We start from the raw sequence: 72,089 nt of genomic DNA, 5'->3' as shown, positions 1-72,089 counted from the left end.
AACAAAATAAACTCAAATGACTGTGTGCTTTGCACACCGAAAAGTGCCATTCATGCTGATATATCCGCATTGCTCATGCTAAATTGTAGCAATGGCAGTGTGACATGCACACTTTTGCCCATCGGTGGAACTCCGCAGAGTTTTTATGTAACTCCGCGGAGTGAAATTCCATGAGTTCGCCCACCCCTAAGTACAAGTCATCTCCACTTTAGCGTCATATTACCGCTTAATCCCCAGCAGATCAAAGTAACTGTTGGTGTTACATAATTAAGGGCCTCCTCAAGTGTCAGCTATAAGCATTGCTATCAATTATCAACGCATACATGCACTCACTTATCCCATCACACCAGAGACCACCTCTCCTACCCCACCTCCACTTGAGAGCCCCATTCATCCCCCCAAACCCTCCCCAGTTCAGACAAGCTTATTCTCTCGCAGATCAGATAATGCCTGAACCACTGCAGTCCATGTATTCTGTTACGTCCTGTATCCAACTGCAAAGTTGTGAGTCCTGCGATCTCAGCCAGTAACTAGCTGTAGGTCATTTAGTCAACACCGACTCCAATGCTGCAAACTTACATTTCATTTTGCCATGGTTTTAGGGAATTATCTCTAGTAAGCATTATTTCAATGAGTAATCCCTCAGTAAGCAATCAGCTGTAGTTCAGTCTCCATCTTGGACCAGAAAAATAGGTTTGTGAGGACAGCTCCGCATTATATGTACTGTTTACTCAATAGCAAAGAAAGCAGGTATTCACAATATAAAAGAAGTGATCTCTCGCAATCAACAATGTCATGTGAACAAAACGTTATTGTATATTATGAATTTTTTTTAAATACATAATATATATTGAAAACAATAAACCCATTTGAGCTTCTCTCCATCTCAGGCAGATAGAGGACCATTCTGGATAAATCTTATTCCGCTTCAGTGGTATTAAATAGGTTCTATGAAGGTAGATAAACTGGGCTAATTGGAATATGGCATTACTCAATATTCTTTTTGCCTGAACACAAGCATAATCCCATTCCTTATATGTGAGTATTGCAGGTCACAGAGATCCAATTATCCACTTTATCGTGTTCAAAAAGTTTATAGAGGTTGCCCACCAATCTCCTTCCCTTGTATCACGCTTAATATTGATACCATTGTTTAAGTGAGCCCCGGGACCTAAGAATATGCCCTTAGCTGTTTGTTCAGTGTGTGCATCTTGCAGTAATTATCATGGATCAAAACGTTCCTGCGTATCCACGAAGGAGTCAAATCCTCTAACCAGGTAAAGATACATAAGCCTTTCACAACCACCATCTGCCTATTGCCATATCCTGTACAATCTTTCAAAGCATCCTGATACACCACAGCTGCATCACCATCACATAGGGGGACCATCTCAAAAGAATTTTAGTCACTCTTTTCCATGCCACCCCATCTGTCACATAACATATGGGTACCTAGATGGAATATTTCTTCTCATCATAAGATTATAGTGGAGCAATTTCTGATCATACATACCATGTGTCGCAGATTTCTCCTTGTTACACCAATCTCCTAACCACATAAGTGCGTGTTGCTGGAAAGCCATGTACAATTGTTCAATGTCTGGCAAACCAAATTCCCCATGTCCCCAAGTATGTTTCAGGGTATCTAGCTTCACCCTACTGTATCTACCAGCCTATACCAAGGAGACCAGGACCAGGAGGCATGTCGATTCTTTGAATAATTGCTTCAGCATGGGAAGCATCGAACCCTGCGTGATAGGAACAGCATTTTGGTTACAGAAATTTCATGCAAAATACTGATAGAGGTGGGGGTGCGAAGGGAGATCATGGCAGCCGGCTGATAGTTCCGGCCGGGTGAAAGTAATGCAAAATAAGCTTCGCTAGAGTGGTTTTCCCCTCGAATTTTATATCGACTTTTGAACGGAACCTCATACCTGGGAATTTTGCCTCGCGGAAGTCCCAGCGTCAAGTGGGTGTGTGCCGCCCAGGGAGAGCTGCGCCCCCCGTGCAGGACGCCGCGGTCTAGGCTAATGATCTATTCAGTGTGTGGGCGGAGGCAGCAGAAGTTCTTCATGTGTCCTGGGGAGCAACTGCAAGGATAGTGTTCAGGGGTCAGCTTGGATCATCGAGCTGCACAGAAAACGTCTCCAAAGATGCAATAGGCAGTAATTCCAGCATCAGAAGCGAAGCGGTGACGGTGGCTGGAAGATTGTGATTGACGCCGGTAAGAGGGAAAGGGAGCGGCGAAAAATGCATAAAGGCCCCCACAGATCCCACAGATCGACCTCTACCAGTAAACACTGCACAAAAGGGGAGAAATGGACAGAAAAGGTTGGGAGGCATAACAAAAGTGGAACCAAGAGTTTATGGGACCAGTTACTGCCTTATTAGAAAAAGTGGCCCAAAAAGCAATATAACGGAGGACAAGCAGGGGTTAACCCAGACCCGAGGAGGGAGCTTCACCTCCTCAACCTCTAAACCAGGCAAGAGCAAGCAATGAGAAAAAATAAAAATCACGCCTTCTCTGCGCTCCTACTTCAAAATACAGGAGAAATATTCACATCTGAATACATCTTTAGGAGGATTAAAAATGGAAAAGAAAATTAGGAGTGATTCAGATATAACCTCGCAAAAAGAAAGCCATACCTCTAGAAGTGGAGAGATCGTTACCAGTAATAGATTTCAAGCGTTAAGTATTGAGGATTCTGAAACAGAGAAGATGCCCGGTTGCGGGTCTAAAGAAGGCCCAAATATTGAAGTGAACACAGCCCAAAGCATACCTCAAAAAGAGAGCGTAGAGGCCTACCCCTACCCATTAGATCAAACCACACCGGCGGATATGTGGAAACTCATGGGAACCCTTATAGCTGAAATGAGAGCCAACTTTGCCAGATTGGAAAAAAATCAGGAAAGGATTCGAGCAACATGTGAGGCCTCAGAAGTAAAAGTTAACTCCCTAATGGACCGTGTGCAAACGATTGAGACATCAGTAGATAAGCTAGAAAGAGATACTATAGCAAATCAAGCGGAAGTTTTTACTCTGAAAGCAAATGAGAGAGAACTTAACGACAAACTTGAGACACAGGAAAATAATGCAAGAAGGAACAAACTCCGAGTTTTAAATATACTGGAAGGGTCGGAAGGGCAAGATCTCAAGAATTTCGTAATTAACTTGCTGAAAGACTTTATCCCAGGGGTAGAGGTTAAGACCTTAGAAGAAGACATCCAAAGAATCCCCAGAGACCCATTTAAAATCAGAAAGCTAAGGAAAAACCCTAGGAGAATCCTAATGAATTTTAAAACTTACACACTTAAAGAAAGGATTCTGAGCGAGGCCCTGAAAGCAGGAGTTTTTACAAAAGGAGACTACAAATTTAGAATTCGATCTGACATATCAAGAGCGACACAGTACAGACAGTGGGAACTTGGAAACCACATACAAATCTTAGATCCGTGGGAGCCAGTGTTAAAATGAGATTTCCAGCCGCACTCAAGATCATGTGGAGGAATCAAATGTATAACATTTGAGTGCCAAACGAGGGGATGAAGCTTAAAGAACAGATTAAATCAACACAGAAGTAAATGTGATTTTGGGGAGAATCAGGAAAAAAAGATGATTTCGGTCCGGAGCGGTTGGATCCTCAAAGAGGGCAAAATCCGTTCTGCCCAGCAGAAGCAGGGAGGGTTCTCCAGGGGTGAGGGGGTGGGGGGGGGGGGGTGCACATGTATTAATATAAACACAAGGTGTGGGAGCATTTGGGGGGAAAAAAATTGTCCAACGTATAATACATAAGGAAGAACAAGATCCTATTTTTAGAAACTGGGTATTTACTGGAACCTTATAGTAATGGAAAAAGTAAGAAATGACAAAAGAAATGCTGGAGATTATGTCTTGGAATGTGAATGGCCTTAGGGTTAAAAAAAGAAGACAAGAAATGTTGGAATACCTGAAAATTGTGAAGAGTGAGGTTATAATTTTACAGGAGACACACGTATTAAAAACAGAATGGGAAAACATCATGAAACATCAAAAGTGGGTTGACTGTTATGTTTGTACGAATCAAACATGTTGCATCAAAGGGGTGGCGATTATATTTTAAAAAGTGCCAAAGGTAACAATTGTGTAAAAGATAATCGATTCCAAAGGAAGATGGGCAATAGCCAAAATAAGAATTAGGAGGGAGTTGTACAATATTGTGGGATTTTATGGTCCAAACCTAGATGACCTTGCTCCCCTCTAGGCACTTTACTCTCATCTTATAGAAGTGTCTGCTCCAATCAATCTAGGAGGGAACTTTAACATATTAATAGACCCTAAATTCGATAGAACCCCCTCAAGGAAAGGTTTAAATTTACCAAAAATGAGGGCTTGGTTAAAAAGATATACAGAAGACCTGTTTACCTATAAAAACAAGAAATATGGCCACGCATCTAGAATCGATTTCTTCTTGGTAGAAAAACCCTGATAAACAAAGTAGTCAGTATAGACCATAACCCTGCGCATCTGTCAGATCACTCTTCCGTATCATTGATAATAAACATTGGGAAACATCAAGCAACAACTAGATGGACGCTAGATCGTACCTTGCTTCTAGACCAACAAATTGTTGATTAATTAAAAACGGCTACGGAAGAATACTTCAAGTGTAATTATAACAATGAAGAACAATACAGACAGTTTGGGATGCCTACAAGGCGGTAATTATGGGGACTCTAATCAGTCTCTCCGTGTTTAGGAATAAAGTCACAAAATTAAGGATTAATCAATTAGAATTTTTAATTTTAGAACAGAACAGGAAGCTAGATACCGCCGACTCCGAAGATAAACGTGATAAAATAAAAAAAAGAACTACAGATTAAACAAACCGAGCTAATTGATACAATAGACAGTAGGATAAGGGAAAATGGGAGGCTAGTGAGTTAGCAAACTATGAATATGGAGCAAATTGCTGGCATGGAAACTTAAGACCAAACATAATAGAAACAGAGTAACAGCTATACAATCAGGAGAACAGGCTGTACAGGGACTATAAGATGAAGAAATTTAGAAAGCTTTCACTGACTTCTTTCAGTCCCTATACGCCGAAGATTTAAAGTCTACTGGAAATCAAATAGATTCCTATCTTAACAATTTACTTATTCCTAGCCTGGAGGATGAGGATAGAGAGACTCTCAATGCAGAAATAATGCTTGAAGAAGTAACTAATGCTCTCTCAAAATTAAAGAAAGGAAAAGGGGCTGGTCCGGACGCTTTACCAAACGAGCTGTACATCAACTTGAAAGAGCTTCTAGCCCCCTACTTAGTAAAGTTACTAAATGAAATCTTTAATAATGGAGCAAAATTACCAGAATCCTGGAATGACGCCACCATTAGTATGATTTTAAAACCAGGGAAAGATCCCCTCAAATGCGAGTCGTATAGACCAATATCCCTTCTGAACAATAACTATAAAATCTATTCACAGATTTTAGCAACAAGGGAGGGTGATAAACCAACTAGTCCATGAAGACCAGAAATGATTTATAAAGGGAAGACAGTTACATGATCTAACTTATGAACTTATCGAATCAATTGACATTGCCACGCAAGAAAAATCCCCCTCTCCATTTTAACATTTGACACCTCGAAGGCCTTTGACCGAGTGAACTGGGTTTTTCTCGGTAAGGTATTAGACAGATATGGGCTAGGGAAGGCATTATTGAAAGCAGTTATGAATATCTATGAATCTCAGGTAGCAAAAATACTGGTAAATGTGAACTTGACCAAGGAGATTAGAATTGAAAGAGGTGCTCGGCAAGGATGCCCCCTCTCTCCATCATTATTTAACTTGTATATAGAACTATTAGCCAACTCCATAAGATCATCTTTGGAAGTATTCCCGTTTATATTTCAAGGGTGGGAAAAAAAAGTTGCACTATATGCAGACAATTTAATCAATCAAGTGAACCATCAAAAAACTGAAATTATGGAATGGAATTCTCCACTTCCACATCCAACAGCAAACACCAAAATACAATATCTAGGTATAGAGATAATACAAAATATCGACGAAATTGCACAAACAAACTTTGAGATGAAGGTAAAAGAGACAAGGAAACTCCCAAAAACCTGGAATGGTTTACCACTGTCCTTTTTGGGAAGATCCAACGCTATTAAAAAGTTGATTTTGCCTAAATTCACGTTCCTGTTTAATACCATCCCATTGGAATTCAAGATTTTATTTGGTCGTCAAAAGGGGCACGAGTAGCAGGGAAGAAACTGCGCAGAAAAAAAGAGCGAGGGGGCATTGCTAGTCCAGATCTCTTACACTATTTTAGAGCCTTTAAATTAAAAAATATTAGAGCATTACTCAAGGAACATTCTTTCTACCCTTCCTACTATAAATCCATAGTGTTAGAAGATTTTTTTATATATAAGTAATATTTAAAAAAAATTAAACTAAAAGTCCTATGTGCTGCTTGTAACCAATGGTATCAAATCAGAAGAATACTGCAAATCTTGTACTATTGTTCCTCTGCTCCAATCTGGAACTCTCCAAGCACACCAGAATGCTTAAAAGACACACTGGCAAACCCAATTAGACAAGCAGGTATAACAAAATGGGGTCAACTGATACAATCAGGGTCAATGGTTAGTTGGGACTCTTTACACAAAGCACGGCTGGGAAACTATCAAGGTTTAAGTTTTATCAACTGATAAGCTGGTCAAAATGCTTGGAGAAGAGTGTGGCAGAGAATGTTACAGCAGAGGAAGAACTAGTTATCCACCAATAAAAGAGGGATCAAAATGGTACTGGTTAATGATCCAAGCAGGGGAGGAAGACTTCAAACTACCGGTTGATCTTTGGAAGAAGGACTTGCCAGCGAGGGATCTTCAACATTAATGGCAAGTATCTATGATCACATTATGGCGAGCTGTGCAATCTGCACCTCTCAGAAAAAAACAGCTTTTTACATTACAAAGGGCATATTGGACCCTGGAGAAGCTATCAAAGATAAATAAACAGGGTGTGAAAAGATGTCCTAAGTGTGGAGAGGCAAAAGCTAATGACCTCCATATGTTCCAGAAATGCCCGCAAAAACAACAATTATGGACAGAAGTGGGTAGGGTTATAAATGAAGTATTAAGACAAGACATAGAAGTAAGCATAGATCAAATTATTTTTGGAATCATGAATGATAATCGTGGCTCACTTAAATTAAGTAATAAACAGAGGGATTTACTGTTTGGATTAATATTACTTGCCAGACGGGAAGTGTGTATAAAATGGATAAGTGTAAACCCTTCAAATGTAAATGAATGACTGACTTCAGTGAATAAGATTAAATGACTAGCAGTGAATAATGAGGGAAGAAAGCGAATGAAGTTCTGGGAGATTTGGGGAAGGAATTAACCATAGAGTAGTGAGAAGGGATAAGGTAGGGAGGGTAGTCCAATGATTACTGTTGTGCAATAAACGAATAACGGTCATGGTTCAGTGGAAGAACATCGATGGACCTGCCTAAAGAATTCGAGATCAGATGGCTAAATCCCCACCTCAGCTTATGTAAGGTTTCGATGTCCAAAACGAGGTGAAAAAGATTCTGTTCGATAAAGTTACGCTTAAAGGATCCTTGTCTTCCAATAGCTTATTTTTGCACATTATGCGGATAAAAAAAAAACAAAAAAGATGATAGAGGCAGCATTTTCCATAATTCAACTGAGCATTTCAGACCATGAAGCACTCTACCCATACTAAGCAGGTATAGGACCTCTGCATCACATGCCATCAAAATGTCCAAATATTAGAAACGGACAGCTTCCTGTTTTATTCCAACTGCCAAGCAATAATTTCTATTCAGGTCCCTTAACTTACCCAACAGGAAATATTGAGTCTTATTCCAGTGCATATTCCAGAGACTTGCAGTATATAATGGTATTCTCTGCATAGACAGGTACTATATGCATTGTATCCCTTACTTTTACGCTCCCGTCATTCAGGCTGGATCTCACCCGGCCCCACAGCACTTCTACCACAAGTGCCAACAGCAGGAATGAAAAAGGATGCCTTTCTCACACCCCTCTCAAGGGTTCCAACTTTCAATACCACCTGGCCTGTCCTCCCTCTGGCAATTGGTTCAGAGTACACCAGCTTGCCCACATTCATACATACAGGGCCAAAACATCATCCACAAGGACTCCCATCCTAGTGTTAAGACATACCATCCTTCCTTCGATAACAGATTGTGAATGATATGTGTAAGGGTTCTCAAGGTTTATGTGGTACTTCTGTAGAGTGCAAAATCACTCTGGTCCTAATGAATTAAGGTCCATATTAACTCTATTAAGAAGAAACCAAACATTATTTAAAGTTTTCAATATGTGTTAATCTTAGACAATTGGTGAAATGCTTTAAGGTCACCTGACATTTGAGTGCCACTATTGGGTAATCTACCTGGATTCAGCACATCATCTCATTATAGCTGTTTCAGTTCTGTCTCTTGAACAAAAAGTGTTTGTTTCAGCTGAAGATTGTGCCATACAGTCCTCCTCAGTACTGCTTCAAACTCCTCCCATTCATTCACTGTACTTGCTCCCCATCCCATTTATTTTCAAGGTATGCTCTTTAACATCTAGAATCCTCCAGTGCAATCTAGAAGAGCTTCTGTCCTAAAAGGACAGGTCCATCTGAGGAAATATGAATTTTTATGATCAATTGTGTCCCCTATCTTAGACCCCAACGGCTCCATGTACATGCTACAAGTACATGTATGTTCCCTCCACTTCAGGCTATGAAGACGCAAATACATATGCGTCCAACGTTAACATGTCCTCTTTCAGATCCACCATGAATGGGTCAGATATTCCGTTCCTAAGTATGCCTTGCCACCGTCTTTATATGGTATACTTTTCACGTTTTTCAGCTCTGGCAAGGTAGGCTCTGAATCCTGCCATCGAGCCTTTCCTGCCTTCTGCCTCTGAATGCTCCAGCCTGGACCTGCATCTGTATCCATGACCTTTGTCTTACTTCCTGCGCGGCTAACGGTGCCTGGCCCGGCCTGTTGCCTGCCAAGACTGTATTCAGCCTTCAAGTTATCTGCTCCGCTCCTCGAGAAATGCATTCCTGTCTAGTAGTTTAGGTAAACATCCTTCCAGCTACAGAGCAAAGGGCCCGGCCTTACTGTCTCCGTGCAAGTAATTCATGGCTTCTGTTGCCATGGTAGGCCCATGCCCCCTCGCATCTCATGTAGACACATAGACGCTTATACACGCACTAGCAGTTAGTATAGGATAGCCTCTGCCTGAGAGACCTTTCCTTCCAGATAATACAGTTCCTTAAACACAAGATATTAGATACGATTTGGGATTAGGTTGTTCTGACATCCCAGACTTCTGTCTCCTCATGTAGGGCTAAAATGTCAAGTCCCCTTCACCCTCCAGTTACACGTCCATCACACGTCATGCTACTGTGCGCGCATCACTGCCATGTATTTCTGCTGACTTTGCAGGATTCTCCTATGGATCCACCCACCTGTGTCATCATCATAATGACGTTTCTAGTACACGCCCTTATGCACGCCTATTATAACGCCTTTTTCATTACGTATGTGTATTCTTATCTCTCTTCTCAGCTGTCACGCCTTCTGCATATGTCTTCAATGTAATGCATTGACTATATATATGACAACCTGTCAATAAAGTATCGCTCTATCCCTTCCCGAACCTTAGTGGTGACGGAACCCGATTGCCTGGTTCGAACCAATTCCTTTGTAAGGAATAAATCCCATTTTAAAACCTCAAATACCACGGATTCTGCCTCTTATTTTTACTGAGTTATTCTTATTGAATTTTACCGCATAAATTAAGTCTAGGTAATTAAAATTTACCACATAATTGGCGCCCGAACAGGGACACCTCTCACACCCCACGCGCCGGAGGTGCGTTGCAGACCCGGTCTCCTGCCACAGCCGGATGGACAACTACGCGTACCCGCAGGATTTCCTGTATCTCCCTCAGGCCAACGGGGGTGACTGAGGCTGCGATCAACACCCAGACGAGGCGGTGAGGAGTGCGGAGGATCCCGACCAGAGCCTAGCTGAGAGAGCAAGATCCGAGGTATACAGAGGCCCACCAGATTCCGAAGTTCCGAAGTAACTAAGTCACGAGTCGAGTCCAGTCCAGTTTGGTCTAGTCCAGTCCAGACTTCCGAGGCCTTCTGTTCCGTTCCGTGCTTCCCGGTGAGTACCGTTGCTGGGGACGCATCTAGACGTGCGCATTGGTTTGTGCCGGTCAAGACGGGTTTGGGTACACAGATCCGGTCTGCACTGTTTCAGCAGTGTATCTGTGCTGTTTAGCAGTACATCTAGTATTATGCAGTTAGCTAGTTTTATTCTGATTATCATTGTTCGTTCTAAAATGTTTTAATATGTTTTAAATGTCGTGGTATGAGTGATTGTTCGATCTTCATTATTGTTTTTATTGTATTAAATTGTGTTCAAGTCCAAGTAAGAATCAGGTAGCAAGGTTTAAGATGCCGTTATTCTCGAAATTGAGACAGATAAAAACTAGAAAAGGGATACTCGAGGAAGCCGTTCCCGTTCCACCTAGGGACACTCCAGGGTACTTTATGTACCATAAACATGGCCTAGATGCCGTATTATATCTTGAATTGTGGGTAGACTACACCAAGGATTTAGCAGAGAATCAGAGATGGCCCGTTGCTGGGACATGGGATGCAGATTGCATCATGAGAGTAGAAGAAGCATTATGGAAAAAGATAGCAAGACAATCACAGAAAGATGCCATTGAATTATGGCGTAAAGAATCGCATAGACGCACAGAGAAAGCGCTCAGAAAAGAAGAGAAAAGTAGGGAGGATTCAGAAAAAGCCCGAGAAAACGTATTAATTAAGGAAGGTATCCGAGTAAAAACAGAACAAGTAGACAGACAACGAAACACTCTTATGAATGGTATGTGTCCTCTTCTGGCCGAGGGTTTACCTAAGGCCACCCTGGAAGTACCAAGAGATCTGCCACCTCCATTGCTTCCGACTAAATTACACCCCAAGACCGCAAAGGACATTTTCCTTTCTTCCTATTTAGACGATGTAGCCCCCAAATATGTTAATGCTCCGCCGCCACGCACACCACCTGCTAATGACGCTCGACCCCGAGATAATCTGCCCCCACTTCTGCAGCAACATACTCCTACGTCCGTTCCAAACCTTCCGCCCGTTCCTGTACCTATTCTTCCTACCTTACACCCAACGAATCCTTTTGGACCTAGCACCTCAGGAGGTGCGACAGGAAGTTTTCATACGCCGCCATCAGTGCGTCGATTGACTTATAGGGATCTAGCACACCAACGTACACCTCAAACAGCGAATTATGACATATTTAAAGAGCCTCTTACAGATTGTAGATATGATCCAGTACCAGGTAAAGACGACAGAATGATGCTATCATCAGTACGTCTACGACGAGTTGCGAACTATTTAATGATGCTACCAGGAATGATTGAACATCTAGACAAAATATATCACTTTGTCCAAACAGGGCAAGGTCCTGAAAGTATTGGCGAGGCCATGGCATACCAGAAAGTGGACACGCAAAAACTGTTGTTACGCTTCTTCATAAACTGCCTGATAAGACACAGAGATAGGCCAGGTGTAGACGCGGAAGAAATGAGAGCACTTAACAAATGGGGCCAGAATATAGCAGACGGAAAACATGATAAACAGAATAGTATAGAAAGTATGTACCGAAGGATCAGAAAAACAGTAGAACAAATATGTGAAAGAGAACAGCCTGAAAGAGAAACAGATGCAGATAAAACAGAGTCCTCCGGGGAGGAGGAACAGCTAGAAATGACAACAGGACAATTACAATTACCAGCTTGATAAACAATAGCTTATGTAGGTAAAGGAAGATCCTTCAATAATTCAATACGTCCGATACGTCCAGAAAGTAAGAGAATTTTTCAAGCAGCTATGTCGAATCCAAAGACCCCTGAACATTTGTTTCAGGCTACTGATAAAATACTTCAAGAACGAATGGGGTACCATGTACTCGATTCTATGGATGAACAAGAATTAGCCAGGTCAGCAGTACAATGGGCTGACAGCTCTGATAAATATAGTGATGACGCGCTAGTACATACGTTTTTGAATCTTCCACCAGACGAACAGCGTTTAGCTGGTATATACATGATACAACATCTCCTTATATTGTATAAAGGCCAACACTCCGATCCTGGTCCCCTACCTGATATACTGATAGAACTACTCATGAATAAATGGAGAGGTCTAGGTACCGATCTAATTAAAGTAATTCTAGAATATCGACACAGATATAGTGCCTTTTTATGTCCAGAGCATGATCCAGCTCCCTCCATGGAAAGAAAGATGTATTACATAGACAGACAGAATCCCTTACGCGAAGTGCACCCAGTTAGAAATGATGATAATACTTTTAGACGCGTGTTTGTGTACACGCCTATAACTAAAATAGAATTATTGGAAATGAAAAAATTAGTGCCCAGTCATGACAGAGAGCCAGCAGGTTTTCACCGTGAAATAAAAGACATGTTACTCATGGGTGATTATACCTATCCTGACATTATGAAAATATTGAAAGTATTATTGCCTGCCGGTATTTACGAGAGACTCAAAGAAAAAGAATGGGAGGTGGGAGAACAAAAGATTGATTGGACAGCATTAGAAAACGAAGAAAATGCCCGAACTGCAGGCCTAGGGCTTGGAGAAAAAACTAAAGCATTACCAGGATTATTAGTACAAGTATTGCCACGTTTATGAACTACGAAAAAGGAAGACTGGGGAGCAATCTCAGCTTGCAAACAGAAACCCGATGAAGACACTAGTGATTTTTATTCCCGATTTGAAAAATGTTTTGGTATTAATAGCGGCCTGAAAGCAAGTAGCGATTCATATCCACATCTTTTTGTAACGAAATTAGTTGAGAATTCCTTGCCTCAGGTTAAGAACAGAGTATTGAAAGTAGAGAGCTCTTGGCAAGCTAATACCCCGTCACAAATGTTACAAATGTTACAGTACCACCAGAATAGAATTAGAGAAGAACAAGAACACGAACAAAGACGTATGAAAGACACGAAAATGAAAATGCTCGTCGCCCAGTCAGTTCCAGCTGACAGTCATAAAAAAAGTGCGACACAGTCCAATAATTCAGCGGTTCCTGTTAAAGGGACATGCAACTATTGTAAACAGCCAGGTCATTATATAAACGATTGTGCAGTTCTGAAACATAATATCTCTACGGGTAAAACCAAGGAGAGACCACGTCCACCTAGACAGGATCAGATCCAACAACAAGTACCTCAGAATGTACAGCCTATGCAGGCTGCACAACAGACCGTAGCGGTACCACAGTCACAGCCTATTGCCGCAACACAAAACACGACACAACAGATGTACCAGTATGCACAAAATGACTATCCCGATTATCAGCGATACACATGAAACAGCCTAGAGAGGGAAGTTGGCTTACCCCTTATTGAGGTTCCCGTAGATCAAGAGGGTCCTTATGTACATAGTCAAGTATTAGGGAAAGACAGAAAGTTCTTAATTGATACAGGGGCAAGCAGAACAACTATAAGTCACGACGAGGTTCCAGGGGCACCCCTCTCAGGCTCACAGAATGTTTCCCTTGGATTTTCAGGAAAGCCTATTGTTAACGAAGTATCGCAACCTCTTCCTCTTGCAGTTGGTCCATTGACACGGACTACAGATCTATTGCTTACAAAGTCATGCCCAGAAAACTTGTTAGGTATAAAGACACTGAAAGCTCTAGGAGCTGTAATATGTTGTTCCCCGGAGGGGGTACGACTATTTTTGCGTGACTTTAAAGGTCACTATGTATTTAGAGACATGGATCACCGGTTACAGAATGTCCCTGCACATTTATGGGCACAAGGCCCCACTGATGTAGGTTGTATGCATATTACACCATATCGAGTCACACTCAAAGCAGGAGTGGTATTACCACGAATTCGACAATACAAGTTACCTCCAGATGCTGTAGTGGCTTTGCTGCAAATCATTGACGAGCTCATTGCACAAGGAGTGGTTGTGGAAACCGACTCCAATGTATGTAATTCTCCTATTATTCCGGTTCTTAAACGAACTGATCCAAATGCACCTCCAGTTTATCGATTGATTATTGATCTGCGCGAATTGAATAAATGCATTGTACCACAATACCCCGTGGTTCCAGATATCTCTTCATTATTGACAGCTATTGATTCAGAAGCAACGTTCTTTACTGTAATTGACCTCAAAAACGCCTTCTTTAGCGTCCCAATCGATCCGGAAAGCCAATATTTGTTCGGATTTTGTTTAAATGGACGAAGCTTCAAATTTGCACGCGCACCTCAAGGATTCACAGAAAGCCCCAGCATCTACAGCCAAGCACTGAAAAGACAACTTGACAGTATCCACATGCCTGTTAACACTGCACTGCTTCAGTATGTCGATGATCTGCTGATCACCGCCCGAAGCGAACCCGAATGTGAAAAAGCATCACTGACGGTTTTACATTTTCTGGCCGACAAGGGGCACAAGGTGTCCCCTTCGAAGCTGCAATTCTGTGTTCAGCAAGTTGTGTACCTTGGGCACTTGCTGTCCAAGGGGGGAAGACAGCTCACACCTGATCGCATCCAGTTAATTGTAAACATGCCACCACCCAAGACACAAAAGGAGGTGCGGGCCTTCATAGGTCTCACTTCGTACTGTAGACAATGGATTCCCCAATATGCATTTCTAGTAAAGCCACTCATTCAGTTGACAACCCAGGAGGCAGCGACTTCGACTGTCCTCCCTTGGACTCAGGCACATACACAAGCTTTTGAAGACTTAAAGAAAGCCTTATGTCAAGCACCTGTTTTAGCGACACCATGTTACAGTAAGCCTTTTACACTCTTTGTTACAGAACGCGAAGGTACTGCCTTGTCAGTACTCACTCAGGAACAAGCAGGTTCACACAAACCGTGTGCTTACTTTTCTAGCACATTAGATCCAGTAGCTCAGGCTCTGCCTACGTGCCTGAAATCAGTCGCAGCAACAGCTTTAGCGATCAGACAAAGCGATTCCATAGTATTAGGACATCAATTGACAGTACAAGTTCCACATTCCGTGGAAGTTCTTTTAAACCGAACTCAGACTCAGCACTTGACTATAGCACGACTGACAGGTTACGAATTAACATTGTTTCAGCCACACATAGAAATCAGACGCTGCAGTACATTAAATCCTGCCACACTTTTGCCATTAAGTGGAACAGACCCATTGGCACATGATTGTATTGAAGTCATTACTATTACGACGAAACCCAGACAAGACTTGACAGATGTTCCATTACCAGATTCGGACCTGACACTTTATGTGGATGGTTCATGCATGAGAACAAGTACAGGAGAATTAGTGGCCGCTTACGCAGTCACGACAAACACCGAAGTTATTGAAACAAATTGTATTGACACATTATCAGCTCAAGCAGCAGAGCTCATCGCTCTGACACAAGCCTGTATTCAAGCCAAAAATAAAAGAGTTAACATATACACAGATTCACGTTATGCATTCGGAGTTGTACACGACTTCGGAGTCCTTTGGCGAGAGAGAGGTTATTTGACTTCTCACGGTGCCAACATTCAACACGGTCCCCTCATTCAAGCTCTGTTAGATGCAATACATCTGCCTACTTCGATATCTATCATGAAGTGCAAGGCCCATACAAAAGTCACCGATATCATTTTCCAGGGTAACGACCTAGCAGACCGAACAGCTAAGCAAACAGCACAGAATCGGATTCATGCACCTGACTTGACAAAGACAATAGTTCCGACACCGACACACTGCATGACAGTTAGGGATCCCACCCTTGATGTAATTGACATACAGACACATGCTACACCAGAGGAAATCAAGAAATGGACTGAACTAGGAGGGATCCAAACAGATCAGGGATGGATGACGAAGGGAAAATCTACATGGTTTCTCCCCGACTCCATGGTTCAAGTTATCATTAACACAATACATAGTCCAGCACATCTAGGAGAGAAAGCTATGTTAGACAGTATTCAAAACATTTGGTTTAATAAACACTTACGAGCTGCAGCCAAACAGAAAGTGCGTACTTGCATGATTTGTTGTCAGTTCAACCCAGGTAAAGGCGTTCCTGTAGAGCAAGGTGGATTTCAACCTCCTGATCACCCTTTTGAAGTCCTCCAGATGGATTATATCCAGATGGAACGTTGTCGAGGATTCAAATATGTTCTCGTAGTTGTATGCGCTCTTTCTCGTTGGACAGAAGCATATCCAGTCTCAGATTACACTGCCCCGACCACTGCCAAGCAGCTGGTTCGTGAATTCTTCCCACGGTATGGTTTGCCCCGTATCGTGTATTCAGATAACGGCCAACCGTTCTCATCCGAGCTAATGAAACACATTTCACTCCTGTTAGGCTATCAATGGAAATTCCACTGTGTCCGGCATCCCGAGGCAGCAGGTCTCGTGGAACGTCATAACCAGACTCTGAAAATTAGACTTTCTAAAATCTGTAGAGAGAAAGGCGTCGACTGGATAGTAGCCTTACCAGTTGCACTCTTTTACATGAGAATGATAGCACATTCTCGAACAGGGCTATCCCCGTACGAGGTGGTCTTCGGTAGGCCACCAAATATGTGGGGGACGCCTATACCCCGTAAAATCACTGATGTTGATTGTAATATGCTGACAGATTACCTTACTTCCTTGATGTCTGCACTACATTCTTGCCGTTCACAGGTAGCTGCAGCCTTTCCCGACAACACCGAGGTGAAGCCCCATGAAGTGGTTCCCGGAGATTTTGTTTTCATAAGAAACTTCGACAGGAGGAGCCCGCTGGAGCCTCGCTGGCAAACGCCGAAATTAGTACTTCTGACCACGAGGACAGCAGTGAAGGTCGAGGGTCGAAAGGGTTGGCTACACTCGAGCCACATCAAGAAATTTCATGGACTGCCTTCTGATTTGAACTCTCAGCCCTACCCCCCTCCACAGACTGATTCAAAACTCCCCCTGGTCGAGAAAACTGCTGCCCAAGACTATAAACTGAAACTAAGGTCTAGCAAGTCAGACAATTTGATTGTTTAAGTCCTCTCCTAGGTGAATCGGTTAAATTAGTCTCTGACATGTATCCTCTAGACCGAAATCGAGAGAGAGATAGACAGAAACAGCTCAAGAAACGTGCATATTGTAAATCACTTCATAGTCACTGTATAGTGACATTGTTGATTATGTTTTTTCTAAATCTTCTGATTATCGCTGCAAGTATACTGTTGCACATATACTATCCTATTTTCAAACGTGCACATTCTGCTTACAATGTTACTGCCGAACATTCTTTTAGTGAATTGCCCCCACATGAGTTGCCCTACAGACTTGCGCTGCGCAACAACACATTCATTAGTATGTTACATCACTCCCATCAGGCCAACAACGCTACAAATTGTTGGATATGTGGCCGACTCCCTCCCTATCAGAAATACAAGGGAGTTCTGCCTCTCTTTCCGTATCCATTCACACACAATGGTTCCTGTGGCGCATGGTTTAGTTTGATTAATTCTTTAGATTCAAATACCGTAGTTTACCAGAGCAACTGGGTATGGGGAAACCTGAACTTAGTTTTGCTTAAAGCCTGCTACCCTAACAAGGAGGGACTTCCCAAAAGGACAGGAACTGATCTAGAAAATGAAGTATATGGATTAGGTAACTTTACACTTAACCTCATGATTCTGAATGTTGAATCTGAAACTGCACCAGTCTTGCCTGCTATGTCCGTATTACCAGTCAAAGGTGAATTATGTGTAAGAAAGAATGGTTCAGTACACCTGGGTCATAGTAAATGTACTACTGTGATCGAATTCAGTGATAAAGGCAAGTCTACATTTAGAGCTTCCCGTCATTCCTACTTCATTTGTGGTCATACCGCATATATACGTTTACCTCTACATTGGGATGGTACCTGTTACATTGCATTCCTTCTGCCACCTGTTTTCCTAGCCCCTCCTGATTATCATAGAAATACCCATCTAGTACACAGTAGACCTCAGAGAGATCTCCCGATTGTCGACTACACTGAAACAGCATGGGAACAATACACAGACTTCAATAAAGGTCTCTTTCCCTACATAGGTGTTGTCTCTAATAGTAAACTGATACGCAGATTAACCAGAACCCTTGAAGCAGTAGTGAATGAAACTACCTCTGCCCTAGGCAACTTAACAGAGGAGCAGTCTGCGATGCGGATTGTTGTTCTCCAAAATCGTCTTGTCCTTGACGTCATCCTGGCCGATAGGGGCGGAGCCTGTAGAGTCATCGGATCAAGTTGCTGTGTTTTCATTCCAGAAAACGCGCCATCCGTATATAAAGACATAACTCGTCTTCATAAGATTGCAAGCCAGATACACCAGAATCCAGGCACCTGGACATGGTCCGGTTGGTTCTGGAGCGTGTTGTCAGCCTGGGGATGGAAAGTCCTATCCTTCCTAGGTATTGGCCTTCTCATAGTATTCAGTTGCTGCCTGTGTCTACAATGTGGACCAGCGATTTGCGGCCTGTGTGCCACATCATGTATTCCACGTTCAAGTTCTAATTCAAAATCCCGGAAGAAGAAAGAAGAGCAAATGATGTTACATGAACAGATTGATGGATTCCTGAGGATCGATATCTCATGAAGGGTCCGTAGGGGACAAGGAGGGAATGAGGAAATATGAATTTTTATGATCAATTGTGTCCCCTATCTTAGACCCCAACGGCTCCATGTACATGCTACAAGTACATGTATGTTCCCTCCACTTCAGGCTATGAAGACGCAAATACATATGCGTCCAACGTTAACATGTCCTCTTTCAGATCCACCATGAATGGGTCAGATATTCCGTTCCTAAGTATGCCTTGCCACCGTCTTTATATGGTATACTTTTCACGTTTTTCAGCTCTGGCAAGGTAGGCTCTGAATCCTGCCATCGAGCCTTTCCTGCCTTCTGCCTCTGAATGCTCCAGCCTGGACCTGCATCTGTATCCATGACCTTTGTCTTACTTCCTGCGCGGCTAACGGTGCCTGGCCCGGCCTGTTGCCTGCCAAGACTGTATTCAGCCTTCAAGTTATCTGCTCCGCTCCTCGAGAAATGCATTCCTGTCTAGTAGTTTAGGTAAACATCCTTCCAGCTACAGAGCAAAGGGCCCGGCCTTACTGTCTCCGTGCAAGTAATTCATGGCTTCTGTTGCCATGGTAGGCCCATGCCCCCTCGCATCTCATGTAGACACATAGACGCTTATACACGCACTAGCAGTTAGTATAGGATAGCCTCTGCCTGAGAGACCTTTCCTTCCAGATAATACAGTTCCTTAAACACAAGATATTAGATACGATTTGGGATTAGGTTGTTCTGACATCCCAGACTTCTGTCTCCTCATGTAGGGCTAAAATGTCAAGTCCCCTTCACCCTCCAGTTACACGTCCATCACACGTCATGCTACTGTGCGCGCATCACTGCCATGTATTTCTGCTGACTTTGCAGGATTCTCCTATGGATCCACCCACCTGTGTCATCATCATAATGACGTTTCTAGTACACGCCCTTATGCACGCCTATTATAACGCCTTTTTCATTACGTATGTGTATTCTTATCTCTCTTCTCAGCTGTCACGCCTTCTGCATATGTCTTCAATGTAATGCATTGACTATATATATGACAACCTGTCAATAAAGTATCGCTCTATCCCTTCCCGAACCTTAGTGGTGACGGAACCCGATTGCCTGGTTCGAACCAATTCCTTTGTAAGGAATAAATCCCATTTTAAAACCTCAAATACCACGGATTCTGCCTCTTATTTTTACTGAGTTATTCTTATTGAATTTTACCGCATAAATTAAGTCTAGGTAATTAAAATTTACCACACATCTCTATATGCCTGTATTCACAGCTTGCAAATGTGAGTGATCATACAAGAATCTAGATAAGTAGAGTGTATTACAATATTTTATGGCTGTTCATGCTGAACCAACGTAAGTCAGGTCTACTGCTGGATAATAGAAATACACTCTTCAAATATCTACCATGTGTATCTTCTCCATACACCTCTGGAATGCATTAATCAAATCTATACTTGATATTTATTTTGGTGGACACCTATCTGATTGCCCATCCAGAATACAGTTCATGTAACCTGTCCATATCAGTGCTGCATCTATGTAAGCCTTGCAATAGTGACCAATGAATGAAAATCTGTCATCAACATCTGATCTATAAAAATTGACCACATAAATATTGTTCCCATCTAGGGTACTAAAGACCAAGCAAATATCTTCCACTGGGGCTGCTTTAACATCACAATTTTAAATGGTATGTCAGGAGACCCCTTGGTCAGCACTCCACTTGCAGACATGGAAAGACTTACTGCATACAGTTGTCCACAGCATTTTGTATGTATCTTTTCCGTTTACTTCCAAACTAGTATTTCTAGCAAAAGACTGATTGCAATCTATGGCTATTGGTATAGCCATTGACTCTTATAACAGAGCCTAGCTGGAGGCCAAGTCCTTCAGCCAACCCCTCCTACAATGTACAGTCTATGGCTGTGCGCAACAGGGGCTTGGATGCCCAATGGTGAGTTGAGCACAGAGGGGGTGAAACTTGAGCACTGGTACTGCAAGAGTACCATTGCATTGCAAACTTAAAAAAAATATAAAAACAATAAAAAAATAAAAGGAGGTCCATGAGGTCAGCAGAGTGCTGGGCCCAGGGCCTGGCCGGTGTCAAGGCCTTGTGGTCAACCACCAACGCCAAAGGATGCACCAGCAGGGAGTTGGCTCCTGGAGCTGGTGGTTGGCTGCTGCAGGCACAAGTTATAGTTAGCTCAGTAAACTATAGCTGGTGAATTTTAATGGGTTTTGTTGGTTTTCAAAAGTTAGTTTTTTTAAAGCCTAACTATAATGTCACTTTAAATGTTGTTTCTTTTCAGTGAATTTCTAAGGACTATTAAACACAAGCTTAGATCCTTTTAACATACCAAACTATAATGTCACTTTAACTTTTATTTCCCCCCCCCCAAAAAAAAAAATATATATATGTCGCTTTGTCTCCGTAAGCAGCCGTCATTTTTTTCTGCCAAAAACCAGAGTGCAGACCACAGAGTTCGTGTTGCCATTCAAGATTTATTCAGCCACAGCTAACACGGTCGGCATGACGCGTTTCGATCCCAGAAGGACCTTGATCACATGACGCGCTCATACATCTCACGGTATCTTAAGTTACATTTTTTTGCATTTTACTTCAAGTGACATGCATGCAAAGTTAGGTCGGGTCATAGACACAGAAGAAACCTTCAGAGTATGTGTTTGTTTCGTTTTGTAACTGATTCAATGTGCAAATAGCAAATGTCAAAATTGTTTCACAATGCTGAGTAGCATACATCTAAAAACAACTTGATTTGTATACCTTGATAAAAAGTATGTAAATGGTGTCTCTTAACAATCAGCCATGTTTAAAACTAACCTCATTATAATAAATAAGATTAAAAAACAATAAATATCACTGATTTGCTAAAAGAAAGGGCATTGAAAGTATGCCAAAAGCAACGTCCAGGTATAAATACCTTGTTGAAGTGTATCCGAATAGATTAGTTTAGTGTAGACGTTGCAATGGATTCGTTACAGTAATATTGGACCGTGTCTACCAATGTTTAACTCGCTAATTGCATGTAAAATAGTGCAAGTGAAAAAAATCTTTAAAATGCTAAGTGCTAGTGTGTAATTTTATCCCAAAAATTAGTTAAAAAATACTTGTGTTAAAAGACCCGATGTGTATGTGAATAGATTGAGAATAAAATATGTACAGTGCGGCACAGGGAAATATAGAATATGAACATAATGTTCCATCATATACTCTTTACATAACATAATTTGCAATGCTTGATGAGCAAACCTCAATGACTCTCCGATTGTCAGATAGCAAAGCTTTCGTACAACTGTGATTACCTAGGAGCTGTTATGAAAAAGGAATGGCCTGGCAGAAACTTAAAGGCAAGTGTATAAATCCTCAGTTTGATTGAGACCATTGGGATGCTTAGTATCCAAATTTAGGATATATCTGGTCTCAAGTTGTCTGAGTGCTCTGACCCGATCTCCTCCTCTTTTCTTGTATGGAATACTATCTATACGAAAATATTTTAGAAGAGTGGGGTCAGATTTGTGAAGATCCTCAAAATGTCTTGCAACAGGATAAGTTGGATCAATGTCTTTAATTGCTCTCAAGTGCTGAAGTACCCTCTTGTGTCCCTGAAGGATTGTACTTCCTACATATCTGAGTCCACAGGGGCACACCAGCACGTAGATGGCATGATCCGTTTTGCAAGTTAGGTACTTGGTGATCGGGATTTTGTCTTTGTTGAACGGTGTTCTAAATGCAGTGGTATTAATGCCCTGTTGGCATGCTTTGCAAGATTTACATCGATAGAATCCCTTTCTTTGACTGAGCCAACTGACTTGTGTTTGATTTTCCAAGTCATTTCTGACCAGAGCGTCGCGCATAGATGGAGCTCTACTAAATGTTATAGCGGCCCTTTTGGGTAGTAGGTGACCAATGATAGGATCGCCCAATACAATAGGCCAGTTCCTATTGATTAGACTCTTTAGGGATTTGCCCTGTTTGCTAAAGTTTAGGATGAATCTAAATTGGTCCTCCGTCGTTTTGGGTTTTTCTTTATTTTGAAAAAGAGTTGCTCTGTCTAAGTCATTACATTTTTTGATGGCATTTTCAATAATCCTTTGAGAGTATCCTCTTGCTAAAAATCTTTTTTTGCTAGCTGCCTGTACTTGTATGAGATCAGTAGAATTACTGCATATGCGCTTAAGGCGCAGCATCTCCCCAAAAGGAATACTTTGTATGAGGTGGTGCGGGTGTGCACTACTGGCATGAAGTATCGAATTGCCAGCTGTTGGTTTTCTGTGTAATGTGGTATGTATCTGACCTTCGTTGATGTAGACCTGCACATCTAAGAAATTAACTGATACTGGACTAATATCCGCTGTAAATTTAAGATTCAGACTGTTCTGATTAAGACTTTCCACAAACACATTTTCATCGCTGGTGTCACCACGCCAAATTATAAACAAGTCGTCAATGTATCTGACCCATTTAACAACGCTGTTACTCAGTTGTGTATGGTATTGTCTTGTGAGGACCAGTTCCTCCCACCAGCCCATGTGCAAACATGCATAGCTGGAAGAGAAACTGGCCCCCATCGCGACACCGCGTTGCTGTTGGTACAAGGAGTTTTCAAAGAGAAACACATTGTTAGTTAAACAAAAATCAACCATGTTGGCTAACATATTGTTGTGTTCTTCAAACATAGCACCCCTATGTGCAAGGGAATGTTTAAAGGCCCGCAATCCGTCTTGATGGTTGATCGACGTGTAAAGAGATGTTACATCTAAAGTCATTAATAGATATTCATCGTGCCAAACAAAGTCCTTTATTTTTGAAAGGAAGTCGCTGGTATCCCGGATGTATGAGGGCAAATTTTGCACATGAGGTTGGAGGAAAAAGTCCACATATCTTGAGGTTTTTTCCAGGAGACTGTTGCGGGCTGATATGAATGGTCTCCCTGGAGGGTTCAGAGGATTTTTGTGCACTTTAGGTATGAAGTACATGATCGGAGTTGTAGGATTGTCATTGCGCATATATTTGTATTCATCTTGAGTTAGCAGCCCCGCGTTTTTCCAAGCTATCAACTTCATTCCAAAGGTATTGTACATGTTTTTTAGTACTTGATGATCACATCGCGTATAACAATCTCGATCCCTTAACTGAGTCATTGCCTCTTCCACGTAGTCTTTTTTGTTCAGTAATACAATGTTACCGCCCTTGTCTGAATTTCGGACGATTACCTCCTTGTCTTTATTAAGTTTGCTCATAAGCTGTTGATATTGTAATTTCTTCATATCACTCTTTGTGTTTGTTTGGTTATTTACAGTATAGTTGAGTTTCTTAATGCCGCTAACAATTTGCTCATTGAAGATGTCGATTGAATCCCTCAAAGTAATCGGATTGAATGTGGATCGGGGTTTGAAAGGTGTGCAGATCTTCATTGATTGAGCTTGGGTGCCGATTTGTGAAGAATTGTCGTTCTCATTAGCCAGGGTTTGTAATACCTGTAGCGTTGATAAATCCTTGGATGTAAGCCCCACTGGTATGGAGTCTGAGGATTGTGTGTCAGGAATTAGTTTCTTGTTACTATTATGTTCCAAAAGGAGGAAGTGTTTCTTAAGCTTGAGTTTTCATATGCTTTTGAAAATATCCATTCTCGTAGAGGCATAATTGAATGTACTTTCTGGGCAGTATGATAGGCCTAGCGCTAGGAGTTGTTTCTCCGCTTTGTTTAATGTGATGCGAGACAGGTTGATAACAGTTTGACTGGTCAATAACTGTGTTTCATCTACCTTCTCCAGTTGCGCCTTGGTTGTTTCCTCTGTGTTTGTTTCTGTTGTGGACCGTCGTTGTTTTGCTTTTCTTCTCTCCCTCCTTTTTCTTGTGGAATTCCTGCTTGTTTGTTTTTGATTCTTGGACGCAGTGTGTCCCTGCGTTCGAGGAATAAAAAATCAACCTCATCTGCAAGAGAGATACTGGCTGGTACCTGTGACATAGCTTGTGCGCGGAATTCCAGTTCTGTATCGCTTTCTCGTCCTGAGCTGATACTAGAGACAGATGTTACTTCTTCCGGTCTTTCTGGCCGTGATTGAGCTGTTGCTGATCCTTGAGCTGTGTTGCCATATTTGGATATTTTCAATTTGTCATATTTCTTGTCAAAAGTGAAAACTCTGCCACACTCATAGTCCATACGATCACGGTGAAATTTGTATGCTTTTCTTTCCCTTATCTTGTCTTCCTCCTTTTTCAAACGCTTTGTCATTTCTTCTTTTAGTTTCTTGATTTCTTCCTGTTGCCCCATTGCGTTTAGCTCAGTGTTTAGTTCGTCAATTTCGACTTGTATTTTTGTGCGGTCCGATTCTGCATATTTGACTAGTATGATCATCAACCTCATAGATGATTCCAGGTTGGTTTCTGCCCATTCCTTCATCATTTGCTTGTCCGGTTTTTCATAGCTGGGAGCTAAAAGGATTCGTAGCCCCCTTGGAACTCTTTTGACGTCAAGGTATCTCTGGAGGGATTTACCCTCCCACCACTTGCTTTGTTCGCTCTTCATTAGTTTTTCAAGTTGCCTTATTTTATCACGAAGGCTGGTACTGCGAGTGCTGGGTGGTGCATTGTGCATATTGGAGTCCTGTGCTGGCGCTTTGCTATCGTCGAACATATTGGCTGCCGCTTCCTCTCTCTCTCTCAGCACGTCCGCTGACATAGTGCTGCTGTGTAGGCTGTGTTTCAAAACCTGATGCAGTTATATGGGCATAAAACAACAAAAGCTACAAATAATTTCTTTGCTCCTGTGTAATGCTCATGCATTGACCTCCGTACCCAGCATTAAGCCTTCAGATCCCGCCCTTTCACCTGGTAATGGCGTCCCGTGAGTCCTCCGACTCGCGTTCGCTTACCTTGTGGTGATTGCGGGTCTCTTCACTGTATGCTCGCTGGGGGGCCTGGCTGTCGAAAATCCTCCCGGATTATTTTCTTTTTGTGACTTGAGCCCAAGTCTCGGATCCTTTGGTGACAGCCGTTGCCACAAACCGGAGGGGGTCTGCAATTTACCGGAGGATTCCAAACCGGTTAATTATTATGTCGCTTTGTCTCCGTAAGCAGCCGTCATTTTTTTTCTGCCAAAAACCAGAGTGCAGACCACAGAGTTCGTGTTGCCAGTCAAGATTTATTCAGCCACAGCTAACACGGTCGGCATGACGCGTTTTGATCCCAGAAGGACCTTGATCACATGACGCGCTCATACATCTCACGGTATCTTAAGTTACATTTTTTTGCATTTTACTTAAAGTGACATGCATGCAAAGTTAGGTCGGGTCATAGACACAGAAGAAACCTTCAGAGTATGTTTTCGTTTCGTTTTGTAACTGATTCAATGTGCAAATAGCAAATGTCAAAATTGTTTCACAATGCTGAGTTGCATACGTCTAAAAACAACTTGATTTGTATACCTTGATAAAAAGTATGTAAATGTTGTCTCTTAACAATCAGCCATGTTTAAAACTAACCTCATTATAATAAATAAGATTAAAAAACAATAAATATCACTGATTTGCTAAAAGAAAGGGCATTGAAAGTATGCCAAAAGCAACGTAATATATATATATTCACTGAAAAAACCATAGGTTTCAGGGGCTTTATAGTTAGCTGGACATTTCCCTCATACAAAACCCTAGATATTCCCCTGTTATAGTTAGTTCAGCCAACTATAACTCGTGCCCCCACAATGCACTGCTGATGACGTCACATATTACATCACTCATGACATGGTCAGTGACATCACTGATGACATCACTGATGACATCTCAAATGACATCACTGATGACATCACTGATGACATCATCCAGTGAATGTGTGTTTTTCTGAAAAGTTTAAATATGTTTTATATATTTATAGTGAAAGGCCTATGGAAGAATGAGTGGGTGTACAAGTGTGTGAATGGATGATTTTCTAGGTGCGTAACTAACTCTATAAGTGAGTCATTAAATGTATCTTACTGCAGACTAGTGACTAAACTGTGTGAATGTCTGTATGTTTCTGTCTGTTGGTGTATAAGTGGCTGCATGGTTTTGTGAATAGCTATATGAGTGTCTATATGGGTTATCGATTGGTTGTCTGAGTATCTGTATGGGTGCCTGAGTCTTTGTGTGGGTAGGCTGTGTGTGACTCTGTGCATAGACGTGTGAGTGGGTGATTCTATTGGTGCATTGTTTTAAGAGTGCATCTGTGATGGACTGTATAGTTGGGTGAGTGTATGTATGGGTGTGTTAGTGATTGAATGTATATCTCAGTTGTACATGTGTCAGTAACTACATATTTGAAACGCAGTGTATATGTGTGTAAGAGTATATAACTATCTATATGTGAGAGTGTGTGATTTTGGGAGTGGCTGTATGCGCCATAGTGCAAGGATATCTGTGTCATGTGCTGTTTGTTTTTCTGCAGGAAGACACAGAATATTTCAGTATTTTTATGAGTAAGTGAACTTGAGTGTGTTTAACTGTATAGGCGAGTCAATTGGACTGTGTTTAATTATTTGCACAACTGACTAGGTGTGTCAGTACCTCAATGGATGATTTGTAGTGTGTGAGTGTCTATATATGTGTATAAATGCATATGATAGTCTTGTACGGAGTGACTGTAAGTATGAGTGACTGTACAGGTGAGTGAGTGGAAGGTGCATGTAGACCTAAGAGTCAATGAGTAGGTATGTAGTTATTGGTATTGGAGTATCTAGGGTTTTCAAAATGGCCGTCTGAAATTTTGAGTTGGTGTATCAAAAGTTATATTAGGGTGTGAGAAGGTGTACTAATTTATCACATAGATGATGTCATCAGTGATGTCATTTGAGATGTCATCAGTGATGTCATCAGTGATGTCACTGACCATGTCATGAGTGATGTAATATGTGACGTCATCAGCAGTGCATTGCGGGGGCGCGAGTTATAGTTAGCTGAACTAACTATAACAGGAGAATTTCTAGAGTTTTGTACGAGGGAAATGTCCAGCTAACTATAACACCCCTGAAACTATGGTTTTTTCCGTGAATTTCTAAGGATTTTTAAATGCCAATTCCTAACTATAAGATGCATGAAACCTATGTTTTTTTCAGTGAATTTCAAAGGTTTTTTAAATTCCAATTCCTAACTATAACGCCCCTGAAACCTTTGGTTTTTTCAGTGAATTTCAAAGGTTTTTTAAATGCCAACTCCTAACTATAACGTGCATGAAACCTATCGTTTTTTCAGTGAATTTCAAAGGTTTTTTAAATGCTAATTCCAATCTATAACTTATCTCTAAAGATATCATGTTTAATGATTTTCATTGGATTTCTATATTTTTCAAATTCAGTGTGTCAATTTCATTAATTATTTTTTTTTTAAAATACTCTTTTATCACCATTTTTTTAACATAGTTTTCCAATTAATTATTTTAAAAATAAAAAAATATTATTTGAACTTAATGGGTTTTTCAAACATATTTTTTTATATTTTTCAAAATATTTTTTTAACTATATGTACAAAACTTTATTTTAGATATATTTTTTTTCAATGTTTTTGGATCCGCGCACCCTAAGCGCACCGTTCACGATCCGTACGCGATAGCATCCGCGCATGGTATGCGTTGGGTCCGTGTTTAGTGTGCGATCGCTATGCGACCGGTACGCCACTCCCAGCCTATACGCGACACGTTCGATGTACGTAACGCGACGTTTACGCGCTTCCGCGATGCGTCATCTGCGTCTATGACGCGGTAGGTGCGCGGATCCCGCGAAGTATTTAACATTTAAAAAAACATATCTATGTATTGCATGTGAATATTAATTGAAGACAAACTCTAAACTAGTCTTAAAACTAATATGTTTTTACATCTAATCCTATATTCCTTTTAAATTCAATTTCGCAGATGCGCGCTGGGTGCGTGGTGCGTAAGCGCACGGTGTGCGGATCCCATGTAACCTGCAAAAAAAGAGATTTGATTGGTTCATTACACTTCCTGTTCTAACTATTGAAAGACCCCACACATTTCAATCATTCTTCTTTGAGCTTCTTTGGAGAACCATCTCTTCGGAGAGAAGAAGATTTTTTTAAACTAAGTATACACTTAGCTCTAACTTTTTGCAACCAAAAATGGCTTCAGGGCAGCAGGCATCACCTGCATCACCTCAAACCTCTGAGGATGAATTTTTGCCGGAGGAACCACACAAAAAACGTTTTGCTTCAGTGGTGTGGACATTTTTTACTTTTCCCGAAGGACTGAATAAGACCAATGCCACCTTGGTCACATGTAAGATTTGCAAAAGAGTCTTATCGAGAGGGGATCCTAACAAGAAATACTCTTGTGGCACAGCAAGTATGATGAAGCACATGAGGAGCCTTCATCCAAACAATCTTGCACGTGAAGAGTGCCGACGGATGAGAGACACTCCTGCTCCTGCGCCATCCACCTCATCGCAGCCGAGCACGTCAAGAGTGCATCCATCAGACCAAACCTTGGACATCCGCCCTCAATTTCAATTTTTAAAAGTGCTCTGCACTAAGTGCAATAAGACTTTGTGCTATGGCGAGCAGTCGATCGATCTGATCTGCCGCCGGCAGGAAAGTCATATTTGCTAGTTTTTTTGGTTTTTTTTACTGTTCCCTGAAGTTCATTGTTTGGTTTCTCCTGTTTTGTTTTTTGGTTTTTTTTTCAAAAAAACCAAAACAATCACAAAATTGTTCAGAAAACCCCAAAAATATTATAAAAGAGGAAAGAAGAAAAAAAAAGTTCTTGTAAGAACTAACTTTCCTGGTTTAAAAAAAGAGCTAAATTTCTTTGTTAGTGTGTGAAAGTTTAGATGAATGTATGTGTAGTACATAATTGACTGAATGAATGCATTCGTAGCGTATGGTGAATGTATAAGTGCAGAACTATAAGGAAGTGCTGCAGCATCTCACAGTAACCTCTTTAATTGTAGTGTGCTGTAGTACTTCCGAAGCAGAGGGATGCAACATATGTACATAAATATGTTGCAAATCTATGCTTCTCTCTGCACGGCTGCTTAAACTGCAGCCATGTGGTGACACAGGCACCCTTGCACAATAGTGCAAGGATATCTGTCATGTGCTGTTTGTTTTTATACAGGAAGAAACACCTTCCTGTACAAAAACAATGAGAAAATGCATTTTTCTCCTTCAATGTATGCTGAACATTTCAGCATGCATTGAAGATATAAAAATGTGGAGAAATTAAAACAATTCTCTTTGTTGTGCTTTCCTACACCAATTGTAGAATGGTGCACCATTCACACACGTATCGAAATTTACGATTTCTAATAAATCTAGACATGTGTCTTGTTCTATGAGTATTAAGTGCAATCATGCACAACAACACTTATAGAACACACTTTGTACCGAAAGTGGTCTGCATGATGAGGTTATATTTTCATGGAGTATAAAAAGTGCACAAAGTGCCTTTTCCTCTCTTTGAAAATATGAAAGAGTATCTTACACAATAACTATGTTACAAAAAGTGACATATTTCCGTTTTTAAATTTCCTTGCGAATGATAGAAGGTAAGCACAGAATTTTGACTGCAAAGATGTTCAAAGAAGAATGATTGAAATGATTGCGGTCCTTCAATAGCTAAAAAGATGAAATATTATGAACCCCTCAAATCTCTTTTTTTGCAGGTCACTTGATATCTGATTATGGTCAGATTTCAAATCTACATAAACAAAGTGTTTTTAGAAACATGTTTCAATTTTGTAGATTCTTGCAGGCCTCTTCATTCTGCATATTGAGACTTAGTTAAACTTACCTTCACAGTAATAGCAATAAAAAATGTTATTCATTTTAGCCTATTTTTCATTCCAATCTAAATTCTTAAAAATTGCTCATTTTTAAATTTGGATCTGTGAAAGAAAATAAAATAAAAATTATAACATATAATAATACATTTTTTACAACACAACATAATTTCCACAAAGTAATTTGTTTGCCTTTTTTGCTGTTCTCAGAATATATTGAATTTCACTCGAAATAGTGATTTCACTGGTACTCATCACTTAACAGCAGGCAAAAAAAAAACAATCAGAAAGATTGTTAAAAAACATACTATTCTCAGTAAAATACCAGAAAATACAAATCATACATATATGAAATGCTTACAGATTACAAAATTTTATAACTTTAACTTATAAAAACTGTAAATGTTGCCACATTAAAATAATCACCGAATAAATGACCACCAAAAAGTCCATAATTCAAAAATATACCTTTCCTTGAGGCCAAATGGTATTTTTGCACTTCTTCCTTATGTAAATGTAAATGTATGTGTCTTGTAAAGCGCACTGCTGCCCTGAGGCGTCCTGGCGCTGTAGACCGCTGGGGAACCCGTCCTGGCTATCCCTGTGAGATGGTCCCTCCTGGGTATCACCAAGGTGAAACCAGGCATCCCCAGCGAATGTGGGGGGCCGTTGTGGAGATGAGGCAAGCTAATGCCCAGAGTTGCCGAGTGTGATCCCTGGTTAGAGTAGGCACCGAGGCGAGAATTATTGAGTCCGCGGGCCCTGGTCCACGACCCTGCCGCGTCGGGAATTGAACCCTGGTCCCGGGCTGTCCGCTGCTTTCGGGTCTGCTGCCTCTAACCAGTGATACAACAAACAAATGATGGACGGAATGCTGACAATGCAGACATTCTCCCCCAGTCAAGAGATCTGGGTTAAATCCATCGTTCTTTTGCCCACTACGCCACCCCAGTTTAGACATGGCCATATGCAAATCAGTCTTGACCCTGTGCCTCATGGGAACAGTCCAGCCCGAACTGCCAAGCCATGTCTTCCCTGGACCGGAATCAAGCATCCTAGGACCGGTTTCTGGCTATCAGCCGTCATCAGCCAGGATAGCTTAACTCCAGTGGCGTAGTGAGCACGGGTCCCACGTCTGGGAATACCCATCCCACTTAGGGCGAAAAGCGTTACAACAAACAAATGATGGACGGAATGCTGACAATGCAGACATTCTCCCCCAGTCAAGAGATCTGGGTTAAATCCATCGTTCTTTTGCCCACTACGCCACCCCAGTTTAGACATGGCCATATGCAAATCAGTCTTGACCCTGTGCCTCATGGGTACAGCCCAGCCCGAACTGCCAAGCCATGTCTTCCCTGGACCGGAATCAAGCATCCTAGGACCGGTTTCTGGCTATCAGCCGTCATCAGCCAGGATAGCTTAACTCCAGTGGCGTAGTGAGCACGGGTCCCACGTCTGGGAATACCCATCCCACTTAGGGCGAAAAGCGTTACAACAAACAAATGATGGACGGAATGCTGACAATGCAGACATTCTCCCCCAGTCAAGAGATCTGGGTTAAATCCATCGTTCTTTTGCCCACTACGCCACCCCAGTTTAGACATGGCCATATGCAAATCAGTCTTGACCCTGTGCCTCATGGGAACAGTCCAGCCCGAACTGCCAAGCCATGTCTTCCCTGGACCGGAATCAAGCATCCTAGGACCGGTTTCTGGCTACCAGCCGTCATCAGCCAGGATAGCTTAACTCCAGTGGCGTAGTGAGCACGGGTCCCACGTCTGGGAATACCCATCCCACTTAGGGCGAAAAGCGTTACAACAAACAAATGATGGACGGAATGCTGACAATGCAGACATTCTCCCCCAGTCAAGAGATCTGGGTTAAATCCATCGTTCTTTTGCCCACTACGCCACCCCAGTTTAGACATGGCCATCTGCAAATCAGTCTTGACCCTGTGCCTCATGGGAACAGTCCAGCCCGAACTGCCAAGCCATGTTTTCCCTGGACCGGAATCAAGCATCCTAGGACCGGTTTCTGGCTATCAGCCGTCATCAGCCAGGATAGCTTAACTCCAGTGGCGTAGTGAGCACGGGTCCCACGTCTGGGAATACCCATCCCACTTAGGGCGAAAAGCGTTACAACAAACAAATGATGGACGGAATGCTGACAATGCAGACATTCTCCCCCAGTCAAGAGATCTGGGTTAAATCCATCGTTCTTTTGCCCACTACGCCACCCCAGTTTAGACATGGCCATATGCAAATCAGTCTTGACCCTGTGCCTCATGGGAACAGTCCAGCCCGAACTGCCAAGCCATGTCTTCCCTGGACCGGAATCAAGCATCCTAGGACCGGTTTCTGGCTATCAGCCGTCATCAGCCAGGATAGCTTAACTCCAGTGGCGTAGTGAGCACGGGTCCCACGTCTGGGAATACCCATCCCACTTAGGGTGAAAAGCGTTACAACAAACAAATGATGGACGGAATGCTGACAATGCAGACATTCTCCCCCAGTCAAGAGATCTGGGTTAAATCCATCGTTCTTTTGCCCACTACGCCACCCCAGTTTGTTTGTTGTAACGCTTTTCGCCCTAAGTGGGATGGGTATTCCCAGACGTGGGACCCGTGCTCACTACGCCACTGGAGTCAAGCTATCCTGGCTGATGACGGCTGATAGCCAGAAACCGGTCCTAGGATGCTTGATTCCGGTCCAGGGAAGACATGGCTTGGCAGTTCGGGCTGGACTGTTCCCATGAGGCACAGGGTCAAGACTGATTTGCATATGGCCATGTCTAAACTGGGGTGGTGTAGTGGGCAAAAGAACGATGGATTTAACCCAGATCTCTTGACTGGGGGAGAATGTATGCATTGTCAGCATTCCGTCCATCATTTGTTTGTTGTAACGCTTTTCGCCCTAAGTGGGATGGGTATTCCCAGACGTGGGACCCGTGCTCACTACGCCACTGGAGTCAAGCTATCCCGGCTGATGACGGCTGATAGCCAGAAACCGGTCCTAGGATGCTTGATTCCGGTCCAGGGAAGACATGGCTTGGCAGTTCGGGCTGGACTGTTCCCATGAGGCACAGGGTCAAGACTGATTTGCATATGGCCATGTCTAAACTGGGGTGGTGTAGTGGGCAAAAGAACGATAGATTTAACCCAGATCTCTTGACTGGGGGAGAATGTATGCATTGTCAGCATTCCGTCCATCATTTGTTTGTTGTAACGCTTTTCGCCCTAAGTGGGATGGGTATTCCCAGACGTGGGACCCGTGCTCACTACGCCACTGGAGTCAAGCTATCCTAGCTGATGACGGCTGATAGCCAGAAACCGGTCCTAGGATGCTTGATTCCGGTCCAGGGAAGACATGGCTTGGCAGTTCGGGCTGGACTGTTCCCATGAGGCACAGGGTCAAGACTGATTTGCATATGGCCATGTCTAAACTGGGGTGGTGTAGTGGGCAAAAGAACGATGGATTTAACCCAGATCTCTTGACTGGGGGAGAATGTATGCATTGTCAGCATTCTGTCCATCATTTGTTTGTTGTAACGCTTTTCGCCCTAAGTGGGATGGGTATTCCCAGACGTGGGACCCATGCTCACTACGCCACTGGAGTCAAGCTATCCTGGCAGATGACGGCTGATAGCCAGAAACCGGTCCTAGGATGCTTGATTCCGGTCCAGGGAAGACATGGCTTGGCAGTTCGGGCTGGACTGTTCCCATGAGGCACAGGGTCAAGACTGATTTGCATATGGCCATGTCTAAACTGGGGTGGTGTAGTGGGCAAAAGAACAATGGATTTAACCCAGATCTCTTGACTGGGGGAGAATATATGCATTGTCAGCATTCCGTCCATCATTTGTTTGTTGTAACGCTTTTCGCCCTAAGTGGGATGGGTATTCCCAGACGTGGGACCCGTGCTCACTACGCCACTGGAGTCAAGCTATCCTGGCTGATGACGGCTGATAGCCAGAAACCGGTCCTAGGATGCTTGATTCCGGTCCAGGGAAGACATGGCTTGGCAGTTCGGGCTGGACTGTTCCCATGAGGCACAGGGTCAAGACTGATTTGCATATGGCCATGTCTAAACTGGGGTGGTGTAGTGGGCAAAAGAACGATGGATTTAACCCAGATCTCTTGACTGGGGGAGAATGTATGCATTGTCAGCATTCCGTCCATCATTTGTTTGTTGTAACGCCTCTAACCAGTGAGCCACACCACTCCATAACTTTAACTTATAAAAACTGTAAATGTTGCCGCATTAAAATAATCACCGAATAAATGACCACCAAAAAGTCCATAATTCAAAAATATACCTTTCCTTGAGGGCAAATGGTATTTTTGCACTTCTTCTTTATGTAAATTGTCCAATGGTAGTTCTATTAAATTATAATAATAAATTCCTCAGAGAGTGAATTAGCTTCCTAAAACTTTGGCTTCAAAAACATTAGGTAGGAATTTTGTAATTCCCTAGGCAAACGTTGTTTGAAAACCAACTGGGCATCATTACAAAGTGTCCAGCCTTTGTCACATTTTAGATAGGCAGTGTAATGTCCAGATGTGGTGGAAGGACCATCATGGAAAATTATTGCAATTGCTACAAAAGTCCTTCCTGATATTGATATTTGTGCTGCTTCAAATTGTTTTATTAAAGTATCCAATTTTCTTCCATCAGCTGTACAACGTTGCATCATTAAAATTATGTATTTTCTGTGGGGTGGGGCGGGAGGGATTGTGGGGAGTTGGGGGTGTTTATAAAACGGATTTGCAGTTTCATGGCACAGTGTCATCAGGATGTTTGGACTTCACCTTTTGAGTACCCGACCGGCGCCAGACTGTTAGAGCCCAGTTGAAGCCCACTGGAGTTCCCCAGGGCGTAGTTTCGGGGCTTGCTTCCCCTCCCTATTTCAGCTCTACTGTACCCCTCCATTAGCGTATGTTACTATTGGGGAGGTTTGCCTCTTCTGTGTATTGTTTAGGGTCGGTACTCTCTTATTTTCTACATCCTCGCTTGCTGGTCTACTCAGTTATAATGCAAATGTCATGGTATGTCCTGTTTGTCATTCTCTTTGATGCTAATAAAAACAATTTTGACAAAAAAAATTATGTATTATCCATATTTTGTTAACAATAATGTGGATAACATTTCTGATTTACATTGGCTACACTCCATGTTTTGAATTGCACCTTTCACTAATTTATTGAAAGCCACTGATTTACAGTCTGGTAATGTTAAATACAGAAATCTCTCAGTGTCTACATTGGTGCTACATGTATACATGCAATTTTCACAATAATGTTCCCATTTGTAAGAAAGGCCTATTTCTACACCTTCATTTTCAAAAATTGTAAGCATATACATTAAAAATTCCTGAGCATCTTGTTGGATATTTTGTGTAAATTGTGGAGAACCAGAACACACATCCAAAAGATTACGAACATCTGAAACAGATTGTATTTTACTTCTATCTGTTGTCAATTTTTCATAGACAGAATGCAACAGAGAACAAAATCTTTTTTGCCGATGCTGCATAATTTGTGCTTGCAAACCTTCCAGATAAAAAACAACATTGACCACTACATTAGCATAGCAGTTGACACCAGAACTATTTTCAAAATGATAACCAACAATCTCTTCAACAGTGTCCAATTTCTTTTTACCTGCAATCACAACATTATCTTGTTCTTTTCTTTTCTTGATACCTTCAGAACAGATATTCTCTAACCTTCTTTTTCGACCAACCACACGCTTTTCAAATACAGGATATTGACCTAAATTTGGAGCATACACCCTTCTTAACCTATTATACTCTTTTACACAGTTTGCATCTGCAGTAACCTTTGTCTCATCAAAATCAATCAAAAACAAACCAGATAATGTTCTGACTCACGACAAAGCAACATATGCCATACCCTCTTTAAATACTGTAGATCCAATGTTCACCAATGCACTGTCTACACTTAGTCCTTCAGATTTATGAATAGTCACTGCATATGCCAGAGAAAATGGAAATTGTTTCCTACGTACATATAAATCTTTAACAAGCAAAAAACGAACTGAACAACGACCAATTTCTTTAACTTCATCAATCTGATCAAATTTAATTTTTAAAAATTCAATTTCTTCTTTTTTCTGATAATTCACAAAATCCACCACTTTGCCCATTGCACCATTAACTAAACCTTTCTCTACATCCAAATTACGCCTTAAAATTACCCGACAGTTTACACACACATACAGTGCCTTTTCCAAACCAGCAGTTTTGGATATTTTTTTTTCTAAACAATCTAGTTTTGATCTCAACTTACCCGTTAAAATAATAGTGATTCCTTCATGTAGTATTTTATCGATGGCTTCCATTTTGACAATTTCTTCATTTTCCAATTTTAATAATTCTTCGTTGAATATTGAACACTCACGCAGTGTCGGCATTAAGCAAATCACTGACTTATTTTTAGCAATTTCCACGTACACTTTTGCAGCAACTGCATTTTCATTTGGAAAGACATTGCAAAGTAATCGACTCTCCAAAGCTTCTGTCCCTTTTTTTGAAAGAATTCCAATTCTTATATCTTGAAGAATACTTCCATATTCAGCATCATTTGCCTGTCACATATTTGTTGTCAGTTCTTTGTATTCAAAATTAGTCCAAATGTTCACATTACCAACACTGCCAAGAGACTTTCTAGTATCTTCATGGGCAAGTGTTTTAAATACCGGTTGTCCTTTTACCGGTGTCAGTTGCAGTAGATCTCCAAAAACTATGACGTGTTTTCCTCCAAATAACACGTCATACTCTGTTTTAAGAATTTGCTGCGTTTTTAAATGCACAAAGGCAAGCATCAAGTTTGAAACCATGCTCACCTCATCAATAATGAGAAGTTTCATTTTCTTCAGCACTCTTGAAACTTCACAACAAGTTTCTCCAGATAGCTTGTGGTATTCCAATTTATTCTCATGCTCTACTGGCAGCATTAGTAAACGATGTAAAGTAATCCCTTTAATGTTATGTGCTGCCAACCCAGTTGGAGCAGTGACAACACAAGACAAATGCGACTCAGTTGTTTTTTGCAGATAACTTGTAATTACTTTAATTAAGAAACTCTTTCCTGTTCCAGCTTGACCACTCACATACATTCGGATAGGTTGAAAGGATGTACATGAGCACACTCTCTTTTCATGAAGTAATCCATGGTCAATCTGCTCTTTCACTTGCTGATATATTTGAATCTGTTCAACATTAAGTTGCTCTTCCAAGTTTCCTAACTGTATTGCATCTTCTTGTGCTTGATACATTGCTGTTTCCACCTCATTCATGGCAATCGCTGCTTCATTTTCAACAATTGGTTGTCCTAGTGGATCTTGACTCAGTGCAGCAGAACTTTGACTGTCTTGAGAACTGTCTCTAGCAATCTCAGCTGCAATTGTAGCTTCTTGATCAATTTCATCATTCAACATTTTCACATAATTTGCGAAAGCACTGCATTGTATGCTATCTTTACAAGCATTAAATGAATCCTCATAGCTGGGAAAATCTCCAAGTAATTCCAGTTCAGAACGCCATGGTTTGAACAGTTGCTAAAGGGCTAAATAGTAAAATTCCCTTTTGTCAGCAGTGTCGCAACTCAGTTTTCTGTATTTAATTAAATTTCCTTTCTTTTGTTACACCAGACATCCTTCAGAACCAATCACTCCATATTTTCCATCGTTGATGTTCTCTGTAATATTCCGTTTAAAAGTGTAGTTTTGCAACACTAGATAGAGACACATGTTCTCAAGATGATGACTTCTCTTTGGATAGTATGTGTCCAACATATTGGCTTTCAAAATATCTGTACTTTCAGGGTCATTTTCTGCTAAATATTCAATTTCTTGAACAGATTTCAGTACCCAATTTCGCATTCCTGCAAGACCTAGACTCACCCAAATGATTCTTCTACTTTTGGAATATAGACTTGCAGATGATAACCGATCTGAACATTCATATGCTCTAATTTCACGATGGGATAACATTTTCAAACTGAAACTGTATAATTTCTTACTTAGAGTCTTCTCGTGAGAAATCTCTTTCCACATTTCTTTCAATTCAGTCTTTTCTGATTTAGTAATGTAAGACGTTACATATCGAGCAACAGCAATAGAATTGTCTGCAACATACTGAATATCCATGTTAGCATTCCACATGGATAAAATAACTGGGTTGTAGTCATTTATGTATTTTGATTCTTCGCTTCCTCTTAAGTTGTAGGTGTTTTTCGGAGACTTTCTTGTGATGGTATGTCGTACAGCTGACGTGAAACTGTTCACTCTTCCTTTCGCTAATACAGGACGTGAAAATCCAAAACGACATTTGGTATAGAACTTATCCTTTGACTTGTACTTTCGTTGACAGTATTTTCCACACCTATGGCTTTGAAATCGTAAGACTTGTTCTTTTAAGTTTTTGTCTTCTCTGCTATTTGGTACAGCACATGTAGCATGATCTTCAATGAAAGACAAAACACTTTCATCTGAATCTGTTCCAAATTTGGGGGCATCCTTGACCCATAACAACATATGTATGTGAGGAGCACCTCTTGCTTGATACTCCTTTCTCCAAAAGAAATCCACAACTTCTCCAAGAGGAGGATTCTTTTTTTTGCAGATGAAAGACATCATAGCTTCAAATCTATGATTGAAATATCTGCATACATTGACAGGATCCAAAGAGCACAATATTCCAGGTGTCTTGTATTCAATATTATTTATATTGGATTTTGCCTCTCGAAGAAATTCAAGTAAATCATCCCAAGCGTACTCAGCACAGCTTAGGGTAAGAAACCACGTAGGAGTTCCCAAGTTCCGTAGCATACATTTCAGTTCTCCATGTCGACGGTACCAATATTCATTAGTCCCACGCTGACATGCCATCAGATTAATCAACTGAGATTCTAAATGATCATCTCTCTGATGCACTTTATCCATAAAATCCTTTGCAGTTACATTTTGCAGATGCATTCCAGTTTTTAAAATGTGATTTACTGCATATGAAAGTCCAGACAAGTCACTTTCAAACAGAAGATGAAATCTTGGATCTTCTGCATATAATCTTGTTGTCCGATATTCAGATGCAGGAATCTGCACAGGACGTTCATCATATCGTCCACCTTTTCCTGTTGGAAACAACTGCGGGAAACAACGAGCTTCCAAGCTCTCTTCCCATACACTCATGGGACTTCCTGTTGCTTTTTTCATTTGAAACAACTTAATTGTATTTCCCATCACCTCTTTGGAATGAAGTGGATGTACACTGTAATGTTCATAGATCTCTTCACATCTGGACCTTTTTCAATTTGTCCACTTAATGTTTCACTATCTTCTGCTACATCTATTTCTTCTTCTCCAACAAACACATTTCTATAGTACTCATTATTTTTTATCAGATACAATGATGCCTTTTGCACTTTTCTAACATCCACTAACTCTTGTCAGATTTTCTTATTCTTAGTAGGAACACCATTAACTAGAATGACTAGTGGCTCATTTTCTGCATGATCTACACCAATAGTTTCAACATTTTTCCTTAAATCTAATGGTAAATACACAACTCTTCCTTTCAATCCTCTTTGCAACTCTGATGAAGGTAATTTACTTGTTTTGGGCTCCATACGAACAATAGACTGAAATGGGTGATCACATTGTATCAGAATAGACTCATACGTATTTAAATCTATCAGCTATGGAGGAATAGCAACCAAATCTAGATTATTATGAACAGCTCTAGCAGGCATTTCATTCTCATCTAATTTATTATAACAATATTTGCAAATACGCTGCTCACATTCCAAATCAAAACAATCCTCTACCAACAAATAAGTTGCAAATTCCATCCACTTATCATTATCTTCTATTTCACTTTTTAAATACAGATTGACACCCCTAATCTGATTTTTATAGTGACTTTGCCGACAACAAATACAAGAAACATTTGGTCTTTCACCTGAAATTACCTTAAACTTTGTGATTTCATCCTCAAATTTTTCTGTAATTACAGGTTCTACATTGTCTTCAAAATTTTGTTCTACTAATGTGTCAGTTTCTTCACTCTCTTGCTGAGGCCCAAAGTAACAAAACTCAATATCCTCACAGACCTGCTTCACATCTGAAACTGACCCACGCAAAAGAGCACTGTTCAACTCACTTAACTTTAGTGCTGGACTTTTTGCATAGCACAACCTTCTCACTAACTTCCGCATTTGAGTATGATGTACTGCCAGCATTCTGAAATAGTGAAAAACACTTTCACAAACTTTCCTAGAAAGACAAGCCAGAGAATGACCTTGCAAACCAGTATGTTTTCTCACTCTGCAAGGGTCTAGTCCTTGCAGCAGCTTAATCTTTTGTTTTACACTTTTTTTAGTATAGACTCGTAAAAAACTACATCATTTTTCAATAAATTCCTGTCGTACACTACAAACACTACTGCAATCCCAAGTGTACACAGGGTTTTTAGCACGTCTCCCTAAAACTTCATCAGCTATCACTTCTTCTGCATTTCTTTCAACCATTTTCTCTTTCTCCATTGGACAACCATCACTAACCTCATAACCTCTACCACAGGTGTCAACTGCATACAATAATTTTTCACTTAGTGAATAACTCTCTTCATTAAAAAAAGGCTCTAAACTAGAACTGTGTTTCCATTCTCCCCAAAAAACATCACACATTTTTTTTTTATTAATAACTCTTTTCCTCCTACTTTTGGCCTTCATTACATGGATTGGTTTATCTAGTAATCGAATTCTGTTTAACACTAAAATAATCAGTTTCCTTTTTACTTCAAAAGCCTTTTCCACAATGCTTTCAATATGCTTCTTCTTTATATAAAATAAAGCTCTCTTTTTATATTTCTTCACATCTTTCAGCAAATTATGCACTACTGTCTTGTAAATTATTTTTTTGCGTAATTCCTTATACTGATTTTGTCTTCTTTTACCATACTTTATCTCCTTTGACTGAACATTTGCTTTTTTACTTTTCCTCTTATTTTGATTTTTTTCCTTCCTTAAAAAAATATTTGAAGTTGCAGCATTCTCTACATTCTGTTTGCTCCTACAAACATTTTTAATAAATTGCTTCGTAATCTTACCAGAAGATTTTTTCCTTTTAGCCACATTATCTTTTTGATTCAATACTTGTGGTTCATGTTTCTTCAAATAATCCTCCTGTCACAAATAAATGTATATTGATAACTTTCAAATTTACAATATTCCATTACTGTTCAAACACATTTTATATAAAAACAGACTAAAAAACTATAGCCCTGAACCACAAGTGTGACGATGATTAAAACACTACATACATAATGCATACTACTTTGAAGCAGTTCATGCCCTAAAGCCTACCTCACTAAAAGACTACATGCTAACTAACTGAATGATTACAGTACTAAAAAGAGACACACTGGGTGAGTAACAGGGTGTTTGCTAGAAGTGTATGAATACTAACTGGGGAATTGAAGCTGCGAAAGACAACTGTGTAGCTGATTAGAGAACTGAATGCATAGTGGATAGGCATTTAAAGCAGTCCATGTGCTAAGGCCCGGCTCACTGCATGAGTACTTGGGTACTGACTGAATGATTAGACTACAGCAAGGAGACTGCCTGGATGAATTTATAACTGGTAGACTTTTCGCACAGGGATGAATTAGAACTTGGTACTAAAAAGGTTACTAAAAGACTGCAAAGGGAGTGACAAGATGTTTGCTGGGCTATATGGATATTGACTAGGGAATTGAAAGTATAAAAGACAAATCTCTAGGTGGTTAACAGACTGCATGAATAGTGCATAGGGGTTTGAAGCAGTCCATGTGCTAAGTCCTGGCTCAGTGCATGAATACTTAGACAGTAACTGAATCATTAGAGTACTAGAAAGAGAGTGTCTTGGTGAATTTATAAATGTTTGGGTTTTGGTACAGTGAATGAATTACTACATGGTGCTGAATAGGTCACTAGAAGACTAGAAAGAGAGTGACAGGGTGTTTCCTGGAAGTGTATGGATACTGTCTAGAGAATTGAAGGTGTGAAAAACAACTGTGTAGGTGGTTAGAGAACTACATGCATACTGCATAGACATTTCAAGCAGTCTATTTGGTAATGAATTGTTCACAACATAAGTACTTAGAAACTGACTAAATCATCAGACTACTTCTAGGACAGTTCCTGGGTAAAAATTAAAAAATTTCAGTTCTGGGGCAGTAAAGACAATACTACATGGTACTGTACTTTAGTGTCAATGCCTGACTCATTTAATCAACACATAAGCAAAGACTGCCTTCTAATGCTACTAAAACTAGACAACATGACAGGTTTCAAAACAGTTTTCTGTCAGCAAATGCACGATGTTACCAAACGCTTCTCTGACAGTGGTTCCCAAATGCACACAGACTCACAGTGTGATTCTAGACAAGCACCACTATCCCTAGGAGTTTACCAAAACTCATTCACTACAGTGGAAGAGGTAAGGGAACTGCACACAATCTACATATTTCACGACTCCACTTTAGTATCAATGCCTGACTCATTTAATCAACACATAAGCAAAGACTGGCTTCTAATGCTACTAAAACTTGACAACATGACAGGTTTCAAAACAGTTTTCTGTCAGCAAATGCACGATGTTACCAAACGCCTCTCTGACAGTGGTTCCCAAATGCACACAGACTCACAGTGTGATTCTAAACAAGCACCACTATCCCTAGGAGTTTACCAAAACTCATTCACTACAGTGGAAGAGGTAAGGGAACTGCACACAATCTACATATTTCACGACTGCACTTTAGTGTCAATGCCTGACTCATTTAATCAATACATAAGCAAAGACTGGCTTCTAATGCTATTAAAACTTGACAACATGACAAGTTTTAAAACAGTTTTCTGTCAGTAAATACACAATGTTACCAAACGCTTCTTTCACAGTCGTTCCCAAATGCACAAAGACTCACAGTGTGGTTCTAGACAAGCACCACTATCCCTAGGAGTTTACCAAAACTCATTCACTACAGTGGAAGAGGTAAGGGAACTGCACACAATCTACATATTTCACGACTGCACTTTAATGTCAACGCCTAACTCATTTAATCAACACAAAGCAAAGACTGCCTTCTAATGCTACTAAAACTTGACAACATGACAGGTTTTAAAACAGTTATCTGACAGCAAATACAAGATGTTACCAAACGCTTCTCTCATAGTGGTTCCCAAATGCACACAGACTCACAGTGTGATTCTAGACAAGCAACACTATCCCTAGGAGTTTACCAAAACTCATTCACTACAGTGGAAGAGGTAAGGGAACTGCACACAATCTACATATTTCACGACTCCACTTTAGTATCAATGCCTGACTCATGTAATCAACACATAAGCAAAGACTGGCTTTTAATGCTACTAAAACTTGACAACATGACAAGTTTCAAAACAGTTTTCTGTCAGCAAATGCACGATGTTACCAAACGCCTCTCTGACAGTGGTTCCCAAATGCACACAGACTCACAGTGTGATTCTAGACAAGCACCACTATCCCTAGGAGTTTACCAAAACTCATTCACTACAGTGGAAGAGGTAAGGGAACTGCACACAATCTACATATTTCACGACTGCACTTTAGTGTCAATGCCTGACTCATTTAATCAACACATAAGCAAAGACTGGCTTCTAATGCTATTAAAACTTGACAACATGACAAGTTTTAAAACAGTTTTCTGTCAGCAAATACACAATGTTACCAAACGCTTCTTTCACAGTGGTTCGCAAATGCACAAAGACTCACAGTGTGATTCTAGACAAGCACCACTATCCCTAGGAGTTTACCAAAACTCATTCGCTACAGTGGAAGAGGTAAGGGAACTGCACACAATCTACATATTTCACGACTGCACTTTAATGTCAACGCCTAACTCATTTAATCAACACAAAGCAAAGACTGCCTTCTAATGCTACTAAAACTTGACAACATGACAGGTTTTAAAACAGTTATCTGTCAGCAAATACAAGATGTTACCAAACGCTTCTCTCATAGTGGTTCCCAAATGCACACAGACTCACAGTGTGATTCTAGACAAGCAACACTATCCCTAGGAGTTTACCAAAACTCATTCACTACACTGGAAGTGATAAGGGACCTGCACACAATCTACATATTTCACGACTGCTCTTTAGTGTCAATGCCTGGCTCATTTAATCAACACATAAGCAAAGACTGGCTTCTAATGCTACTAAAACTTGACAACATGACAGGTTTCAAAACAGTTTTCTGTCAGCAAATACACGATGTTACCAAACACTTCTCTGACAGTGGTTCCCAAATGCACACAGACTCACAGTGTGATTCTAGACAAGCACCACTATCCCTAGGAGTTTACCAAAACTCAGTCACTACAGTGGAAGAGGTAAGGGAACTGCACACAATCTACATATTTCACGACTGCACTTTAGTGTCAATGCCTGACTCATTTAATCAACACATAAGCAAAGACTGCCTTCTAATGCTACTAAAACTTGACAACATGACAGGTTTCAAAACAGTTTTCTGTCAGCAAATGCACGATGTTACCAAACGCTTCTCTCACAGTGGTTCCCAAATGCACACAGACTCACAGAGTGATTCTAGACAAGCACCAGTATTCCTAGGAGTTTACCAAAACTCATTCACTACACTGGAAGTGATAAGGGAACTGCACACAATCTACATATTTCACGACTGCACTTTAGTGTCATTGCATGACTCATTTAATCAACACATAAGCAAAGACTGGCTTCTAATGCTACTAAAACTTGACAACATGACAGGTTTCAAAACAGTTTTCTGTCAGCAAATGCACGATGTTACCAAACGCTTCTCCACAGTGGTTCCCAAATGCACACAGGCTCTGTGATTCTAGACAAACAACACTATCCCTTGCACTATACCAAAACACATTTCTTCATCTACAAGGAGTACTACATTTTACTGCAGAAACATAACTCATTTCACAAATTCACAATAAGTGGTTTCTAAATCTACCAAAATATAAGAACTGCATAGTTATCTGTCTATAAACACATGAAAAAACACAAATCCTTATCACAAAATGGTTTCCACATGCATACACACTGTCAATAGGATTGTAGAGAAAAAAAAATACTCCCTACACTTTAGCAGAAAAAATACATTAGTCTTATTAAAATAAAAATAGTCTACATACATCCCCTCACAAATAAATAACTCACCTTTCAAGATGTTTTGTAGATTAAGAAGAATATCAGTCACACACCAGATATCAGTCACACACCAGATTTTCTTATACAGAATCTCTGCACTGTGCACCTGTCAGCAGAACCAAAGAATGGCAAAGTTTCCCTCTCATTTTCCACACATATACATGTAAACATCAAATCACATTCCTTCCCACATAAATTCAAAAGCAAACACACATTTCTATTGGTTAAACTTTTCAACCCTTTCCAAATTACATAAACTTCAACCCTTCCCCCAATCTGCCTTCTGCCCGTTACCATAGAAACAGGTCATGGAACACTGTACTGAGCACACAGGTCACAAGTTCAGCACACACAATGTTGCTAATCAAAACAGCAAGTGTGCTTGACTTCTCAACATATCAGCTTATCACATATAAAGTTCCTTTCACGCACTTTTTGTTAACCAATAAGAATCATGCGTTTAAAAAACAGAAACATGCGCCCTACCTTTCAGTGTAGAAGGTTGTTAAACAACCAATGATTTCTTGTCTTTTTTCAAAATTGCATCTCAGCCACCATTTTAGAAACATCTTACTTTCCAAACTGCCATTTCATTTACAGAGACCATCTGAGTGCATCCAGAACTCCTTACAAGATGCTTACAGATGCTACTGAGGCAGAAAATGGCCGCCAACAGTTCCTGGTTTCGAATGTAGAGAGACGCTCGACAGCCAATTAGCATTCTGTGCGCGATCGGGAGGGTGCGCGCTCCGTTCGGGGAGGGTGCGCTTACGGTGCGGGTACGGTCCGCAGATCCTCCGCGGCCATAGATATCACTAACTTTTATACCCTTATTTTCTCAGGAACTACTGAACAGATTCACACCAAATATGCAAAAGGCACGAGTCCGAACTGAGGACTACCTCTTTGCCAAATTTGGTGTCATTCCGTTCAGCGGTTCGGGCTGTAGCTGCGACAACAGATCCTATCGAAGTTGCATGGGGAAAACGCGTTTTGGAACCCCCCTTTTTTCTCAGCCCCCGCTTCACGGATCACCGCAAAACTTCCAGGGTAGGAGCGGAGCGGAGCTGGCCAAAAGTTTGGAAAATTTCGCCAAGATTAGTCAATCGGCGCCAAAGATATTCCCAATAGAATGTTGCGGATTTCCTATGGAAAATAGGTCCTAACTATAACCATCTACTGGCGACCGCCAGTAGATAATCTATATATATATATTTCTTCCCAGTATGGCCGGCTTTCCCGACCTTCGGGCACTCACCGGCGGTGCGATGAAGAACGGCAGAGCCTCGCCGTTAAAATTCCAAGCAAAAACTTCCCAGTATGGGATCCTTCCCGCACTCACAGTTTCCGTAATAATTTAGTCCAATCAATTGTGCTTTTTCATGGGGTGTTTATTTACAGCATGCCAGCAACCCCTTGCTGGCATGCTGTAAATAAACACCCCATGAAAAAGCACAATTGACTGGACTAAATTATTACATTATTACGGAAAATGTGAGTGCGGGAAGGATCCCATACTGGGAAGGTTTTGCTTGGGATATATATATATATATATATATATATATATATATATATATATATATATATATGTATATATTTATATATATATTTTCCACAACGGTTCAGAGATTCCGGACATCCTGGCGCTCAAAGCAAAAGGTGCGTTTTCCTCGCAGTTAAACCACACCGCTAATATATGCCACAATTCTCCACAACGAAGAAAGTAGGATCGCACTCCAGCGACTATTGATCAGTATTTAATTTATTTTATATTCATTTTCAATCTGCATAACACAGATACAACCAACGCGTTTCGTCAACCTCCGTTAACTTGATCACGGCTGTTTGTTTTACGAAAACCCTTACATTTTAAACATACATTTCAAAGGAAATGCTGTGACATCATTTCCTGTGAGTGACGGGGTGTTCACCTACAGACTCCTGGGAGAAGTAGTCCCCTTACAGTTTTACTCATTTTCTACGAGTAGGCTTAAGCACAGGTAATTGGATAACTCCTTTCCATCATTCCATTCATTATTTTCCACACAATAATTCATTATTATATACAAAAAACCACTAACAAATTAACTTCACGTTATATTATATATCTTTGCTTTTTTGAAACAAGATCAAATTTCTTGTCCCATCAAAGAGTCTCTCATTTGGCTTGATGTGAATCCTCCGCCCTCCAGTGGGCAATATCCTGAGGTTTTCAGTTACTAGTAACCCTTTTATTTCAATTTACATTAATGTATTATTCTGTTCTACTGCTAGGGTTTGAGAGACAACCTTATCATACCGACACTCCTATAATATTTTTGGTCTTTTTCTCGTGCTCCGGTTGTAGCAATTTTGTGATTTCGAAAGGTGATTCACTGTTTTATCATTACTGTGTTTATTCTCAGTTTGTTAAATATGTATATAAAGTTCTTCAGACTGCTTTAAACCATGCGGGGTCATGCTCCTAAAGTTTATAATGTGACGTGATTCTTTCTGTCGAAGTAATTTCTCCCGATTTCCTCCTCGTACATTGATAGGTACTGTCTCAATTCCATATAATTTTAGGGATTTCCAATTGCTGTTTTGGTATAGTTCCATATGTTTGGCCACTGCATTAGCTTGGTCTTTGTTTTTTGTGTCTCGAATATGTTCCAGAATTCTTTTCTTTAGTTCACATATGGTGCTTCCCACATATTTTAATTTACATGGGCACTCTATTTATGTAGATTGTATATTGGCTTTTACAAGATATCAATTCTTTGATTTGCCAGATTTTATCATTTGCCATTGTTATTTCACTTGTTGGTTTCGCAATCTGGCACGCATTGCAATTGTGGCATTTTATGAAACCTTTCCTCCTTAACCACGTTTCTTTTGTTTGGCTAACTTTAAAATGGCTATGTACAAGCCGATCTTTCAAATTATTTGCTCTTCGATAAGTTATTATTGGTTGAGGTCCCATTCTTTCTTCCATAATGCTATCCAATTGCAAGATTTTCCAATTCTTTTTAATTATGCCCACAATTTCTTTTGATTCCTGAGAGAAATTTAATATCAGTCTTATGGGTTCCTCATCTTGTTGTTTTTGATCATTTTTCGTTATCAGACACTCATCTCGTGATTTGTTATTTGCTCTGTTCCAGCAATTCTTTACAGTGTGTTTATTGTATTTTCTCTTCACAAATCTCTTTATTGTTCCTGCACTATGTTTCCTCCATTCCTCTTCCTCACTGCATATTCTTCGAAGGCGGAGGAATTTCCCATATGGTATGCTTGATATCAATGATGGTTGGTGGAAGCTTGTTGCTTCAAGCGTGGCATTGGTGGCTGTGCTTTTACGATGTAGGGTTGATTCCAGGCAGTCATTTTTTACATATATTTCAGTATCTAGGAAGGTTACCCTCTCCCCATTGATTTTATATGTAAATTTCAAGTTTGTTATGCTGTTGTTTAAAATTTCTATATACTCCTGACATTCCTCCTCATCCCCATTCCAGATGATCAAAAGATCATCTATGAAGCGTGTCCATTTGATTATCTTTGTGGTATGTTGTTCATATTTCTTGTTCCATGCCACATCCTTTTCCCACCAACCCATTACCAAGCAAGCGTAGCTTGGGCTGAATGAAAAGCCCATAGCCGCACCGTTTTTCTGGCGGTATAGATCATCATCAAATAGAAAGATATTACATGTGAGGCATAGTGAGATCATGTCAATTAACATTCCATTATGTTCTTTATAATGAATGTTTCTTTCTTGCAGGAAATAATTAATTGCTTTCAAACCCAAATCATTGTCAATGTTAGTGTAAAGAGAAATTACATCCATAGTTATTAAATAATAGTTGTTTTTCCAAGTCACCTCCTGTAAGGATTTAAGCAGATCAGTAGTGTCCTTAATATATCAATGTAGCTCCGCTACATATGGAATAAGAAAATAATCAATGTAATTTGCCATTGGTTCAAAAGGTGAACCTTTCGCTGACGAAATAGGTCTTCCCAGTGGTTCTTTTTGATTTTTATGCAGTTTCGGGAGAAAGTACATCGTTGCTAATTTGGGGAAGTCCACTGACAGATATTTACTTTCTTCCTCATCTATCAGGTTTTTGGATGTCCATAACCTCAGTTTTCTTTCAATTTCAAACTTGAAAGACATTGTGGGATCTGTTGGTAACTTTTCATAGTATATGTCATTTTGCAGTTGTCGAAGTGCCTCTATAACATATAATGTTCGGTCCCATATCACCACATTACCCCCTTTGTCCGCCATTTTAATTTCTATTTCCTGATCATTAGCCAATTTTCCCAAAGCTTCCCTCTCCAAATTGGATAGGTTGTCTTTATATATATTGTCTTTTCATTTTGTAGAGATCTTGAATAATGGCCTCTTGAAATATATCGATTTTGTTACCAGGGGTTAATTGTGGGTAAAACTTTGATTTTGGTCGTTTTTTACTCAACCCTGCCCCTAGTTGTGGACAAGCTATTTCTAGGGGTATCTCCTCCCCTTCCTCTGCATTTAAATTAAGTAATGTTAAGAAATCATTAGATTCTTTTGCCAATAACATCGATGTTGGTGCCTCAATTGTTCGAACAATTTTCGACGTGTTTTGATATTCCAAGAAATACTTAGCCAGTTTTATTTTGCGTATGTGTAGGTAGAGATCTATCCTTGTTTGCGCAAAATCCATTCGTTGCATTGGACATAAATTGATTCCTCTTTTTAATAGCGAGATTTCAGCTTGAGATAGTTCCCGCTTCGAGACGTTCACAACTTGAAGTTCATCATTTATTGTTCCTGCCTCTGCCTCATACTTCTGGTCTTCGTACCAATCTTTTCGCGTGGTGTCTTGATTCTCGTGTTGCATTTGTAGTAGATCCTGTAGTAAGGTCTCATCTGCTATTGTCAATCCAGTATGTGTTTCTTCACATGTGGGTTGAAGAAGGTCTCTATTCACACTGTTCACAAAATATTATGTAGTTTCAATTTCCTCACAAACTGAAAAAGATCTATCCGTGTCTGTGAGTAATCAAAGTTTGTTCTTTCACAAAAAGAAAGTCCTAAGGCGAGTATTTTACGTTCATTTTCCGTTAGATCTATTTTTGTTAAATTAATTACTGTGTTTATATATATATATAGATTTTGAATATTCCCCAACCGTATCTGATTGAGGAGCCAGCACTCGTTTTTGTGGGGGTTCTCTAGTTTATTGCGTTGGTTACAGCATACACACGAGCAGGGACGCGTTTCAGCAGTCAAGCTGTTTGTATTAACCGGAATTGCGCCATATTGGTGCTTCTTTTAAAGCTTACATTTCATTGAAATTGAAGATGCACTTCATCTCACAGTGATTGGGTAACTACAAGCATGTGGGCAGAATGCAGTTCGTTTTTACACAGAAGCATAACAAAATATACTCAGAAACAACCACAACAGCATAAATCCTGCAAATCAAATTTGCCTAGAGGTTATTTACTAACTGTGTTATTCAGAGTTATACCGTCCTGTTTATATTATTCAAAAACAGTTCCCAGCATGCTTTGTTATGTAACATGTAAGACCCGGACCAGATTATTATAAGTCCTCCAACTGCACATGAAGGTATAATACTGATATTTTTTTTTTTTTAAAACAAAGTCACGCATTTGACCAGTTTACACACTTTTACTTCAGAAAGCGTCGCTAACTTCCATATCTGGTCAACTCCTTAGAGTACATATATCTCTGAGGGGATCCTATTCTGTACTCGGAGACAGCTCGTTGTTTTGGACCAATTGCCCAAATACAAAGGAAAGAGACTTACAGCGGCGACTTTCATGAAGCTAGAACTTCGTATGTCCGGTGTAACCAATCCCGATAAGCAATGGTACGGTCCCACAAAACCACCGCTTCCTTTGCCAGTGCCATCTGCGGTATCCAGCTCCATCAAGGAGTGATTATACAAGGGTGAGGATGTGCTTTTAGGTAGAGGAGTTCCAGTCCCCGCCAAGGATGCTTTCTCCCCCAGCGCCCGAACTCTCTCCTCCACATGCGCCTTCTCCTCGTCTCCTTTACCACACTCCTTACATGGGGGCACGCCTGTGCTAAGATCCAAAATACAAAATTGTGGTGTACTAGCGTGCTGCCAGATTGCTGGTGGTGCTTGAAGAGGGGTGCTACCGCAAACACCTAGAAATAGATTTCGAATATTCCCCAACCGTATCTGATTGAGGAGCCACCACTCGTTTTTGTGGGGGTTCTCTTGTTTATTGCGTAGTTTTTTTTTTTTAAGTTCCTGTCATCCTCTAACCACATCCATTTTACATGCTCCCGAAAGTTCATAAGCATGTCACTGAATGCAGTAATTTATCTAGATTTGTTCCTCTGTCTTAAGTTTGTCTACTGATAGTAGGAACAGTATGGATTTCATTAACAAGATCCAGGAGATTCCCTGGCAATCCAACTATATCTTAGTCACGATTGACGTGGTATCTTTGTATACCTGTATCACACATGATCTAGGCATACAGGCCTGCAGAAATGTTTTCAGGGATAAACCCCTATTGTTGTACGATCACTCTATGATTTAGCTTACCATTTTGAGATTCTCTCTTGAACACAATTTCTTTCTATTTGGCGATCAATGGTTCAAGCAATTGATCGGAACGGCTATGGGAAGTTGCTTTGCACCAAGCTATGCTGGAATTTTTATGGGATGGTGGGACTTGTGAGATGGACGCAACATCTGGTCTTCTGAAAATGCTATATAGATGACTTTTTTGTCATCTGGGATTGTTCACAGCAAAAATTGAATGCTTTCTTGATTTGGCTGAATTATAATCAATTGAATTTAAAATTCATGTATAAAATCCATAAGTCATGTATTGAGTTACTGGACGTTTTAGTTACTGTCCAAAATGATACCTAGCAACCCAGCCTGTTCAGGAAGGCAACCGCGGGAAATAGCATTTTGCATGGCTCGCAGTCAATGCCGACCAATTTTAAATGGAGCATCCCTTATGGTGAGTTGCTATGAGCAAAACGCAACAGCAGTAATCATGGGGTATTTATGGAAGAACGTAACCGTATGATCGCCATGTTCAGGAAGAGAGGTTATCCTGATAAAATCATTGCAACGGCTTGTGGCAAGGTTTCCAAAGTCGGCAGGGATACTTTGTTGGTCCCCAAAAAGAAAGAGTTGACTAATAATGAGATTAGGTTTATTACCACCTATAATCATGAGTCTGGTTCTATAAGTAGAATTCTGAGGAAATACTGGGGATGGAGGTGGGGACAGAGAACGTCTTTTGAGAAGGTTGGAGTTTGAGTACATCATCAAGCTTAATAGAAAATATCCTGGGTGTTGAACCAGGACAAGGTACTTCACGTTCATATAGAATAAGTGTGTCATCTATTATATATCTTTCCTCGCTTCCCTCTGATTGCTTGATGAACTGCCTTTTTGAGTTTGTGCTTTTTTGTAATCATATGATTAGATTTGTATAAGAAGTAACAGGCACATTGTTAATGCACGTGTGCATAAAATGTAATATTCATTATGCTGGTTGGTTCTACATTATATCTAATGCAGATGTTCTCTTCATAACTGTATATAATAATTTTTTAGATAATAATATGTGTAATTGTATTGAGTATTTTATTTGTTTTTACAAATGTTAAACACAGGAGGTTTATGTATTGTTATTTGGGTGACACATATAACCGGAGATCTTTCCTTAAATTTGATGTATATAGATATTTACATCAGCCACTTGACAGTAATGGTTATAATTGCATAGATCTTGAAAATAAGTGAAAAAAGAATGTGGAGGCACTTATGGTTTTCTTTTCTTTTCTCTTTTTTTTGTGCTTTATTGTACTTATGACTGGGTTGCTTGTAGCAGGTGCCAAAACAGGAGGTATTCGGCCACTAGTAGTTTATTTTATAAAAATTCGGACTCTATTATTCTGTGAGCATGAGGCCCTTTTTCTCAGGGAATTGGCTGTTGATGCTCCTGGTGAATGATTTGATCGGGCCCATGCATTAACCCCACCCTGCTGCTGACCCGCATCATTACCACTAGTTGTTTGTGAAAAGCCTCCGTATAATATTTGTTTCTACATCTGACGCATTGCAAATTCAGGTACAGCATGTGTAATTTATTTGATTATTTATTTGATTTATGTGCACATTGGGAAATGTAATTGCGTTCAAGTTTTTTTACTGTCTATGATGACGTTTTTGCTTAATAGTACAAATACATTGGTTGGAAACTTATGGCTTGTGACAAAGACCATGGAGGTTGAAACGCGTCAGCCGTGTAATTAAAAATGTTGCAGCATTAATTCCTGGGAGTGCGAGTCAGTTTTGCCTGTGCCATATGAAGGACGCAGGATTCTTGGATTTATATATAAATATATATATGTATATTACCCAATGGTGGTCACCAGTAGGTAGTTAAAGTTAGGACCTAGCTTCCATAGGAAAAGCTTTTTTTGTTTTGCCAATAACTTTGGCTCCGTTTGATGAATCTTCATGACATTTTCAAAATTAGTATGACAATCAGTTCAGCTGCTGTGTTGAAAGGTTTGGGGTGATTCGCCAAGCGGGGGCAGAGAAAAAAGGGGGGTCCCAAAATGTTTTCTCCCTATGCAATTTCCCATAGGGCTATTGAACACAACTACAACCAGAACTGCTGGATAGAATTACACCAAGTTTGGCAGAAAGGTAGGCCTTGGTTGAGAAAGCAACCTTTTAGTTTTTTGGTGTAAATCAGTTCAGTAGTTTCTGAGATCCTAAAGGAAAAAGAAATATAGATATCTAGGGACGCGGACCTTCCACGGTTCCACCTGTTGTGAATCTGTAGCTCCACAAGCCACAGCAAGGCCCTAGTTGGCTGGCCGCAACCTGAAAGGAAATGTGTCGGGAAACGACAGAAACTCACTCACACACCCAATCATAGACCCCCGAAGGGTCGCTATACTTTATTAACAGGATAACCCTTCCGGAGATAAAAAACCTTTTGGCAGGTTGGCGCTATCTCTGGGTTTTAAAGGAACCTGGCTAGTCAAAGTGTTTAAGATCAGGTAAAAGAGCTCCAATTACCGTCTCAAGAGGTGGACATGGTAGTGGTCATACCTTCATGAATGTGTCGACATGTTTTGTGCTTTAGTAGGTCACATGGATCCGGTGCTTTCATCAGGACATAAAACATAAAAACATCAAGTGAATAAATTACCCCACATTTAGCCTTGCCTTGACGTGCTACCTACTGTGTGTGTATCGTAGTGTTCTGGGTCCGATCTGTAGGGAAAGAGAAACATAGTAACAAAGAGATTAAATACTGATAGTGTGGTAAATGATCCAGCAATCAGTTCCCTTGGTCAAAGACCACTTTTCTGGTACCTCAATCATGTGTAGCATCTTCTTGGTGAGAAGCCTCTAAAAGAGATCATGTAAGTGTGTATTTAAAAATATTTTGTCGTAAGACTCAGAATAAGTATCACGATGGAGCATCAACCGAAGTGGGTAAGCACAGTAATGTCCACAGAGGACACCATCACTGTGCTTTTTGTACTTATAAACCATATGCATGTTCTGGGATGTGTATCTTAGGCTCAGCCTAATATCTGTGGTTCAACACATCAAGTCGGGAGGGTGCCAGGGATATCTAAAAACATCTATCGATGTTGACTTTAGTGTTGCCAACTACACTGTTTCATGGACCTTCAGTGAGAGAAGTTGTGGCCCTATGAAACTGTGGTGAGGAAAGGAATATAGAAATGTATCAGGATGGTGCATGTCTCAAGTCTCTTGAATGCGATCTCAATTGGTGTGTATACACCTGATAAATGCCTCTTATTTTAGTGCCCCATGGGAAGGTTCTGGAGGGCTTGAGGTGGCAGTATTATGGTTGGATGGATCACCACATCATTATCGTTTAGTAGAAGGTCACATGTTTGACCGTCATAACATACACGAACACACTAACATTTAACAAATAATGGTGCCCTCCTCGGTATTTACATCTCATGGAGTATTCATGATAATAAGTGCGGTGGCCGTTGTTGGATAATACGGCTATTCCGAGTTATTGCTATAGTTGTGCGCCCATTAACACCATGCTCGCATACAAACGTATGGTGTCCATAATCATAATGCAGTAATTCAGGGTCCGCAACAAAGTACAGGAGTTTGGTACTGCGTGCTTACCTATGGTTCGGTGGACTCCAGCATCATCGGGTGACGCAGAGGTGCCGTGTTAAATGCGTGCTATCTGAAATAATTTATGCAGTTTATATCGCACCAGTAATTCTAGTGAGGGCAGCAAATGCTGGTCGGCGTTCCAACCAATTCTGTATTTACTCACAGTTTCAGAGTGCAGCGAGTTCGTCTGGACCTACCCCCATCCAAGTCCCCAGTAGAAATATATGACATGAGAGCTCTACTTAGCTAAAACTGGTTTGGACCACAGAGTGATGGAACGCTAACCTGTCAGTTTGACAGTATTGCTCATGTCCAGCTGCCATCTTGGAGTGGTCGGGACTTAAGGTGTAACTATATCGTACACCCCGGGATGAAGAGGGGCTACACTAGTGACAGCATGGCTAATGAAATTTTAAAACCTTTCAAAAAAACAGCATCTGTTAATCCCTGTACCTGGTGACACATCAAAGTGGTCAAGGAGGGGGGGAACAGCGTGGAAAGAATAGTGAGTGAAGCCTTGATTGTCATTAATAAAGTTGGTATGTGGCAAAAGTATCCAGGCTAGTATCCAGGCTAGTGTGGAGTAAATATAGTCCTTGTTTGTACCATAGCTCGATGGTTTAATCACATATAGTCTCTATGGACTGTAAGGGGTGTATTATGCGACATAGATGGTTCCTGATGTCACCGGGCTAGTGGTGTGTTGTATCTAGGAGGGTACTTCTGTAACTGCACCAGAATAGGGTTTGTAGTGGGTAATCCTGAGACTCAAAATATCGCGGAGGAACAGTCAACATTGATGGTTAGGTGTATCTAAATCTCTGTCCACAAAATCTCCTCTTTAAGCTCAGTTTTGTTGGTCTGGAGGCGGAACACCCACTGTTGTTCCCGTCTAAAAATAGTGCTTGTGCTCCATGAGGGATCTGCCTCCAACCTGGTCCACTTAACATGTCTCGTGGCCATGCCAACATAGTGCATGGTACATGGCAGGTTATCAGATAGATACAGTTTTTGGTGTTGCAATTTGTATGTTGCCTCTATCCATCTAAAGGTGCCCAACGGTAGGGCTTATGGATTGACATGCAGTGCAGCTCCCACAAGGGTGATCTCCTGTAACTTCCGGGAGGTTCCAGAGGGTGCCTAGTGCATTTGCTTTTTTTGAGCGTGGTCTAGTATGAACCAGCTGGTCCTTTAGGTTAGGTGTTCTCTTGAATGCGAATCGGGGGCGTTCCAGTGTCAGCTTTCCCACATTCAAGATCCTCCAGAGTTTAAGGATGATGGATTTCACTTTGTTGGAGAGCAGGGTGAAGGAGGTGACTCATGTCATGATATTGTCTGTGGTGCGCATATTCTCTTCTAAGAGAGCTGCTCTGTTATTGTTCTGAGCCCTCTTTTCTGCCATTCTCACTCAATGGATATTTTCTTTCGAGAAGGTTGCTACTGAGTTCCTTGGCTTGTGTTCTGTAGTCGGCTAGATTACCACAATTCCATCGGAGTTGGAGGAACTATCCGCAAGGGAGATTCTCCCGGAGGGCCTTGGGGTGGTGACTTTCAAAGGAGAGAAGGCTATTGCAGTCTGTACTTTTCTTGTAGGTTTTAGTTACCAGTTGGCCTTGTTTGATACTGATCTGAAGGTCCAGGAATGGTATTTCCGAGTTGGAAACATGGCTTGTGAACTTTTGGTACAGATTGAGAGTGTTGATCCATTTTGAGAGAGAGTCACAGCTCTCATTGTCACCCTTCCAGAGGATCAGAACATCGTCTATGTATCGCTTCCATTGTAAGATATTGGTTATGAATGGGTTAGTGTCACAGAGTGTCAGGACCGTTGATTCTCCACGGAGGCAGAAGCTGCTTATTCCCAATTCCTTCCTCTCAGAACACACTGCGTTTAGCAGCTGCTCTAAGCAGGGGGAAAGGGGAGTTGGACAGAGAAGAGAAAAACACTCGAGCTGGACCTGAATTCCCTGGTCTTCTGTTTTCCTGTCTTCTGGATTCAGGTATTGCTAGAGTGTAGGCTCCTCTTCTGTAATGAGGTCTCTAGTTCCTACTGTTCTGGAACTGTAGCTTCCTTATTGGAAGCTCGACCTATCACTTAGGTTTTCTCATAAAGGTTCGGGATATTTGTTTAATTAATTGAAGTCTCACATAAGTCTCTTTTCCTGAAATCTGAACAGTTCTCGTTGAATTAGTGAAGGTTGGAGGATTCAGGGAAGAACGCGCAAGAAGGAACAAGGAAGGATAGAGAGGAAGGAAAGGAGAAGGGAAGCACGCTAGGAAGGTAGGGTACAATGGCTAATGCGCTTCTCCAAAGTGGCAGTCTCCTTAGCGCTGTAGCAGGGCAAATTCTTGGCTTACTTGACTGTGAAGATTCTCGGGCTCACCAACTCTGTACTCTCGGAACTCCTGGAAGGCTGGAACAACTGGCCTCTCGATGTACGAATTTATTAATATCCCAACTAAGAATTGGACACTTGAGTACTGAACCCATGAATGGGAAATAATTCCCTCTGAGAAATTATGTCTTTGAATAAGCGCCGCTTCCACTAAATTACTTGAAAGGAAGCGCGCTTCGAATTCGAACTTCTCTACCTCAGATTCAAATTGAAGTGCACCGTTGAGCGCGCTCGCGAGCCGCTTCATTCCGAAGTGCCTTCGAAACTAGAACGTCTCTTCTGGAGCCTCTGATGCTTCGCGGGCAATGTGGCGGCCATCTTGAAGGGGTCTTTTTCACCGGGTTAACATTAACCCAATAATTTACAGTAGCCGGTTTAATTACCACTCTACGTTTCTTGGGATAACACTGCCCTATGGTAAGGGCACTCACCAGGTTCCTGACAGTACCCCCTCTCAATGACCGATTCATCGGTCTAGGTTTGAGAGGATTTTGCAAATGAAAGCGTTGAATTAATTGGGAAGCATGCACGTTTAAGGCCGGTTCCCAAGATCTCTCTTCAGGTCCATACCCCTTCCAATCCACCAGATAATATAGTTTCCCCCGAATCCTTCTTGAGTCTAAGATTTCCTTGACTTCATATTCAGTGTGTCCTTTGATTCTCACTACAGGGGGAGGGGTACCCTTGCGGAGATAGGGGACTGCTGGCTTAAGGAGGGATACATGGAATACACGGTGAATCTTTAATTGCGAAGGCAATTTTAGCTTAACTGTCACTGGCCCTAACACCTGTTCAATAGAGAAGGGACCAATATACCGTGGTTGAAATTTTCTATTCCCCTTCAATCGCAGGTGACGAGAGGATAACCACACTGAATCTCCCACCTGATACTGAGGGGCCTTCTTTCTGTGTTTATCTGCTTGTCGCTTATAACTCTCCTTAGCCTTTAGAATATTAGACTCTGCAGATTTGTGAGCTCGGGATAGTTCTTTCAAATACTGATCAGCTGCCGGGACCCCAAACTCTTCTCTACAACTGAAAGGATTTGGATGTCTTCCAAAATTGAGGTAAAATGGAGTAAACCCAGTGGAGACATTCTTCGCATTGTTGTGCGCGAATTCTGCCATCCACAGCAGGTCTGACCACTCACCATCCCGAGCCAAAAGGAACAGGCGAAGGTATTGTTCCAACTCTTGATTTACTCGTTCCGTTTGACCATCTGTCTCGGGATAATAACTGGTAGAATGCCTGACTTCTGTCCCTAATCCCAGCATGAAGGCCTTCCAGAATCGAGAGACAAACTGAGGACCCCTGTCAGAAATCAAGATCTTAGGCACCCCATGAATCTTAACTATGTGTTCACTGAAAAGTTTGGCTATTTCTCTAGCTGTGGGAACCCCTTTTATAGGAATGAAGTGACTCATCTTAGTAAAGGTGTCCACTACAACTAAAACGGTATCATACCCCTTACTCACTGGAAGGTCTACAATTAAATCTAATGTGACTGTGTGCCAGGGTTCTGTGGGAGTAGGTAGGGGTTGTAAAAATCCTTGGGGCGCTTGCCTACTGGTTTTCCCTCGAGCACAGATGTGACAGGATTCCACATAGCGTTTCACATGAGCCTTCATATCCGGCCACCAGAAGTATCGCTGGACTAAGTCAAGTGTCTTGGCCATGCCTTTATGTCCTGCTAATGGTTGATCATGACAGTCTTTCAAGGCTTGTTCTTGGATTGCTCTGGCTGGCAAATATAACGCTCCTCGATGGTAAGGCAAGGAGTTGACAATCTCTCGGTCTGTTTCTTGATTTGCCCATTCAGACATTTCCTCTATAGTCATTTGTCTTCCAATTTCTTCCTTATAGTTCGTGAAACTAAGAGTGCATACAATCTTGGATTCAGGAATAATTGGGCGTGATTCCACTGGATGTTCTGAGGCCTCAGTTTGAATTCGGGACAGAGCGTCCGCCTTGCCATTCTTACTGCCTGGGCGATAAGTAATCACAAAATCAAAGTCGGCAAAGTAAAGGGACCAGCGTAGTTGACGAGGAGTCAAGGTTCTGGCTGATTTCAAAAACTGAAGGTTTTTGTGATCCGTGAAAACTGTGACCTTATGCTGGGCTCCTAATAAATAATGCCTCCATTCCACAAAAGCATCCTTTACAGCCAGCAGCTCTTTCTCCGCAATAGTGTAATTCTGCTCTGCTGCATTCAACTTTCTAGACCTGAAAGCTACTGGATGTAGTTGTCCCGTAGATCGGTGTCTCTGGGACAGGATTCCACCTATGGCTTGGTCTGAGGCATCCGCTTCTACAAAGAAAGGTTCAGAAGGATCTGCATGAAGGAGAATTGGGGCCGAGGTAAAACTGGTCTTGAGATAGACAAAGGCCTGTTCCGCCTCTTCTGTCCATTGAAATTTTTCTCCCTTTTTTAACAATTTTGTGATGGGGAGAATCTTTTGAGAAAAACCTTGAATGAATCGACGATAGAAGTTGGCAAACCCCAAAAATCGCTGGACCTCCTTAACATCTGTGGGAGATGGCCATTCGACCACAGCCTGCACCTTCCTGGTGTCCATGGTAATTCCGTCTGGTGACAGTACAAACCCCAAAAACTCAACAGTGCGAACACTGAACGCACACTTCTCTAATTTCACATAGAGCTGATGTTGTCGAAGTCTTTCGAGGACCAACTTCACATGCCTCACATGTTCTTGTGGAGTCTTGGAAAAAATCAAAATGTCATCCAAATAGATCACCGCTACCTTATCCAACAAATCTCCCATGGCATCATTAATAAAATGTTGAAAGGCTGCGGGAGCATTGCACAGCCCGAAGGGCATCACCTGATATTCGAAGAGCCCGCACTTGGTTCTGAAGGCTGTCTTCCACTCGTGACCCTCCTTCATTCGGATAAGATGGTAAGCTCCCCGAAGATCTAATTTTGTGAATATCTGGGCCTCTTTGATCTGATCCAAAAGGACAGAAATCAAAGGTAACGGGTAGCGGTTTTTAATCGTTGCTCTGTTGATGGCTCGATAATCGATGCAAGTCCTCAAAGACCCTTCTTTCTTTGGAATGAAAAACAATGGTGAGGAGACCGGAGACTGGGATGGTCTAATGAACCCGTTAGCTAAGTAACGATCCAAATAATCCTTCAAATACAGGTTCTCGGCCTCCGTTAATGCATAAATCCGACTGCAGGGCAAAACGGCCCCTGGTTCAAGGTCAATGGCACAATCGTAAGAGCGATGGGGGGGCAATCGTTCCGCTTCACATTCACTAAACACATCTCCAAATTCCTTATATTCATCCGGAACAAGTATTGACTCGACCACCCCAATGAGATCTCCTGCGTAAGACAACAAGGTGGCTGTGGAAGGTTCTAGATTCTCTTCATCTGAAGAGAAACAATGTTCAGAACAGAACAAAGAAGTCATCTCAACAGTCCGATTCTCCCAGTCAATTGTCGGGTTGTGTGTGGTGAGCCACGGGATACCCAGAATGATCTGAAACTGTGGGGCATCAATCAAGTTAAACTGAAGATATTCTCGATGTCCATTTGATTGGACCAATTCTAACAACTCCGTGTGATGGGTGATGGGACCCGATGAAAGATTGGTCCCATCTACAGCTCGAACCAACTCCTTCTTTTCCTTTAACCTCGCTTGGATTCCCATCCTCTTCGCGTACTTGATGTCACAGAAGTTCCCCGTAGCTCCGGAGTCAATCATGATGGCTACTCCTGTGATTTCTTGTTCACGGAACTTCAACGTCATCTGTAGGATCAAATGCGGTGCTTGAGTTTGAAGGGTGTTCATTATGCAATGGGATTCTGGAACCTTCTTTTCACATTTCGCCATCTGAGCGGCTCCTCCTACAGATGGTTTTGAGAGTTTCCCGACACAACAGGTTTAGGTCTCTTTGGGCACTCTTTCACAAAATGTCCTGCAGCTCCACAGTACATACATAACTTCTTTGCTCTCCTCGACTCCTTTTCCTCTTTACTTAAGGGACCCCTCACTGTTCCTATCTGCATAGGTTCACTCTCTGATGTGGATCCATTAGTTTTACCCCCTTCAACTCTAGGTCTGTCAAAACGTGAAAAATTCCATTTAATATCTCTAGACTTCTTTTCTCCTTTTCTCTCCGTACAGCGAAAGTCGATTTCTAACACTAGGTCTACTAACTCTGTAAAATCTGTAGGTCGATTTGGAATCTGTGCCAGTGTGTCCTTTATCTCATCTCGTAAGCCTCTATAAAACAGTGCAGCCCTCTTCTCTGGTGGCCAGTTAGTTTCCATTAACAATTTGTTAAATTGCGTTAAATACGTGAGGAGATCTTTGGATCCTTGACGCAGTTCCAAAAGTTCATTGTCAGTGGCCTGGGAAATTCTTCTCCTATCAAAGATACGAAGAAACTCTGTCTTGAAGCGTTCAAAATCATATAAAAAAGGATCATCTCGGGAAACCAGAGGCATAGCCCAATTGGCGGCATCCCCACTAAGGTAAGACAAAATGAAAGCCACCCGGGATTGAGCATCTGGAAATAGGGTTGAGCGACACATGAAATGAAGGGAACATTGGGTGAGGAACAATTGGGCCTTTTGAGGATCCCCGCTAAACCTTTCGGGTGGTGCTAAAGGAATAAGGGGGGAAACTGAATGAACAACTTGGGCCACTGTTCGAGGGTTAGTTTCAGGCAAGGAACCCTTTAAATCTGCTACAGAAGGAGGAGAGCCTGAAGGCATCATCTCACTAACTCTTTGGGATAGCATCATTGTTTCCTGTCGTGAGGCGACCATTTCTTGTTTGAGACTCTTATTCTCTGCGCTAAGGTGTCCCACATCCCGCTGAATTCTCTCTAACATGTCCCCTAACGCCTTCAAACTAAAACCCTCTGCCATTCTGCCTGGGTGGAGTGAAATCGTGGGCACTTCAATCTGTCCTACCAGGTATTGCTAGAGTGTAGGCTCCTCTTCTGTAATGAGGTCTCTAGTTCCTACTGTTCTGGAACTGTAGCTTCCTTATTGGAAGCTCGACCTATCACTTAGGTTTTCTCATAAAGGTTCGGGATATTTGTTTAATTAATTGAAGTCTCACATAAGTCTCTTTTCCTGAAATCTGAACAGTTCTCGTTGAATTAGTGAAGGTTGGAGGATTCAGGGAAGAACGCGCAAGAAGGAACAAGGAAGGATAGAGAGGAAGGAAAGGAGAAGGGAAGCACGCTAGGAAGGTAGGGTACAATGGCTAATGCGCTTCTCCAAAGTGGCAGTCTCCTTAGCGCTGTAGCAGGGCAAATTCTTGGCTTACTTGACTGTGAAGATTCTCGGGCTCACCAACTCTGTACTCTCGGAACTCCTGGAAGGCTGGAACAACTGGCCTCTCGATGTACGAATTTATTAATATCCCAACTAAGAATTGGACACTTGAGTACTGAACCCATGAATGGGAAATAATTCCCTCTGAGAAATTATGTCTTTGAATAAGCGCCGCTTCCACTAAATTACTTGAAAGGAAGCGCGCTTCGAATTCGAACTTCTCTACCTCAGATTCAAATTGAAGTGCACCGTTGAGCGCGCTCGCGAGCCGCTTCATTCCGAAGTGCCTTCGAAACTAGAACGTCTCTTCTGGAGCCTCTGATGCTTCGCGGGCAATGTGGCGGCCATCTTGAAGGGGTCTTTTTCACCGGGTTAACATTAACCCAATAATTTACAGTAGCCGGTTTAATTACCATTCTACGTTTCTTGGGATAACACTGCCCTATGGTAAGGGCACTCACCAGGTTCCTGACACAGAGTATGTATTGCGCTTCAAAATCTGCAATGTACAGGCAGGCCAGGCTGTGAGCGAAGGTGCTACCCATGTATATTTCCTGTACCTGGTAATAGAGCTGGGTCCTGCATCGGAAGAAATTGTTCTTGAGTGCAAGAGTAGCACACTTCATGGTGAATTCTGCAAGTGTCACAGCCGTTAGGTTGGTTGTTCTCAGAAGGCTCTCCACTACCGCCAATGTGGCATCCCGGGGGATGTTGGTGTAGAGAGCCTCCACATCCAACATCATATGGAAGGTGATTTCTCCTGGATTCTCAATGAGATTTAACACATCCTTGTATCTGTTCGATAGGATGGGATGGTCTGGACCATAGGTCGAAGGAAGAAATCGCAAAATTGACTCAATGGTTCTAAAATGGATCCTATTCCTGACACGATGGGTCTTCCCGGGGGTGGACGTGTCTCTTTGTGAATCTTTGGTACTACATAAAAGTATGGAGTTATTGGTGTTTCATTGATCAGGAAGGCTGCCTCTTTCTTGGAAATCCATCCTGAATGCTCAGCGGAGTGAGCTAGATTCTGTATCCTTTTTTGCAGGTTGCTTGTGGGATCTGTGTCGATCTTCGCATAGTGGGTCGTGTTTGCCAACTAATGCTAGCATTCGCAGTCCTATTCTTCTCCATTCATAATTACCGTAGCTCCCCCGTAGCTTTTTTTTTGTTGTGTGTAAATTTCTTTATTAGGAGATGGGTTCATCCTGGGTAAGGTTGTTAAGTGCAGCCTTCAGTCTGCTAGGAAGGTTGTCATGTTTATTGTTCGTCTTTAAGTTACCCACATCCTTCAGGACCGCTTTTTCAAAAGTGACTATCTCACTGGGGGTCATGGCTGCAGATGGAGCAAAAGTGGACTTCAGTCTCAAGCCTGAGTCAGTTGGTGCTGTAGAGGTTTCATGTTGGAATAAGAAGTGGAGTCTGACTTTCCAGAAGAACTGGTGTCATTTGCTTGTAAGGCCGAAGGAGTCCTCTCGTGGGGCTGGGACAAAACCTAGACCTAGTAGTAGTGCTGTCATCTCATCTTCGCTCAGTGTCCTGTTTGACAGGTTGACTATCAGGTTTGGTTGGATGTTTGGCTCTGTGTTGTCCGTTTCCTGCCAATGGACTTGTTTGTCATTCCCTCTCCTTATCCCTCTACCTCTGCCCCAAAAAGGTTGAGGGATAGGGTTTTGGGAGAACGGTGGATATGGTTGATGTCCTGCAAAACCTGGGTACCACCTTGGGTTACCGCTGGAAGTGGCGATCCTTGGAAGCCATACATCAGAGGGACAGGGAGTAGTCTCTGTTGGCCTCTGTTGTTATAGCGGCTTTCATTGCGTGAGTTGCTCTGTCTGGATTGGTAGGATCTGTTGGATGTAGTAGATCCCTCATCTGAGGATTAGTCATTATCCGTGGGGTGGTAATCCTCCTTTGTGTATAGATAGATATGTTTCCTGTCAAATTTGCAGATGTCTTTCTGTAACTTTTGTATCTTTTGCTGCCTAAGATAGTCCTCATGCTCATTGAGCTATGTGTTAATCTCAGCCAGGCGGGCCTTATAGGCTGTTATACTGATACTGGTTTTTAATGCATTCTCCACAATATTTATTTTGATCATGAGGACCTCTGAGAGTCGTTTTGAAGTACTGATTATAAGAATCAGCCAGCCCAGCATGCAATTCCATGCTATCTGGCTCCATTCTCGTCTGAAGATCAGATCCTCTAGAAACAGACATGGTGCTGATTTCACAATTAGGCCATTGGGTGCTGCGTTTGCCCTCAGATACTCGTCATAATAGCTCCGTGGAGAGCAATCTTCATGTGCTGATTTTTTAGGGATGCGATTATATTCCAGTCACCTTGGGTGCTGCTGGAAGGAGTGCTTCCATCGTCGTTCAACAATGATGGGGTTCTTAGTATTACTATGACTATATCCTCACCATAGCTAAGGCCAAGATTAGGATTCATGTCTGTATCTTACTGTGATTCCGAAAGTAATGAAAGGAGAGGAAAGAGAAAGAGTGAAGTCCCTTGGCTAAGCTGCAGTGCTAATGACGTTTCAAATATTAGACCCCTAAAAGGGAAAATTTAGTCAACCACAAGCATAAGACAATATTTGGGTGTATCATTGCGTGAATTCGTGATTCCAGTGCGTAGATTCGTGATTTTGCATGAAATATAAACCGGGAGAGTAACCTTAAAATCAAATATATGATGCAATAAATATAGTCTTAAATATGTTCACACTGACCTCTTTTATCAAATTTGTGTGGCCTATATATTTAAAATAGATCCCAAAATCATGGATTCATTCCGATCACGTGATCGCAAATACAAACCATAGAGTTCTTTATAGTCCCATCTAGTTTTCCCAGTCTCACGGAGGAACCACACTACCCAAAAAATGTAAAAAGAAAAAAATTGAATGCTTTCCAAACAAAAAATATATAAAAATGTATTTCTTTGCATTTTTAAAACCTATAACACATTTTTAAAATTATTTTCAAATTAAGAAACATTTTTAAAAGTGACATTATAAAGCACGATTAAATACAATTACAGTTTTTTAACACCAAGTAATGTAAAATACTTTTTAAATTACACATACTTTGCACAGATATAGAATATTATTATAAATTACATTTAAAAGTAAAATAAATTCACCCAAAAAACTCACTGGGAAAACCAAACGTAAAACAACCTATAGGGCTGTTTAGAGTTAGAAAATGTAAATATAAAAAGAATAAAAATCTCTAAAAAAACAAAGGTTACATAGATGTTGTAGTTAGGAAAATATAATTTTTAAAAACCTTAGAAATTCAATGAAAACCAAAATGTTAAAGAGCCATTATACTTTGGAGTTGTAAATTTGGTTATGCAGATCACGTTTTCAGTTATTTGGTGCAAATCGATTCAGTAGTTGTTAAGAAATTTAAAAAAAACCAAATTTGTATATCTGTGGTCGCAACAACTCCACAAATATTAATGAGCACGTGCAGAGATCTGCAGAGCTCTGATTGGCTGCCAACAATTCAAAAGCATTTCTTTTAACTTATGGAGATTTTCGCAAAATATTTGCGAATATCTCAATGAATAAAAAAAAAATACAAGTCGTCCGCGCTTGTTTTAATTGTAGCCCAAGGATGGGCTATGTCCCAGGGACATGCTGTCTTTAATTAAAAATGGATGGTGCCCCCTCCAAGGACTTAAAAATGCCCAGTGGAAGTGTTGGTCTAATAATGAGCGGGGGCCGCATGGACCCCACTCCCCTGACTCCAAATTAGAAATTATATGGGTGGTCGCGCGGGCCCTGGGGAACACCACCTCTTTGGGGCTACATATTTAAAATGATATAGGGGGGCCGCGCTGGAGGCTGACCTCGGGTCCTCTCGGACTGCCACCTCCCGGGGCTACTTATTTAAAATGATATAGGGGGCCGTTCAGGCCTCCTCATGCCCTTGGGCCCTGTGGGACTACCACCTCCCTGGGACTAAAATTAACCCAGATCAGACATGGGACCTGTGTTCGCTACGCCATCAGATTCAAGCTAGCCTAGCTGATGAGGGGTGACACCCCAAAACCGGTCCCAGGATGCTTACTTCTGACCGAGGGGGACTTGGCCTGCTGGTTTAGGCTGGGCTGGGCTGTTCCCATGGGTAGCAGGGTCAAGACTGATTTGAATATGGCTGGGTCGAAACTGGAATAGCGTGGCATACAAAAAAACAATGGATTAAACCCAGATTGGTGACTGGGAGGATGAATGTTTGATTAGTTCAGCATTCCGTCCATCATCTGTTCTTTTTGCAATGTTTGTCTGTACAGCATTGTTTAAAAAAAGTTTAAAAAATCAAAATACTGTAGGAAATGCAAACACATATCTTATGGTATCTCAAAACTGTACATTGAATTCATTATTTTTAATTCTCATAAATGGCTTATTTTACATTTTTTCAAATACTCTTCCCTCTGGAAACACTGAATAGAATTTAAAACGAAATAAGGAAATGTCACAATGTAAAGGGAAATGCTTGCCAAGGCCTAATTAACTTTCCACAGGGTTTCAGCCATTTGATGTCCTCAAGTAGTTTTGGAAGCATATTTATGGGCCTCCAGGAGAAGTGTCATGCTAAGTACAACTTCTGCTTTGTGCACCAGCTGACTGTGCGTAGCAGATAACTCTTCTCCCAGGGCCAAGAAAGCCTTTGTATGCCAAATCTTCTGCTTTCATGCAATATGTGGAATGCAGAAGATAAAACAAAAACAACTGTTAAAGCCTGCTTTTCCGCCACACCCCAGCAAAAATATCTCTGTTGATGTGCTTTTACAGACAGCCTGGGAGGGGTGGGAGGTATTTGAGAGATGAACAGATTACAAGCAAGCACATGCACATTCATGGAGAACTGAATGAAAAAGAAAAAAGTAGTTCCTTAAATGTGGGTAGTGGAAACATACAAGTCAACCAGTCAAAAGGAGTGTAAAGAAGCTCTGCTCCAGGGGAGGGAAAATACAAGAATAGGAAGACAAGCAATCAAATAAGAAGCAAGGTAATGGGAGTGCAATTGAAGCCAACTATGGTAAGCAATGGGGTTGGCTGCAAGCCCACTGTAAGTTTACAATGACATTTGGCAACCAGTTTGCTCTCCCTGGTAGGCTCAACCTTAAACCAATGACACTGACCACTTCTGCATATGCACAGTACTAAAAACTGGGTAATTACACAACCCAGATCATAATAAATTTTCCCCCAAAAACATTTTTAGAACAGAACTTTTGGCCAAAGCATAATTTGATATTTGTTTTCACTAAAAGTGCACTTAAAAAAAGCTTTTTATCAAAAGACTTAATATGATGACGTGAGTAGTTAAGCGAAGAACTTAACTCTTTATCAAGTACACTTAGATTGAGTGGAATTTTTCCTATGTAATCCCTCTGCACATGGGTAATATTACTGTCTACTGGGAACATGTACTGTCCTCCATGCTGGATGGGCAAGTGTTTTGTAATGAGCAGGGTCGGACTAGGAAAGAAAATAGGCCCGGGCACTTAAAAAAATGTGTCCCACATTACTGAAGCATATAGTTTAAAACTAGCCCAAAACTGCTAAAACACCGGCCCATTATTTTGATTGCATATGGATTGATGAAGGGCTGAACCAACGCTACAATGATTCATACCTATGACCTGCAGTATACACGCGAATGTCTGTGTGCTCAACCGACTGACCTATCTCTGTGTAGCTGGAAAAATGTTTCCTATAAGCAGTGTGGAAGATAACAGATAAGTGTCTCTTTGACTAGTGTGCTACTTCCCCAAAAATAAACATTTTGGGGAATATTTACAAAACAAATTCAGAACGCGGTGTTACGCCAAATTTGGAAAAGCCATGCTCTGACATTTTCAAAACACAGGGATGCGCTGGAATCAAAAGAATATGGCACACCCCTGTATTTCACCTAGCGCTGGCACTAAACAAGCTGCCTAGGGCCAGCTGAAGCACCCTGCTGCCATGTTGCAAGGGTGCCTGGGCTGCAGGGGCGATTGTTTCTGTGCAGGAAGGGACACCTTCCTGCACATAAACAATCAATAATAGCGATTTGCTCTTTCTATGTGTGCTGCAGATTTCAGCACACATAGAAAGAGCAAAAAATGAGGAGAAATTAATCATTTCTCCTCATATCGCCATTCTAAGACCAGGTATTCCCTGGCCTAAGTTTTTGGCACTGCCTCAGCCATGTAAACCTGTGGCGGCTTCAAAAAAGCAATGGGTGTTGTGGTGGCACACCCACTGCAATACCCATTGCATGCCCCTTTGCCACAGAGGACTGCGGCGGAAAGGGTCATATTAACAAGGTGGCGTTAAGCCACGTTACGTGGCTTAGCACCCACTTTTTAAATATGGGGAATGCCGCTATGCCACCGGAGCGTCAAAAAGAAGTGACACTCCAGTGGCGATAGGGGCTTGTAAATATGCCCATTAGTTTCTTCTATGCACCATTCCGATCTCACCAATAACTCTTTCTCATTCAAATCAATGGTTGGTATCAAAACTCTTATTTATTCTGCGTGAATTGTATTTCAATCAAAAATTCTCTCCACGCATCGTCATGAATAGCAGCCTAGTTTATCCCTGGGGAGTCCAACTGCGGCCTCTGAATCACTGAGACTAAAAAAAGGTGTTCTTCTCAGGTCCAAGATCCATGAGTCACAGAAAAGAAAGTGGAACCTCTCTCTTCCTGTAAAATGTCTCAATAACAGAACATCAAAAACTCCTGCAATACTTTTCTGGTTACAAGCCTAATAATGTTTTGCATTAAAACAGTTGATGGAGCACCACACAGATGCACGCCTTCTTTAGTGGTTTAGCCCATTAAATCTCATCCACAAAATATTTTATAGCCCGTCCAGGAAGGGAAATACGAGAAAGTGTCCTACTCCAAGAAATGTTGGCCTGGTATATCAGATAGAAACGATACCAAACTGCGGTTTAGTTTCTTCATAGTTCCCCGCAGTAAAAACACACCTCCCTTGTGGCTCTTTTACCCATCCCACCCCCTATATTTCACAAACCGTTTCAAATGATATTAAGAAAGCACAACAATTTTCCAATGGGGGTAAATGAACGTGACATCTTGCAAGAGAGTAGCTCAGTAGCATATCACGTTGAACATTTCAGGGCACGAGGCCGACCGTCTTTACACGCTTTAAGGTAGAGGGTGTTGGTGATGAGGGGGTGTTCCGCTCCTAAAAACTTTTTTTTTTAATTTCTAAATAGTGCATCCTTTTCCTGGCTTTTATCCTCTTCCTCACCTCTATACTTCTTGTTCCCCACTCGATCAATGCTTGCCCCTCTCTCTGTCTCTCCTTTCTTCCCAGTTTTCATTAATTCGTTTTCCATGTGTGTCCCTCATTGTTTCTCCATTGCCAGCCCCCTTTCCCCACCTTAGCTGTGTCATAGCACTCTGCTGAAACTTTATTTAAGGCTTTCCTCAGAAGTAACAGACAGAATGGGGCACATGAAGCAGTTCTTGCACTTTCAACATCACACAGCGTCCTGGGTCTTCAGGTCCAGAGACACCTTCCATTGTAGCTGATAAAGTGGCCTTTGACATCTTGTCTCTCTCCATGTGTTTATATACGGAGAGAAACAAGTATTTAGGGTGAGTTTCTTGCAAAACTACCTGCACGTTTACTAATTTGAAAGACAACACCAATAATGTATTTTTCTAGTAAAATGAATTCTTCTTCTTAATGATTGCAATTAACTTGTATCACAACAAGCATGTTGCCAAAGGCCAAATCGAGATGCTTTGAGTCCTAGCGCAGACTCAATGATTTCACAAAATTGCTGGTGAAAGAAAAACAGTAAGTCAGTGCCAAATAAAGCCATCCCATAGACGGGAGACAAATGAAAGATTCAAGCGAAGTGAAGGAGCTGAATCCCTACAAGAAGAGAGTTGATGAGGGGGTGATCAAAGCCTGCTTGCAATTGAAAAGACTACTTTGAACCAGTGGCGTAGGAAGGGGGGTGCGGTAGGTGCGGGTCACCTCAGGTGTCATCACTGAGCAGGGGGAGACAAAATGGCCAAAATATGTGTTTTTAAAATAAAAAACATTTTTGGGGACTCACAACACTTTGTTTTGAAAGAATAATATTATTTAAAACGAGTTTAATAACTTCGTCTGACAATTAATTAACCTCAACAAGTCAACATAATACGTACTGAAACTTTTAGTTCAGTCAACAAACGCAACGAAATGCGGCTGAACTCGACGCTGTATAGTGGAGAGTGTATGGATAAGGAAGGGGAGGGAGTGTTTCTTTCCACTGAAGCCTGTCTCTGCAGTTTGTACTCGAGAGAGACGTAAACAACCAGTGACTCATCATCACTAAACCCGCAACCAATCCTATCCGCTGCTGTGCCGGTAAGTCACCCCATGTCATTCTGTTGAGTTAGTTATGCATTATTACT

This window comes from Triturus cristatus, chromosome 5_2, assembly GCF_964204655.1.
Source record: "Triturus cristatus chromosome 5_2, aTriCri1.1, whole genome shotgun sequence".
Lineage (NCBI taxonomy): Eukaryota > Metazoa > Chordata > Amphibia > Caudata > Salamandridae > Triturus > Triturus cristatus.
The sequence above is the reverse complement of the archived record's forward strand: the minus strand, read 5'-3'. Positions refer to the sequence as shown.